Genomic DNA, 68,760 nt, shown 5'->3' on the forward strand with positions numbered 1-68,760 from the left:
CAAAATGCTGAACTAATTATGCTAAAGATATGACATTGGACAACCTATCAAATCTTTCTAAAATTGTTGCCAGTACAAAGAAACTACTTAAAAAGAAAAAAATTCTAGGCTGGAGGAACTTTTGTTACTTCCATCTCGCCTCAAACTAGTTCAACTGAGGTTTGGCAAAAGGTAAAACGATTTAGATCAGCCTTTAGTGACACTAATATCTCTTCGCTATCACCTTCTTTGACGGATAAATTTTTAGACCAGCTAGCACCAGCTTCAGTTCCTCAGGAAATTCTCTTAAATCGATTTACCTTTTGTCCCTCAGTCGATAATTTTCCAACTGTTTCTACTATTGAGTCTCCATTTTCTTTATTAGAACTTAAAGGTGTTTTACGTGGTCTTAAAGACTCTTCGCCTGGGAAAGACGGAATTCCGTATTCATTCTTGTGCAATCTTACTGATTGTGCATTAACATATTTTTAAACATAATAAATACTATTCTGCTCACTGGTAACGTTCCTCCGTCGTGGAAAGTTCAAATAATTATACCAATATTAAAATCGAATAAATCCCCAACAGAGTCTTCTTCACACCGTCCTATAGCTTTATCTTCTGTGCTCCTTAAACTGGCAGAACATTTAGTCAAGAACCGTTTAGAATGGTATTTGGAATCCAACGGACTATTAGCTAGTAGTCAATTTGGGTTTCGAAGAGGTAAAAGCACGATGGATAGCTTATCCATATTCACGACAGATATAAGATCAGCACTATCACTTAATCATAACACTATTTCTGTTTTCCTTGATGTTTCTGCAGCATATGATAATGTTATTTTAACTATTCTGCTTGAAAAACTCAACAAACTCAAGGTTCCCATTTGTTTGTCTAATTTCATTATCAACATCTTATCCGAAAGATTTATTACCGTTTCTACAGGCTCGTTAGAACTAAACAGAGTCGTTTGGAAGGGATTACCACAAGGTTCGGTTTTAAGTCCTATCTTGTACAACGTCTACACTCATGATCTAGAATTAGCACTTAACAGCCCCGTTAATATTTTACAGTATGCTGATGACCTTTTAATTTACTACTCTGATGACAATGTTGCTACAGCCACGGATATTGTCAACTCTGCATTAACCAGATTACACATCTGGCTTTGCTCAAATGGCATGGAGTTGTCAACTACCAAAAGTTCAGTATTGGTTTTTAGTAGAATGAGAGCTATTCCTGAAGCTACCATATTATATAACAATGAACCAATTTCACAAGTATATCAAGCAAAATTTTTAGGAATTATATTTGACTCTAAGATGTCGGGCTTCCACACTGCGAGTATGTTGTTGCTAAGTGTGAAAAACTATTAAACATTCTTCGATGTTTATCGGGTGTTTGGTGGGGCTCGCACCCATTTTCCTTAAAATTAATATACAATGCCCTGATCAGAAGCAGGATAGACTACGGATCGTTTTATTGGAACCAAGTAACTCCGCTGGTTTAAAAAAACTAGATCAAATTCAATCGAAATGTCTCAGGTTAATTACTGGCGCCATGAAGTCTAGCCCGATAAATGCTTTACAAGTAGAGTGTTGTGATCCGCCACTCAAACTAAGACGACAGTTTTTATCAGATAAATACTTATATCGTTCCATTCAGTTTTCTCAACATCCGATTCTAAATAAATTGGAAAATTTATCTTCACACATCAGAACATCGCGTTATTGGTTGCATAAGTCTTCTCCGTGTTTAGTAAAAAGTTTGCAAAAATTCCGTTCTTTGGATGCTCCAACTCATAGATCTCACATTCTCCCTATATTTACATGCGACTATCAGGCTCTTATATTCTCTCCTAACATTAAGTACAATTTAAACATTGATAAACGCAGTTTGAATGCTAATACTTACTTTAATAGCAAGGTTTACAGTATTTGGCCGGAATGGCATTATATCTTCACTGATGCATCGAAAAGATCGCCTTCAGGGTGTACTGGTGTTGGCATCTATCATAGTCAGTATAAAATAACACAACTTGTTAAATTTCCGCCTGAGACTTCAGTTTTTACTGGGGAAGCGTTTGGCCTCCTAAAGGCTGTAGAATATATACTTATCATGAAGCTAAGGGAAGCTGTTATTTTCTCCGACTCTCTTAGTGCTCTGCAGGCTCTTGAAAAGTACCCATTTTGTAGATCCAGTCCATCATACCCCGTAATCATTGAAATCAAGACTAAATTATTCCAATGCTTTCTTAAAGGTTTCTCAGTAGTTTTTACTTGGGTTCCAAGTCATTGCGGCATCAAAGGTAATGAGAAGGCTGACAAAATTGCCAATAAAGCAATTGAAGACGGAGATATGTTCCCGTACAAAAATTATACTCATGACCTAATCAATCTTCCGCGAACATATCTCCAACATTCCTGGCAAGAGTGTTGGTCTCAAAGTTGTATCCTGAAAGGTAAAACTTACAGCCGCATACAGCCCTCCATTCCTAATAAACCCTGGTTTTTTAAGTATAAATTTTGCAAAAGAAGTACTAGTGTTTTAATAAGAATGCGTTTAGGTCATGTCTGCACGCCGGAACACCTGGCGAAGATTAATATCATAGATAGCCCTGCTTGTGAGTGTGGTTCGGAGGTAGGTGATCTGAACCACATAATTTTATCTTGTCCACTTTATGACCGTGTTACTTTTTATAACAGTATTATATCACAAAGTATTCCATTACCAACATCCGTTCCCTGCTTACTTTCATCTAATAACCCATGTATCTATGCCTCCATTGCTTCATACATTGTTTCTAATGATATTAAAATATAAATATGCTGCCTCTCATTATAATTTGTATTCACGTATAACTATTCCGTCCAAACCCGATCCTGATCCTAAACTTTCCTATCAAAATTCCGTAATATTTTTTGATTAAATTCCGCTCCGTTTCCTCACTTTGACATTGGCACAATCGTCGTTCTATCCGAACTTGTATATTGCCATTAAAAAAAAAAAAAAAAAAAAAAAAAAAAAAAAAAAAAAAAAAAAATAACCTCGACACATGGCAATCGCACTCTTAATTATTCCTATGAAGATAAACCAATCGAACTAAAATGTAATACGGTATTTGACAACAACTTAATTTGCCATATCTTAATATTATTTTGATTGTACACAGCATAAAATTTGTCATCGTTCATCCACCCTTACCTCTCATATTTAATTTTCTCATCATCCTCAGGTTCTTTGGACACATCACCCGTAATGAGGACTCCATGGAACGGCTTGTGGTGCAGGGGAAAGTCGAGGGCAAAAGATCTCGCGGACGCTCTCCGACACGTTGGACAGACCTCATCAAATCTGTGACGCACTCTTAACAAAACAAACGATTGCTCCCACTCTGCCAGACATCGGGCTACTTGGCAACGCGTCGCGAGAGCAGCAGTGAGCAGTGGCACAGGAATCGATCGACCGAAGCATGACCACGACGACTCTGTCAAGAGTGAACGACTAGGAAGAAGAGATTTCATTTTCTAGAATTTTTTTACCGTACAACGGCAAAACCGACTAGACAAGTCACTGGCAAAATTGTCCTCCAATGGACAGAGCCATATTTTTCTAAAAATCTAATCTAATGTTAGTATTATTTTGAAAATATAGATATACAGTGTTTAGTTAGGGAAGAGAAAATTTTAATTGGTTAAAAATTGGATTTATAGTGATGTTTTGAAAAATCAGTATACCTGTCTCTTTCTCAAACGCTTTTCTCTATGCAGCAAGAATGGCGGTACTGGCGTGTGACGTCACATGCCAGTATGTCTTAGTCTAATCTTGAATTTCAAACCATTATAACTTTGTTAAGTATTTGTAAAGGTAGCTTAAACATTGTTTCTCTATTCGATAACAGGCATTGTGAATTTTTAATTTATATTTGTATTTAATAATACTTTGCAATCAGTAATTAAAAACTGTTTTATTTCAATTTTTGCATTTGCTTTTTTCCTGTTTTTTGCAACTACTTTTCTCTTGTTTTTGTTTTATATATCGTTCTTTTTCTTTTTCTTTGGACCGCTGATATTGATTAGGGTAATTTTTGGTACATTTGACCCCAACAATATCCCAAAAAAATTTGACGGTCCGTGTTGAACACCTGTCCTTGTTCTGTATAACGTGTGTATAACAATGTAATGTACATGTATGTAGTAGTATGTACTCCATGCCATAGCTAAAACAAGACGGTACTTTTTTTCGAGTTTTTTCACCTTGCAACATTTTCTACGCCACGCAAGAAAAGTATGGAGACTCGTCAAAATCGTGACGTTTAGTATATAATTCTTGGTTTCTGTTTGAAAAGATATGGATATTTAATTAAACGTTGTTCGATTTGTAGATAGTTAAAACTATTTTCATCGCCATGGCTTTGAAAAAAGTAAAGGGCAATTTTGAAAGGATGTTTGATAAAAATCTAACTGATTTGGTCAGAGGAATCCGAAATAACAAAGATAATGAGGTAAGTATCTATTTATTTTCGGTTTATACAATACTAAGTGATTTGCCTTTTGTTCATTGCAAGAATAATTTAATTACAGGCCAAGTATATAGCCCAATGCATGGAAGAAATAAAAGTAGAATTACGACAGGATAATATTGCAGTGAAAGCTAATGCCGTCGCAAAGCTCACATACGTAAGTGTAAATCGGTTATTTCTATCAATCTTAACACTTCATTTCAAGTGCAACGCCCAACTATGACAATTTAAATATACTTGTTTAAAATTGTTCACATTACCCGATTTTTTTTAGCACAGCATATGAATATTAAATTCTGGTTTTATTCCGCGTACCTTGATTTTAGAGTAGCTCGATATAATTAGTAATGACCGATATGGTCTAAAATATTATGAATATTAAATTAGAAACACTCATGATACTTTGTGAAAATGTATTTGAACTCTTTTATCTATTGATACCTCAAAACACCATTTCTAATTATAAATACTGACTTGTGATACCAACTAATATTCTAATGGTAATTTTATGTGTATTTGATTATCAGGCCTGTCATTTTTTTATTCTTGTGTTAATTGTTATTGAATTTACTGGCAGTCTGTTTGTAAACAACACCAATGTGATATGAGTAATCATTGTAGGTATGTTTGTTGTTAAGGTGTGTAATTTCAAGCAGGTTGCTTTTCTACCAGCATTGTGAGGAAGCTATGCATAGATATGCTATATTTTTTTAAATGTAATAATTTAATCAAATATAATAAATCCGTATACACAAAGCACAGCGAAAGCTTTGATGTTTTAGCGTTTTCAGACTATGGTACAATTTTACACCTTATTGTTGATGATACTGCAATGCCGCATAACCAACTATGGCTAATGCTGCGTAACCCATAATGGCTTAAGCTGCAAAACCTACAAAAATAGTATAATTCAGATTTCATGGCTGGTATATGTATATAAACACAAAGATATTTTAATTTTAACACATTCCTGCAATAAAAATGCCATTGTAATGCAGCATCAGCCATTGTTGATTATGTGGCATTGAAGTATTATCAACGTATTATCTTTGGCAAACTTAATAGATTTTTAATTAAGATAGATATATAGATTTCCACATACAAGGGGTTAAGTTATAGAAATAACTCTTTGAATTTACAAAGCTGTGTAAAGTCAATGAAACTAAATCATGTACCAGGGCTTCCACCCTGGGTACCAGGGTTTCTTTTGTGCTACTAATGTCATGTTGACATCCCATACATCTGCTAAAGAAATCATAGCAAAGTTGGTTATGAGAAGGTTCCACCCTGGTACGTAATTCAGTTTCTTACTTGTACATTCTCTTAATAAAATATTGGTTAAGACAAAGCACTTAAAAATATCTAATGTGACTCTTATTTGTATTACCATTAGAATGTATTCAGATATTTTTGAGTGTTTTGGCCTTTTTTTATATTAATAGTGGGGGTGTACTACTTGTACAGTCAGCAACAAAGATATAAATACAGCCAAAGTGCAAAAAATATGTATACATAAGCTTAATGTTCAGGAAATTAAGTCCTGTATACATATTTTTGGCACTTTGGCTGTATTCATATATTTGTTGCTGACTGTACCAATATTCTCATGTTTATTTTACAGTTACAAATGTTAGGATATGACATATCATGGGCAATATTCAATGTGATAGAAGTGATGAGCTCGAACAAGTTTACTTATAAAAGAGTTGGGTACTTAGCCGCTAGTCAATCATTTCATGCTGATTCAGAATTACTTATGCTCACAACAAATATGATCCGCAAGGATTTGAATGCTCAGAACCAATATGAAGCAGGCCTGGCACTCAGTGGCCTCAGCTGTTTTATCTCGCATGATCTAGCCAGAGATCTAGCCAATGATATCATGACACTGGTTAGTATATTAATTTATATGCCTAACATACATAAACAGTCCTAATGGACCATAGGAATGAAAAAAAATATAAGCTTTAATTTATAAATGTTGTATGTAAGCTTGGTTGCGAAAAGACAATTTAATTTTGAACATCCTCTTTTATGCTGGTTGATCTTGTATTGCCATACAATCTCCATATTATGTAAGTAAATTGAAAGTAAATCTGGCCATAGAAATTGGGTCAAAGTTGACTTACATACTGACAAAAACAGCAAGTTAAATTAATCAATCATTTGAATAAATTACTTGGGTTAGTTATTAACAGTTAGAGCATTTTCTGCAAACACAAGAGAACAAGACAAAGTTTATTCATATAACTAAATATTTTCTCACCATTATTATTATTGCTTACCTTGGAAAATCTCTATATACCTGTGTTTTCTGTACTGCTTGCTATGTGTTGGTGTTCAAGAAAGAGTCATTGTATTGTATTGTTCTTTGTTGTTATGTTTGTCTGAATGTTTTAGATGAGTTCAACCAAACCTTATTTAAGAATGAAAGCAGTTCTTATGATGTACAAGGTATTCTTAAGGTATCCAGAAGCCCTCAGACCAGCATTTCCAAAACTAAAAGAAAAACTTGAAGACCCTGATCCAGGTGAGTTAGTGAAGTGGAGGTAAGTTTTAGTTGGTATTGAAATGATTTTTTTTCATGATTCTTACGAATCTGTTGAAATTGAGTTAAATGTAATGGTGATGCTGTGCAGTGCAACAAAACAATAGATTTAAGCGCAGGACTTATATTCGAAAGGCCATACAATAATAATAATAATCAAACCGCCAGGCAGTGCTCGTTGACATCACCATCCCACATGACGAGAACCTTGTGAAGGCCGAGAAGGACAAACTCAGCAAGTACCTTGACTTGGCTGACCAGGTAACTGCTATGTGGGATGTTGACTCGACGATCATTGTCCCGATAGTCGTTTCGGCAAACGGACTAATAGCGAAGAGTCTCGACCAACATCTCAAGAGACTCTCGCTATATGGCTGGATCAAGGGCCAGATACAGAAGGCGGTACTTCTGGACACGGCACGCATTGTCCGGAGGTTCCTCACTCTGCGGCCCTGACCACCGGTAGCTTGGGCCCTGCCCCGTTACCGGCGGCCTAGTTTAGGTTAGGTTAGGTCAGTTTAGGTTAAACCTAGTTTAGGTTAGGTTTTTATAATATTTTTATTTTTTATGTACTTTTCTGTATTTTACTTTTTATTACTATTATAAAAACCTACAACTAAGAATGAAAATAAATAACATAATAATTGTATCACGAAAGAGCAAAATCATATTTTTCGGCGATGGCGTTATTTTAAATCCAAAGCGGGGGGAAGGATTCCAGATTTTTTATTTATTGATAAATTTTACGGAATTTAGCTGGTGATAAATTGTTTGTCACAGGGGTTTCCAAACGGTAAGCTGTGGTGCCCTGGAGCGCCGTGGTAGGTAGTCAAGGGCTCCTTTAACCCAGTAACTGTAGTAATCTGGTGGAGATCTATATATTACGGTGCCACGTATTGATTACTATGATTATGATTTATAATGCACAAGCAGCTTACCGAACCGGAAGACGAAGCGTTGGCAGACCTCCCACTAGGTGGACTGACGACATCGTGAGAGTTGCGGGCAACCGGTGGACGCAAGTGGCGAGTTGTCTGTCGTTCATTGTGGCATTCTAAGGGGTAGGCCTTTGTTCAGCAGTGGACGTCTTCTGGCTAATGATGAAACAGCTTATAGCTGATTTGTGCATAGCATTGTTCACTTGTGTAATGGTTTTCAATGTGCTTATCAAGTCAGTTTTTGAAGAATTCACTTGAAACGTCCTGACCACTGCCTCGGGCTAACTGTTTCATACTTCCAGTATGCGATTGATCAAGAAATGACGTCTGGGGTTTTCTATACCGGCCAGTAACTTTATTCAAACAATATCGACGTTCGGCGCCTCTTTGGCCGTCTCGCCAAAAACCAATAAATCATGTTCCAAATTAAAATCTCATTACTGCCCTCTGTGAAAGGCTCTTGGAGAAAAGATATACTTTGCTCGCACTTATTGACGAAACAATCGTCATTTTCGATTAGATAAAAAAAGTTATTATATTTTTCAGGTGTGCAGTCAGCCGCAGTGAACGTTGTTTGTGAACTAGCACGAAAAAACCCTAAGAATTACCTATCCCTAGCTCCCGTGTTTTTCAAGCTCATGACAACATCCACCAACAATTGGATGCTAATCAAGATCATAAAACTGGTGAGCAGATTTAGCTTAATGTAAAAGTCAATAATTTCTAAAAGTAAACTTAGGTATACCTTCCAGTGCCTAAATTTGCCTAAAAGTTCATTGCCACGACTAGGACCACAAAAACTAAAAGGGTATAATTCCAATAATTGAATAGGCACTATACCGTTAAGAGATTCGAACACAATCCGGGAGTAACGTAAAGACTTCGCATAAAAAATGTATCTCAAAAATGCGTTAAAACTAAGTATTAAGTAATGAACTTTTGTTGCTGTGTTGTATGGCTGCATGTGTGTGTAAACCCATTCATTTAACGCACAAATACGTGCCGATTTATTTTTTGTGGAATAGTATTTTATAATAAATTATATGTTTTATGTATGACATGTGGTCTTTTATCTTAGACTGCTGCAGAAGAGTTTTCACAAAAAGTCTACGGTTAAAACTGCTGTGTTTAATTTAACAGTTTTACAAGTAACTGCAACACCTATGGTTAAATGAAGGAACCTTTCAATCAAATATACATCATCTAAAATTACAAAATCTTTTGTATGTTGTACCTACCCATGTATTGTACATATGACATATGTGAAGATGAAACTACAACCAATATCTTATTCTTTATCTATCTAGATACTATGTCTCAAACATCTAAGCAATAGCTGTGTTACTTTAGTTGTGCAGTACACAAACTGATCATAGTCCGAAATTAAGTACTCTTACAGATATCGCCTACATAACGCAATTAAGTTGATTCACTTTTGAGTTAGGATTTTGTATAACTTATTATGAATTGTTGTAATTTTCACAGTTTGGTTTAATGACACAGTATGAACCAGATATCGGAAGGAAAATAACACAAAGCCTCATAGATCTTATTTGCAGGTACCAGTAGATGAAACACTTTTACCAGCTGCTAGATCCATTACACTTCACCACAATGATTGATATTCGGTTTAGTTCAAAATCTCACTACAGAACCACTGGATTGATGATTGAATTAAGTCACTTTTTTGGCACCTTTTGTATTACTTTGTTGCTGAATAGGATGAAATATAAATAAAATATATGTTTTTACGCTACTCCTGGCGAACTACATGGCTAGAGCAAAATTGTAAATGGACATATTTCTGATCAGTTTCATGAGTTATCTACAAATGAACATGACCATGACGTCAGTAGGGTAGTCAGCTGCTCCTGCATAAGCTAGTCTTATGTAGTACCATTGTGTTTGTTGCAGTTTGGTGCCTTAACCCCATTAGAGCCCCGGCTTGGCAAGAAACTGATAGAGCCATTAACTAATTTAATACATAGGTGAGTTTGTCACTGACATATTAAATTATCTCTGTAAATCTAACAGTCTCTCAATGGGGTAAAAGGTGACTAGATTTTTTTTATGTTCAATGAAGTATATCGCCATTAACATAACTTCAATAAGTTTTAATTGTCATAAGCTAGGTGTTTACTAAACGGCTTTCATTGCTTTTTCCGCTCAATCATTTTTTTATTTATAGTTAAATAAATACTAATCACTAATTAGCACTAAGGCGTGGGAGTAAGTTGTACAGTTAGTTTTTGTTCAGTTTTTCTTCATATTATCGTCACGCTTTAACTTCTTGTTTTGCAACGTATCTCCATCTAGCACATAAAAAAATTAAATAATATGATATTCACTCTTTCGAATACCCGCGCAGGAATGGCAAAGTATAATATAACTCTTACACCTTACACTTTTATATTTCTGTCTATCTTTATTTGCTATATTAATTGCCGGCCTCTAATGTTCTTGACTGACAATTGAATTGAAAAGTTTGGGATAGGTCGCTTCTCTAAGTAATGCCAAAACGCTTGGAATGTACTAGCACCTTTATCACCTAATACCTTATTTTGCACAAGACAATTTAATTTTACCGTGAGAAGCTTTCTGTAAGCCGTAAGCCAAATCGCTCATCTGGGCCTTAAGATAGCGGCATTACGGTAGTATATATTTGTGAGAGAATCACATGGCAATCACAATGGCGCATAGATCCAATTTGATGAGGAAGCTATTACAGAATCGAAATTGCCAAGGATGAATTTACGTTTATAGAGATAAAACACAGTCAGAAAAGTCTTTAAGATAATGTGTGTACTGTTATCTTTAATCTGTATGTCTTAAGCTGTTGGTTCTCCAGAATAAATAAATGATGTCGCCCATAAATAGTAAATTCGTAGGTTAGCTACCTGTTCATGCACCTTGTCTTGGGTGTGGTCTATACGCCGCAGGCTTTGCCCCATTGCGAGAGCAGCGTAATTTAGCGTAATGACGTGTTTATTAATTACGAAGTGAAACATCATCGCGCCGCGCTAGACCACGGCTCGTAACTGGGACAAAAAAGTAAAGAATTGTCCTTCGTGACTTTAAGTAATGTATGTGGCAGCACTTCGGCGATGTCGCTGCTTTACGAGTGCATCAACACCGTGATCGCGGTCATCATCAGCATCAGCAGCGGCATGCCGGGCCACGCCGCCTCCGTGCAGCTCTGCGTGCAGAAACTTAGGATACTCATCGAGGACAGCGATCAGAACTGTGAGTCTTCAAATTGGGATACGTGTACTTAGTTCCCTATCAACCGCTATAGCCTATCTACGTCAAACACTATAGCATGGCTCTGAGGGTCTATGTACCTACACGGCGTATTTGTAGGCTCAGTCAATGCGCGTTTCGTAACCGCGGGTATACCTTTACTTGCCCGAATTTCATGTGCTATAATATTCAACCGCCATAATATTTTTTCTTATAAATTCATTTACACTACTCATTGTTTACCATATTAAGTAAATGACAGAATCTTTGTTTTCCATAATATTAATTTCTATATTTTCATTCTTCATAATCATGGTAATCCATAAGTATCACATGCCATAATGTCATTTGCCATCCATGTGATTATCGACGTCACGTCAAACAAGTCTTTGAATTAGGTAAATTTTACAAAGGTTAGGTTAGGTTAGAATTGCGGCATTTGATTTGTGCGAGCGAGCTAGACGGTTCCAAGCAGAAGCGACTCGGATAGGTTAGGTTTTTTTTTATAGCAGCCCGGATAATAAAGAAAATAGATAGATTAGTAATAGAAAAAAGGAATTTTAATCAATAATCGCAATGTAAGTTGTCAATAACACTATTTAGTATGGCGTTTGAATATTCTATTAAATAATATTATTGCACTTAATAATATGGAAAACATATTCTGAATTTTGTCACTAGTAAAATACCTGGGATTGCTGGCGATGTCCCGGATCCTGAAGTCCCACCCTAAGTCGGTGCAGGCGCATAAGGACTTGGTACTGGCCTGCTTGGATGACAAGGACGAATCCATCAGGCTCCGGGCGCTCGGTCTACTTTATGGAATGGTAAATCACAATCACCAAAATAGTTTACATCCCTCTTAAAGACCGTGGTAGCACAAGGGACTATCGCGTGCCTTAATAATTTCAAGCCATGGGTTTCTTCTGACGTTGTTCCACCTCAATTGGCACCATTAGTTTTATGAGCTAAGTTTTGTTTGTAATAAGATTTGCCTTTTATTCGATTGAACTTCATTCCACAAAAATTGGTTACGTGCTGCGAAAAATTCTACTCCATTCGATTCGAATGGATAGTGGAGTTTTTATTCTTCATTTTATTCTATAGGTTTCAAAGAAGAATTTGATGGAAATAGTGAAGAAGTTGATGGTCCACATGGAGCGCGCAGAAGGCACTCTGTACCGGGACGAGCTGCTCACGCGCATGATAGAGATATGTTCTCAGAACAACTACCAGCACGTCGTCGACTTCGAGTGGTACGTCGCCGTGCTCTCCGAGTTGACGGAGATGGAAACTAGCGCCAAACACGGTCAGTACCTAAGGGGCTTGCTATTTTGGCATTTGGTAAGCCCGGAATCCCAGAGTCTTTGATACATATTAAAGTATCTGGATGTGCTTGAATAAACTTTTCACACCTCTCCTTCAGAAAAGTAACTTTTCTTCACTGACGAGAGGGTGCTCGAAGTGAAGTGAAGTGCAACTTTTCTGTTCAAGGCTTTTCTAAGCGTTTTATTGCAAATGCCATTTTTTTCAAGTTGATAATTGAAAGCTACGCCATTTTCTATGCTGGTTGTTCTTTAATAATATTAAGATTTTTAATTTTTAAGTTTCTTAATGCTCGGTGTGAAAAGTAGTATGAGCCACTCGGGAGCAAAATTATTTTCATCTTGGGCGTTAACACTTACGAATTGTACTTTAGAATCCTTCGCTACATTCTGGATTCAATGTACGCCCTCGCCGTAAATACACCATTTTGCTCCCTTGTGACACAAATAACTATTGTAACGCGTGAAACACTGGCGTTTGTACGTAGAGGTCCCTTTGGTTTTGTAAAGTCGTATATACGTGGCATAAATGTGCTATCATATCATGTAGAACGTGACTCCTTCAACTTTTATAATCGCGATATCTCAGGATATTCTTAGGGAAAAAAAGTATAAGGACCATTTTTGTAGACCATTTTAAGATATAATTTTTTCCTTTAGAAAAGTAACTTTTCCTCCCTGACGAGAGGGAGCAAAGTGCAACTTTTCTGTTCAAGGCTTTTCTAAGTGTTTTATTGCAAATGCCATTTTTTGAAGTTGATAATTGCAAAGCCACGCCATTTTCTATGCTGGTTGTTCTTTAATAATATTTAGAATTTATTTTTTTCAAGTTTCTTAATGCTCGGTGTGAAAAGTTGTATCAGCGACTCGGAAGCAAAATTATTTTCATCTTGGGCGTTAACACTTGAATCCCTCATTACGCTCAAGATTCTACTTTAGAATCCCTCGCTACGCTCAGGATTCTATTGCAGAATCCTTCGCTACATTCTCCCATTGCTCCCTTGTGACACTAATAACTATTGCCTAGGCTACTTTTTGATAAATCTTACAGTTTTCGAAAAAAAAATCAAAAACCTGAAACTTTGACCCCTAATAACTTTTAGCACATATGGGATAACACTTTATTCCTAATGGTGCACCCAAGGTCTCCACCAAAATTCAGCTTTGTCGTTTTTTTTTTTAAATTTGACCACTACTTTTATGAGAAAATTGTCCGGGTTATGCTATGTAATTTTTGAGAAAAAAATTAAACGACAGCTCCTGGACGGATCATGACCCCCCCCTGGCTATAAAGCTGGCTGCCCTTGTAGGTAGACCTCAGGACTCCAGGAGTTGCCTAGTCCTTTCCTGCTCTTATTTAGTATCGGTGTGCAGGTTGCATCCTGGCCACGCAGCTGTTGGAGGTGGGCGCGCGCGTGGCGGACGTGCGCGAGTTCGCCGCGCGCGAGTGCGCCGCGCTCGCGTCCCGCGCCGCCGCCTCCCCGCCGGGGCCCGCCTCAAGGGAGGTGCTCTACGCGGCCGCCTACGTGCTCGCCGAGTACTGCCAGTAAGTGCAAGGACGCACTATTTTGATCATGAAACTACCGTGAGACTCACTCTTTATATTTTACCGGATAACTCACGTCTTAAATCGAGTTTTAAACGACTTGTTTCGGGCTAATCCGTAGCCATTCGTCTAGGAGCAATGCGACTCGGTGGCTACTGCAACACAAGTGCGCGCCACCGCTCTGCACGCTCGACTATCCGACGAAACTAATACCGGCGCACAACTACCCGCGTTTTCACAACACAACACAACAACAGTTACAATTACATTTGATAATTTATAAAAAAAAAGGATAACGACGAAAACGTGCGTTTGTTTATGTTCTGGACATTTTCCCGAGCTCTGCTCTTAGAAGCTAGAGATTAGCTTACTCTATCACCATTATTTGATATTCAAGGTACACAAGTGATGTTTAAGTTTGCGTACTATACAATACACCTTTATTTAACAGCACCACATAGTAAGCAGTACAGAAAACACTGTTTCCCAGGTTAGCAATAGGCGGCCTTATCGTTTCACAGAGATCTCTTCCAGCCAACTTTAACACTAGACAGAAACAAACTGTATTCACATGAGCTGGCACGAATGGATTGAATGAGTGAATGAAAGTATCCGTGTGTTACCTATTGGATAATGGAAAAACGCCCATTTTAATACACTTCACACAAATGTGAAGATGTCATGCATCTGTCATTTTCCTACAAAAATGTGTAAGTGGCTTTCGTTGACTCCATTCGTGCCAGCTGTAACGCCAATGTAATGTTTGTTGTGTAGGGAGGAGGAGGTGATGCGCGACGCGGTGTCGCCGCTGCTGCTGTGCGCGGGCGCGGGCGGCGGCGCGATGCGCGCGCGCGCCGTGTGCGCGCACGCCGCGCTCAAGCTCGCCGCGCGGCTGCTCGCGCGCTACGAGGCGCGCCGCGACCTGCCCGCCGCGCTCTCCGTAAACAAACAACTTTTTCACGACACTGCTCTAAAATGTGGCCATAGATAACCTAAATCCAGTACCCAATACTGCCTATATAATGAACATTTAACAGCCGACTCATTTATGGCTTGCAAAACACGACAACAGTGTAACACATTACGAAAACAGGTGGTATCAATATATGTATTTCATAATACGATACGACTTTTTAGAATATAATTTCTACTGGATGGCAAACGAGCAAGTGGGTCTCCTGATGATAAGAGATCACCACCGCCCATAAACATCTGCAACACCATTCATTCCTGGCGTGCTGAGCTGGCGTGCTGGCGGGAGGGGTGACACTATTTTTATTTCCTCGCAGTGATCGTGAAAAGCACCATGTTTAGTCTCGGCCAAAAGTGCAATAGATGAACTCTTATGATCGAAGGCTTCCCCTTCGGGTTGGCCTTCAAACTAACTCGTTCATCTATTGCTTACTTTCGTGCCTCTACAACAATGTACTATATAATTATAGCATACACTACTCCCTACATAGTACTTTTAGGGGCTCAATCACCACCCATTGATTAATTTTATTTGACGGATAAACGTGATGCCGTGTCCGTCTATTCGAGCAAAACAAACAAAGACGGCATCACATTTATCCGTGAGATAAATTTAATAAATAGGTGAAACAAAGGGTTAATGACAGTGTCTTGATAAGCGAAATATCGCTAAATGGCGTTTGTATCGTGGGCTCCAAGTACACTTGAATCATTTGATTCCTGACCCACCGTAGAACGTTCTCACAGTAAGTATCATAATAAATTCCCTTGTCAAGCAATGTGATGTCAGGTCACTATAACCAACGCAGTGCATGACGCACCGTTTTTGATGTTTCCGTTAAGTTCGATAGTATATTGCTTGATATCCTTATAGAAAGTAGCCTAGTATGCTGCATTTCGAACCTTGTGGCGGCAATCACTTATTATCACCACCATTTTCAGTGTGTGACAGTTTGTTATTTGGCACCAGGTGGTCCGCGAGGCGCTAGCCGGGCTGCGGCCGCTGCTCTGCAGCGAGGACATGGAAGCTCAAGAGCGCGCGCACAACGCGTCGGCGCTTCTCTCTGCGGTGCTGCGCAGGCTTAGTCCGGACGACGCCGCGCTCGCCGCGCCCGACGCTCCTGACGCGCCAGCCGCTACTGGCCTCGTCAACACGCTGCTCGACCATGAACACAGGTTGTTATATTAGTGTTAGGGAACTGAGAAAATAGGGAGTTAACTACGTCTTTGTGACTTCCCGGCGTTATTGTGTACCTTTCCGATACTGGTCTTCCCTGACGTCATGTAAATATTTAACAACTTGGTAGGAATCGAGTTATAACGATCACGCTACTAGCGTAGTGGCGGCTGTACACACTGCTCCCTTCACGTAGCGTACCTCTCGCCGCTTAGAAAGCCTGAGACACGAAAGCACTCCCTGTTACACTCATTGCATCAGCTGAAAGTGTTCAGAAGCAAAAACCAACACGCTTTCGGAAGTGAACGAAACCAACGGGAGCACGAAGTACACACTCGTACTCGGCATGTCTCGTGGTGTTTTGATTAATGTTTACGCCCATCATCGTTCAGGGTGTTTTCAGCCAATGTTTGAGTTCAAATTGTAGTTAGTCTTTTAACATCGACTCCAAAACAATAACAATTAAAGTTCAGTCAATAAAGACTTCTGACAGCTGATCCCCACTTATCTGACCTGACCACATGTCACGCCTTTAATGGTTTATCAGTAACATTTTATGTTAAAATGAAACTCCACCATCTATTCTACCCCTTCATACAAACTGTACATGTTATTTGACAGTAACGGAGTGGAGGCGGCGCCGGAGGGCGAAGTGAACGGCGACACGGACTCTGGCTTCAGCGGCGGCCTGATCGCCGAACTGGCCGATCTGTTCGAAGGCGAGCTGAAGCCCGTCGCACCCAAAGCTCAGAAGAAGGTCCCCATGCCTGCAGAGTAAGTCGCCCTTTACAATCATAATATCCTCTGTAGCTTAGATTGACAAACATATTTAAGGTTCAATATGGAAATTCTGCAAGAATCTCTCTGCAGGCCTTCTCAAATGATAGCCAGTCGTCTCTAAATTGGACTACTTGAATCCAGTGGGGGCCTGCTAACATAGATAGAACTTAACTTTTTCTTTATAACCGACTTCAAAAACGGAGGAGGTTCTCAATTCTTGTTATCTGCAGTGAAATATGAATTAACTCTTTTCCAGGCGTAGTGCATATAGCGACCACATAAATGTACACAAATATTAGACCTTGGTGATATGTAAATATGGTACGAAATCAATTGAAGTCGTTCAAAATATGATTCGTTATTAATTTAATCCGCCATGGGTAAACAATATAAAGCTATGGGTTTACTAATGTTCCGGCGGATAACGTTTGGCAACCTGTTTAATTTCGCAACTTTTCATTTCCCAACTGTTCAATATTTCTGAAACCGTAAATATTTCAGGATTTTTATAAAACTAACCTAACCTAACTTAAAGGGTTCTACACACGTTCTACACGATAGCCCTGAAATAAATCCAGAAATATTTACAGTTTTAGAGTTTGCGAAATGAAAAGTTGTGAAATGAAACAGGTTGCCAAATGTTACGTTGCGAAAAGGCAGTACCCGAAAACTATGATTCACTTTGTGGTAGCGTATCTAGATTCGCGGGGCCTGGAAAAGGGTCAAACTATTTATTTTATTTATTTATTATGGCAATCCTAGACGTACGTGTGCCTTAAGACTGGTCTCCTTGACATGCTTTGTCGTTGCATGTTTTTGTCATTTAGAAGTGATGTCTTCGGTTTTATCGAAATTATCGTGAGAATATAATCCCATCAAGACTTAAATGTGAAATGAGAGCCAAGTTCAATATTATTACATATGCCTTGATTGTTGACTTTAACGACAAAAGAATTGAGATCTCAATGGGTGCCAAATTCAATGGTCAGAAATTTATTTATATCGATAAAAAATATTTTATAACAACTTAAAATATAATTTCTTCTTATAACTTAGGATAATATATATTGAAGCCTAAGGTCGGACTTGGCTAGTTGTCATATACGAATTTATTAAGTAAGTACCTACTAAAACAGTCATGGAAGAACCCTATGTTCGATGGCTAGTTTCTACCAGCAAGCCAAATTTTAGGCAGAGTAAAATAAGAACTTACAGCTTTAAAACTTGCGAAGGCTATAATATAATTCTTATATGAAAACTAGTCAAGTCCGACCTTAGGCTTCAATATATTATCCTAAGTTATAAGAAGAAATTATATTTTAAGTTGTTATAATATATTTTATATTGTTATAAATAAATTTCAGGACTGACCATTGAACTTGGCACCTTGGCACTTGGCACCGATTTAGATCTCACTTCTTTGGTCATTAAAGTCAGCAATCAAGGCATATATCATAATATTGAACTTTGCTCTCATTTCACATTTATGTTTAGTTGGGATATCATTACTTTATGCACAGAATTCATTTAATTTAAAGATTATATTAAAATGATAAAAGCTTCTGATTTATTTCTTTGTATTCACACTGGATGCCAAATTTGAACTTACTAGGTCATCTGGAACTGGGTTATAATTTCGATCTATTGGTGAGTCAGTGATAAAAATTACGATTTTTCGATGTTAATATCTAAATAACTGGTAGAGGTATGTTTATGAAATTTGGAGCACATATGTATCTCACTCAATAAATGAGCCAAATTTGACATAGTTTTTGAGTTATGAGGGGGTCAAAAGTGGCCCCAAATGGTTCGGGTAAAATAACACACGGCGCTGCTCGCCAGTTCTGTTGGCTTGAACTTGGCTTGACACGCTACAGCGTGTCTAGATTTGGCCTCGATGTTACTCATATAACTGAATGAAATAAAGTATACTAGTAAAAGTTACGTTTATGAGTTGCCTTAAGAAGGTGATGTTTAACTAATAATTCTATAGAATCCAAATCTTCGCCGATATTGTAAAAAAAAGGGCCAATAGCGTGTAGGACACGCCCGAAATAGGGTTCCGCAGCCATTACGAAAAAAATAAGTAATATTTTTCTAAGGATTTCTTATTTTGTACGGAATATTCCAAGTTTAGATATATTTTATACCTTAGGCTGCTATTTACTCTTAGGGGCTGTTTCACCATCCATTGATTAGTGTTAACTGACGGTTAAATGTGATGCCGCGGACGGACGGACAGACAGGCAGACAGACAGACATGGCGAAACTATAAGGGTTCCGTTTTTACCATTTTGGCTACGGAACCCTAAAAAACGCTAAAAAAGTATACCCTAGAAAATGTGCAAACATAAGGTACTACTATTATATTATTTATAGTATTTTTAACGGCGTACCCGAATGGGGTTTTGTACTTGCATTATTAGGATGGCTTAAGATATTATTTTATTGATATCATTGTGAAATCGATTAAGTGCTTACCACGAATGTTTGAAGTTTGATTTATTTCTTATTAGATTATTTATCAGTCTTACCTTGAAAAAAAAAATTAAATGCTAAAAATTATGAAATTTTATTTTTACAACTAACTATAATTTGGCTGTGTCATTGCCTGTTTCAAATTAAAGTTATTTATATCCCTAAAGGCTGTCTACGTGCGATAATATCTGTTTTGTTTTTACCGTAGGCGAATTCTATTAAGCATTCACTAGATTTATTATTGAGTAGTTAAGCAAAGCCTCGAGATGCCAAAGAAATGAATGCATCTGCGAATTTATTACTAGTGTAATAGTAAATTACTGCTGAGGCCAGTGATACGAGGCCAGGATGGCGATTACTGGTCGAAGCTTGTATAGTGCTTTTCTCAAAAATGATGATGATGGTGATAATGAAATGGCGGTGATTGTGATTTATTTATTATTTATTTATTATGGTGATGATGTTGATATTGATTGTTAGTGATGGTGATGATGGTCGGTGGTGATGATGATGATTGTTAGCGATGGTGATGATGATGATGGTTAGTAATGATAACGCGTGCAAGAACATATAAGAGGGAGTATTAAGCTAAAACTAACTCTTAAATGCAATTAACCTGTCCTCTCCCAGAGGCACAAATTTGTGCCCAAAATAGTTTTTTCGAAAATACCATGACCTTGAGCGCTTTTTGTTTCTCAAGTTCCCACGGGCACAAATTTGTGCCCGCAATTTGGTACATCGTAGTTCCCAAGGGCACACATTTGCGCCCGAATTTTTTTACCCACTTTTAAACCTTATCACCTAAACTACATGATTTATATTCAATTGGCATTGCTTTCATTCGATTGCCAATGAAATATCGTAAAGGTTGGTACCAAACACTCACTCATCACTATGGGAAAAAAACACGTTACGACCAGTCGAAGTTTGGATACTCTGTTCTGTCGGTCACGACTTTCAAGCAAAAAAAAAGATGTTTATAAAACTGTAAATTATTGAACGGTTACAATTATATTTAGGCTTTATCATTAGGAAGTGGACTAAATAAATAAAATTGCAATTCTATAACAATAAGTCTTGTATTTTAGTCTTTGTCTCATCAAGCCACCATTTTTCTTTTTTCTCTAGAATACTTATGGTTTTTTGAGTAAAATAGGAGCTTGGTACAGTATTTTATACATTCATTCATCCTTTTCGTAACAATTATACACTTCTCTTATCTAAGCATAAACAATTACGTGCCACAAGCGATAAACCTAACACAAGTGGTTCTCTCAAGTGGTGTCAGATTACACCGTGGGCGCCAAGGGGGGTTCAGCACTGCGCATGATATGGGTCCCAATGGTACCGCCATCTTGGGCACAAATTTGTGCCTCTGGGAGATAAAGGGTTTGAGTGCGAGCAGGATCCGCGGAAGGACAGGTTAAGTGCACGATAACTTTTGCTATGCCACTTTTTCCATCCATACTCATACGAAGGCTTTGCGAATATTGTTTTACGTATTTTTATTAATTTAATTAGAAAGGAATATCCCGAAAGACGTTGCATCCATGATTGTCTCACTTGGCTCCATATAACAATCTTAATACAATAGTTATTTGACGGTGCTTTATTATTGTCATTGAACAGTAGTTCAAGTAGTGTAGTAGTGAAGCTAATTAAAAGGTTGTAAAGAGTCTTACTTTGTTGGAAGTTATGGAGTACCTATAAACTCTGGAAGGATGGGACCTTTTTGATGTCTCTACACATTACACCGTATCTGCCATGATCGTAATAGCAACGTGTCAGGCAAAAATATATTCTTTCTTTGTATTGAAAAGTATGAGAGACTGCCCACTAGCACGTTTCGTAACCAACCGTCGCCGTCGCGGTTGACATTCCGTTGGACACTCCTCTGACACGTTTTGTAGAGTATGTATGTATTATTCCTAATTCCAATTTTCCTAATTCACACTGTCAAATGCTGAGCGATTGTTTTTTTTGGCGTTTTCTATAAAGGAAAAAGGGTTCGTTTGTGCGACAAAAATTAACTTTAAAACATCTTCGTCGTCCAGTCGATTAGAGAAGCTGGTTGGATGCCGAATGCGTGACTGATGTTAGGATAGTTGACACCACCTATCAATTAATTAGCTGTGAAGACTATTCTCCTATTGATTTTATATGGCAACAGCTAGCTATGACGTCACTTATTTGCCAACCCAATCGACTAGCTAGAGTTGCGTCTAGGAATTATTGTTTTATGGTGTTACTAACCTTCAGGCTTTAAAGAATAATTATCAATCAGTCAATCACGCATTTGTCCCGTGATAGGTTTCGTAATATTTAACAATATTGTGTATTGTTGCGAGCGGCGCGATGTTAATATCTGTACCCGCCTCGTTATTATCAGACAGGCGAGTTTGAATAGAATTGTAAGGTCTGCAAGAGCGATATTCAAAGCATTTTTTTTATTTGAATCGATTGATAAAGCTTAAAAGTCTTCATTTTTACCCAGCCACGGCAAAGATGAAGAAGAGTTCTGATTTTAAGAATAAAGTGGCAAAAGTCCTCATTAATACCATGTGTGCTAAAAAGTTATTCAGGGTCAAGGGTCAAAATTTGAGGTTTTTTTTTTAAAACGGTAAGTTTTATCAAAAAGTAGCCGAGGCAAAAAATATAGATCTTAAAATTATCTACAAAAATGTTTCTTATACTTTCCTTTCTAAGAATTACCCTTCCTGAGATATCACGATTCTAAAAGTTGAAGGAGTCACGTTCTACCTTATAGCACATTTATGCCACGTATACAGGGTGACTGGTAATTAGACCTATTCCTTGAAAGGGGTTATTCTGGAACATATTTGCAATGTTTTTGGCCCCATAGGTAAACCTGGGATCGAAATTCAGTAGTTTTCGAGTTATTCGAGTTTTAAGTTTTTTCGAAAAAACACCATCTCAGGAATGGTGATTCTTAGAAAAAAATCTAAGGACCATTTTTGTAGATCATTTTAAGATCTATAATTTTTGCCTACTTTTTGACAAAGAAAGAAAGAAAATAAGGCGACAATAGGCGAGAATAGGCGACTTTCACTATTTATCCCAAAAGGCAGGAAAACGGTTATTTCGAGACGAGATAAGGGTTCTGTGAAAAACTATTCACGATGACTGTCGTTTTTGATAATAAATAAAAAATACTCCATGTGAGTACGTAAAATGGTCATAAGTAGGAAGTAGAATATTGCAAGTTGAGCGAATCGTTTCATATACAAAGAAGAGTTATTTCCGTTTTAAAATAATTTTGTTTAAAACTACTAACAGCCGAGCGAATGCTTTAAATTTTAAATGATAAAGGCATGTGCTTATGTACAGTCAACCAATTTCATTTCTGGGCCACCCTGGAAACTTATAATAGTATTTTTTTTCTATAACATTATTTATCGAATGACGTTGAATGTCATTACGACACAGTTCTGTGGTGGCCTAGGAATCAAATTGGTTGACTAAACTTCTGTGAAGCCCTTTGTTCGCTACGTTAAATAATTATGTTATTTAATCCAATTTATGAATGTAGTTATTTTTAAGGCCTCCTATAAACAATTTTGTTTCCACGTGTTATGCGCGTCTTTTTCATTCTTGTGTGCTATTTATTGTAATGATTTGCCTGCGAATCCCATATGACTACAATTATTTTTGACCAACCATTTATACGGGATTTTTTTGCGCTAAGCCCTGTTTTCTGTATTGTTTGATTCTAATATATTTATAATATGTATCACAAGGATCAATTTGCCAAAATATTTCATTTTATATTAACTGTCTTTGCTGTCTACATACAATCAAGAACAAACAAAACAATCCGATCTAATCCCAAACTAGTTAAAGCGCGATGGTAAAAAGTTGAGACTTTGAAAATATGTACATATAATGTGATATTCAGCCAGTCATTTTACCATGAGCTTACAGTGAAGGGAAACATCGCGAGTAAACTTGCACAAAGTTGCGAAGGGGTTATTCCCACCTTTTACCACCAATTTTTACCAGTGGTAACAGTTGGGATTTTTTTCCCATCTTTTACCACTAAAGTACTTGGTGGTAGCTACTGGAAATAAAAAACAGTAATTACCACCAATTTCTTTAGTGGTAACAGTTAAGAAAAATATTCGCGATAAGATAAAATAACTCCATAAATAAAATAAATATAGAATTGAATAGAACCTTTTTTAATATGTTGATAATAAACTTCTGAAAATTAAAATGAATGTGGTGGTAGCTAATGCCATTTTTTTCCATCTCATACCCACTAAAGAAATTGGTGGTAACTACTGGGAAAACAAATCTCAATTGTAACCACCAATTAGTTTAGTGGTAACAGATGGGAATTTTTATTCCCATTAGTTACCAGTGGTAACAGTTGAGAAAAAAAACCTACCTTATACCACATATCAAATTGGTGGTAACAGGTGGGAATAACCCCTGCGAAGCATGATTTTAATAAGTTTTTTTTTACGCCCACATTCGCGTTTATAGTAAGACACTCTTGCCTGGCTACAGTTTACTATGAATGTCGAATTAGGGTGACGGCACCAATCATGAACATGTTAAGCACAGTAGTACCCAGCATTCATTAACTTTACTAGTTATGATCATCAGTTATCAGAACATTAGTGTTATTAGTTTTAGTTCAATTAGGGTCCGTATCTTAAAATTTGGGTTCCATGACTGTGCCATTAACATCACGGGGTCGTACGGTCAGCATCAAAAGTAGCTGGTTACTTTTTTACTCTGTCACATTAACACAGTTGTCAATCTTGTATGGCGCTAAGTACATGGCTGTAAAACGACAAAGTACTAAAGTAACCAGCTACTTTTGATGCTGACATTACACCAACCTCGCCCGGCAATAAGCGATTTTTTTTGTTTACCCTAATATTCTACCATTTACCATAATTTTAGACCAGCAACACCATAATTTTGATAGAGAGAGTTGTGGAGACACTGTGTGATTCGATAGCGTTAACCTTGCAATCCCGCAGCCACAGATGATTTAGTTGTATTGCGTAACTTTTGAATCATGTTACATGATTTTGATAACCGAACCAGTCAGCCTTACTTGTGTATGTATACCTATTATAGATCTTATACATATATATGTATATATTTAACCATGGACGCTATGCCTTTCACAAATATTATCGAGCAACAGCTAACTAAAAAGTGAATTCAACATTTTAGTTTTTTAGTAATATTTCATTGCATTTTCGGTGTGGATCGCGAATCTTAATAATCCTTCTAACCTTTTTCGCCGCCGCAGTCTTCGATCTGTTATATGCTAAGATATCGCAAAAACTGCAATGCTCATTGACCTATTAAAACATTACTTAGTTAGCTCTTTTGGGAATGGAGGTTACCAGTTGTTAGTCGCCTTTTGTACCTACTGGGTATATAATAATACAAAGTATCTCTTACCTACTTTCTACAGTTTGACACCGTTTGTGAAAAATTGAATATAAAATTGAATTTTTTGTACAATATCAAAACGGTTCACGGTCGCTAACACTGTTTACCTACCAGTGTGTTGTAAAGTATCGAACTAACAGTCAGATAAGAGTGTTATCTGCTCCTAAACGACAGAAGTCTGTTTACAAGCTCAAACGATTTGAGAAATCTTTCTCAATTATAAACTTAAAGTCAACGATTGGCTAAAAATCTTTAAATATTAAGATTAGTCTAAGGTGGAAGATTTTTTGTTATTATTGAAATAAAGAGTTTTTTTTTAACTCTGTGGGTATGACGTAAATCCTGACACATTGCACAACTGTTTTTCAATATTGATAATATGAACATTAGGAAAAAATGCTATACTTACTATGTCCCTCGTAACAAGTAAGTAAGCTTAGGATTTTTTTCTCATGTTTTTTTAATAGCCTATTTTAGTGTCCCACTTTTGAGCAAAGGCTCACCTCTTGACCTCTACAATTCTTTTTTTGGATTACAGAAACTGAAACTTCGTAGTTGTCGCTTCGTAACGGCCACTGGCTATAGAGATGATGCATTTGAGTATGGTTTATGTCAATCCAATTTATAGAAAGGGTAAACAAAGACGCCATTAACCCGACCACAGACATATAATGATGTGGAAACCTAGAACCTATTAATGAACTAAAACAATTTCCTTGCTCACCCGCGACCTTACGATAGCTAAGCTTATGCAAAATATGCGTGTTCATGCAGTTCCTCCACGTCCACACTCTAAGAACACACACAAATCACACAAACCCATCTATCACCACCACCACACTGCACTGACGTGTTTCGAACTCAACCAGAGCTCATCTTCAGAGTGACACAACCATACACGATGCTACCAGTTGTTAGTTGTTGTCTGGTTGAGTTCGAAACGCATCAGTGTAGTGTGGTGGTGGTGATAGATGGGTTTGTGTGATTTGTGTGTGTTCTTACAGTGTGGAGGTGGAGGAACTGCATGAACACGCATATTTTGCATAAGCTTAGCTATCGTAAGGTCGCAGGTGAGCAAGGAAATTCTTTTAGTTCATTGATATGGACCTCCGCAAAGTAACGCCTGATTCAAGAAATTAAATAAATTATCTAGAACCTGGTTCGAACTGGTTGGTTCTGGGTGGGTTCGAACCCCGGCTCGCACCTCTTGAGTTTTTCGGAATTCATATGCGAAATTACATTTGAAATTTACCACGAGCTTTGCGGTGAAGGAAAACATCGTGAGGAAACCTGCACAAACCTGCGAAGCGATTCAATGGTGCGTGCGAAGTTCCCAATCCGCACTGGGCCCGCGTGGGAACTATGGCCCAAGCCCTCTTGTTCTGAGAGGAGGCCTGTGCCCTGGGACGTTTATAGGCTGGGATGATCTAGAACCTATTGCCAAATAATTAATCTGCTCAGTAAATCGATTAATTTATTAATTGAATAGATCAGAGTATTTTTATCTATTTTATTATTTACAACACTTGATTTTATTCCAAAGACTGTTTGTTCAATTATAAAAGCAGTAACTTTAAAAAAAAATGTAAATAAATAATAATCGCTTATTCAATTGAGTATTAATTGATTTTTAAAATGTCAAATTTTCCACCATCTCTACGCTAGTCTGTGCTACTACAGATTATACACGAGATTCATTTAAGAAATAACGTCAGATTTTGACGAAGATTTTTCAAATGAAAATTAAATATTGAAATCAAGTGAATTTTGGTGAAAAAAGTGATTAGACGTCTAGTTACGAGTAAAATACACGAATTATAGATAAATGTGTTTTTGGTTCGATCCAGTGGGTGTTTACAAGAATTTTGATGAAATCGGTTTGTTTACACTCCATAAATTGGATTGGCATAACGTATAGTTGACACCATTGACCAATAATTTCAACACACAGTTTTTGAAGAAGAAAACAAAACACTAGTTATCTATTTGAGTTGTCAAATAGGTGACGTCAGGGTTTGCTATTGCCATACAAAATCTATGAGAGAATCGAGTTTTAACAGTTCATAAAAATTATACCAATGAGGGCTAAAAGACAGGCGAAATATCGCTAGATGGCGTTAGTATCGGGAGGGTTTTTTGACGTTACGATCTTTTAGTTTTTAGCCAATGAGGGCTATTGCGTATGAATTCGCCGCTAGAGGCGCTGGTGTAGCGAGGTCTTCGAAATGTCAAATGGCACTGTTTTTGGGTGAGCTACGCGGGTTTATTTATATTTTGAATAATTTTGTGTATTAGAATAAATAATGATAAATTGGACAACCCGTTGCAAGCACTAAACGCGCATAATCGGCGTATCTAATGTAAACCTATTTCCGTGCTGTCTGCTGCAGTTTGAACTTGGACGAGTGGCTGTCGCGCGACCGCTGGTCCTCAGAGAGTTCCAGCTCGGAGGAGGAGGGCGAGCCCGTGTTTGCGGCGCCGCAACCCGACGCGCGCCCCACCGCGCAGTTCACGCCCGAGGAACTGCATATGGTATGTAGAAGCCCTACAGCATTACATTACGGGTTCGTAGAGACTTATCTTAGTTTACTTACAACCTTCAATATGGATTACCTTTGTCTGAAATAAACGATTTATGTTGCAATAATTAATTGCATATATTATCCATAACTCGAGTACAGACATTCATATTCATCACACAAAATATCCATCCCTCCCTACCTGGGACCTTTAGCGCCATAGTCAGGGTCACTAACCACTAGGGCCTAGTGGCACAGTACAAAAAAGGAGCAGTATAACGTCTTCATACAAACGGCTGGAACGCGAGTACGAATTCTCAGCATACCTCGGCAATCATCAATTGCGAGTGCTCCGCAGTTACGTACGGACTCACGCGCATTTATTACGTACCTTAATATGTCACAACGATATAAACAGTATTGTACGGTGTACGAATGTTTAAATTCATCTAATATAATATAAATAAAACGTATCTAATTAAGTTATTTGTGAATGAAGCCAAATAAAACCGTTTAAAACATAATACGTTTTGTGGTTTATTATATCCATTCCTTCCATAATTTCCTGAAGCTCCTAATCCTTTCCCTACTTTAAATTTCATGTGACATTATCAAGACTGAAGAGTGATAGTAGAGTAGGCAGCTCTACCGCGCGTTTGTGTACCGAGCCAGCGTAGGTAGTTATATCAAGAACGCTGCCGAGACAGTATACTACTCCTTTTTTGTACTGTGCTAGTGGTGACAATTATAGCGTAGTGACTAGGCTATAATTTTTCAATGATATTTATTTATCTATTCATATGTTCGTCCAATATTCATAATCCAAATGCATCCGTCCGGTCATGTACAGTTGCGCGAGGCGCGTCGGCAGGAGCAAGCCAACAACCCGCACTACCTGAAGGACGACTCGCCGCGCTCTTACCAACAAGAGGACGTGCCCATTGCTGAGATCGCCCTCGAGATACCCCTGAAAGTGCACAGTAAGCTGTCTAACAAAAACTGTCTAAACATAAAACAATATATTGTCACCAGCTTTTTATCGACATCTATCTAACCTAATGCTATATATATATGCTATTGCAAATTAAGCCCAATGTTGGTCACTAGTTCAGTAACAACCAATTCGCTCGTGCTTTTTTGATAAAAGTACTGTAGTCTTGAACATGACTACCATGAGACTCACTCATATTAAATGATATTGTAACGTATCCGTTAAAAAAATACTCCTTTGCGGCGGTATGGCAGCCATTTGGAACCGCCAGAAAAGTATGGCATGGTGTATATCGTGAATGGCTACTCGACGATGATTAGCTGTGCAAAAATTAGCCTGGAACAAATAATTGAAACCAGCGCTATGACCATCATTTTCTTTTTGTCATTCCGTAATTAGACCCCTGGAGAACCGCCATACTGGTACAAATCATCTAATATTTTGTGTCACCATCTCCCGGTCGATATGTTTACCTTGGATAAGTTGTCCAATTGGGTAGATCCAACTTCGACAAAGAGGTCGCCCGAAGAATCCAACTCCGATGGGCGGAGTTCGGGGAACTTCGTGATAACTTCTTGTCCAATATTTCGCAGTGCCTCAAGACTAGTCTTCGACCAGTGTGTATTGCCAGTGATGACTTATGGCGCTGAAACGTGGTCCTTGACTGTTGGCCTTTTAGAGACTCGCGAGTCACGCAACGAGCTATGGAGAGAGCTATACTTGGAGTTTCTTTGCGCGATAGAATCCGGAATACGGAAATTTGTCGAAGAACTAAAGTCACCAACATACTCGTAGCTGGATGGCAATGGGCGGGCCACATCGCTCGAAGAACAGATAACCGTTGGGGGAGAAAAGTCCTCGAGTGGCGACCACGAACCGGAAGACGAAGCGTCGGCAGGCCTCCCACCAGGTGGACTGACGACATCGTGAGAGTTGCGGGAAACCGGTGGATGCAAGAGGCGAGTTGTCGGTCATTGTGTCGTTCTAAGGGGAGGCCTTTGTTCAGCTGTGGACGTCTTCCGGCTGATGATTATGATGATCATGATGAGCACTGTAGTCATTATTAATAACTCTACATTTAGCAAATTTTAAGTCATGTCCAAATTGACATATTGGTCAAAATTCACTTGTACAATTTGAAGCAAACAAACATATTGTAAATACCTATACACGAAGTGAAGATAGATCAATAGTACATTGTTGTAGAGGCTGGAAAGTAAGCAATGGATGAAAGAGTTATTTTGAAGGCCGACCCGCAGGGGCGAGGCCTTCGATATTACGAGTTCATCTATTGCACTTTTGGCCGAGACTAAACATTGTGCTGTTCACGACCACTGCGAGGAAATAAAAATCATTTAACACAAAACAAACAATAACAATCCAAAGACTGCGTTGCTCTCCCGCCGATTTTAGTTTTTCTTTTATGACATTTTTGTAACGAGTCCGTCTTTTGTGGCCAGTACCCAAAACCACATAATTTAAAAAATAAAAACGTCATCCTCGTCATGCCCGACCCGCGGCAGCATGACGACCATGCCGAGAAATACTCGCGCACCAAGCAGCCTGGCTGTTAAGCCAGTGCAGTGCAGTGTGCAGCAGGGTTAAAAAGTTAATGTAGTGGCGTTTTATCATACTTAAAAAAAATAAAGGATTTAGTGCACATTATGCGTTTAAGAAAAAAAAGACACTTCATAAAAGTCATAATATAAATGAGGCATTCTCATAGGTCAATTTAATTTCACATGCAGCAGACGATTACTTTTGATTGCTCCGATTGTCGTTTCATCACGCCGGGAATAAAATTCTGAAATATATTCTAAATAGTCGTATCAAGCTATGAAATACATATAATTATTATTGATACGACCTGTTATCGTAATGTGTTACGTTGTTGTGTGTTTTGCAAGCCATAAAGAAGTCAGCTGTTAAATGTACATATTGTATAGGCAGTTTTGTGTACTGTCGTGTCGTGAAAAGAATTATAAAAATGCACACGGGGATGAGACATTGTTGTACATTGAACTTGCCATGCCAAGCAAAGCAAAACCGGCGGCATGATAGTTTGACAAACTACCTCAAGCATTGCTATATTTTTTCTGGATCTGTATAGGTAATCACCAGTTGGATGCAGAAGTCGTACGACCGTTAATTTTGAATGCGTTAGGATAAGACCTATGTTCAGCAGTTAACCTCCGGGTAGAAAAAATATATTAAAAGGTATAGTGTCTCGTACAGGCTCCTAGTTCATCCCCCGACCAAAAGGTGATCGAATTGCATGCAAATTGGTAGCTGTTTTAAATAAGAATTATGTTTCTTTGTTGCTAACGTATTAAACACAAATTATTATTCCTATGGTTTCAGCCAAGAGATCTGACAAGTACCTGATTTCGAGAGAAACCTCGAAGAAAACTAAAAAGTCCAAGCGGATAGTGAATAAGAGAAAGAGCAAAAAGGGGCATTCTTCCGAGTCGGAGAGTGAAGGTATGATAAAATTTATTAAAGATAATGCTGTTATATGCCAACATCGTTTTCAAAAGCAGCGCCATTTTCTATTACTGGGTGTTATTTTTTATTAAATGTTGCTTTGATATTGCCAACCATTACATTTTTGTTCCAGTATAAATATCAAAGTGTTGGCAATAGTTTTTTTTCCTTTTCACGAAGTTTCCGCCTGCTATGACCAACAATTTATCTTAGTTACGTCTTATTGTTTGATGGTCAGCTAAGTCTTTCATTGCACTAGTTGGGTTACAGGAAAATGATCAATATCAGTGTGACAGAACTTTGGGTCTACTTTTTAATAAAACGTAATTTTTTCTACCTAGATAAACTGGAGATGATAATGATAAACTTTATCTAAAGACTCGAGCTATGTTCGAGATACCGGAATCATTTATAAGAATTACCTTGATCAATGTAACGATATAAGTGACATTCTGTTTATACAGACGAGCTGGCTCTGGGCGGACGGCCCGTCGTCGCGGAGGGCGGTGAGTTGCCCGAGGGCGCTGCGGCCTCCGACGAGGAGCCCGCGCCGCCCGCGGACGACCCGCATCGCGCGCTCGACCTCGACCTCGACCTGTAAGTAACTACTCGTACACACTATTGATATTCAAGATTGATAGGCAATCAACTACTTAACACTTAAGTACCCATTTTTAGTGAAAAATATTATTTTCATCACATTTCAGCCCTCTACGCGAAGACGAGCTACTTACCTCGAGAATACACCAGTACCCCCCGCCAGAGTCAGGTATCCTTAACAACAAGGAAAAGGAGTCTAAGAAAACTAAACCCGATAAAAAATCCATCGAAAAATCTCAAAAGAGAAAGAAAGAGAAGAAAAACAAACATACCAAAGAGGGTGACTTAATTATTTCCGACTTGAACAAAAATGATGTAGCTGAGGATGCGTTTATAGAAAACAACAAAGGGAAAGAGAAGAAACGTTCCAAGACGAGCGCGGCCGGCGAGAGCGGTAAGAACAAGACTGATACCCACAAAAAGGCGAAGAAGGAAGCAAAGGACAAGGAGCCTAAAAAGAAGAGCTCTAAAAAAGGTACTTTGCATACAATGAAACGAGGCTTGTATAACCAACCAGCTCGACATTTAATAACAGTTGTCTTTTTGGTTTTTAATAATATGTTACCTCTTTCAGATAACCATGAAACAAAAATTGGATACGAAGAAGCTTTAGGAATTTCTACACCTAGTAAAGAAGTTATATAGTAAATACGACACTACGCCACGATTTATAAGTAGTCCAGGATACGAAGTAGAGAATATTTGCATAGAGTTGTTTAATTGATGAAATGTGTTTTATATCAAATTCAGTAAGTCAAAAAACATTACCTTTCCTTCGACTCGGGTAAAAATATATCATAAGTGGGTTGGCTATAAAGGTTCTGGCCTTAAAAAAGATTACTTAAAAAATCAAAAATTACTTTATCATCACATTCATTAGATTAACGGTTATTTAGATATAAGATTTATTCATTAGACAAATGAATGCAATTAACTAGACTCTAGTAACCTTTTTATTACACCACCTGTACCAGGTAGTTTTGCCGGGAAAAAATAGATAATACAACGTTTGTATTTGTATGTTCTATCTATCTATGGGCTTCATACTTTCGATTGGTATTAATTATTAATTAATTGTAGTGGTCAGGATTTTTATATCCAGTCCACTAGCGATATGTTTTTTAACATAATTAAATTTGACTTAAAGCACTTCCCCGTTAAATAGCCTGATGAAAATCTTCTCTAGTTCGTATCTTAGACCATAGGAAATTATGTCCTCGATTCTTGTCATAATTACTCATGCTGTTTCAGTGCAATTGTTGAGTTGAACAATTAAGTAATAATTTTATTATTGTTAGTATATACGGCATTGTTTTCATTAATATTTAGAGATAAACATGTCCATTTATGTAAGTAACATTCTATAAGTCTGTGTAGTTGCAAATGCAAGAAATAAAAAACGTATAATCATGTACAGATTTATTAAAATATATATAAATTATATGACGCACTCAGTTTCTTTATGCACTCGATACACCTTTTGAATAACAAACATTTTTACACACTTCAAAAAATTACATCGTAAGTATCTTACATAATTGTTGATATTTAATCTTCTCTCTAAAGTTTCAAAAGTTACGCTATAATTTGTTCCTAAAATAATAAACATAAGCTGTACAACTTGACTATAAAGGTTGGTTGGTTTTATATTGATTATAAGAAAAACTAGATAGTGAAACAATAGTGGTAAAAGTCGCGGGATTTAGTATCTCCTTCTTCTGCGGTAGCGCGGAGGTGCCGGGCACGGCCCCTTCCCCCCACCTCCTCCTTTGGGCTTGGTATAACTAATAGCAACCTGTAATTACAATGTTAATTTATTAGTACAGCCCCCACGCTCCTGCTTGCTATTGGTTGATTCTCGACACTCGTGCTTCCATTTCACCTTCGACGAACCGACGAGGGTTTTGCTGAAGGAAACTTTGTGAATAGTCAATAGTGCGAGGAGTCCATTATACCTGTCGTACATGCACCTCAAAATTGACACCTACAGTCAACGTCCGTTATGATGTAAATCCAGACAAATTGAACAACTATGAAATTTCTGAATAGTGATAGTAAGAAAAAACGCTATAGGTACTTGCTTTTTGCGTGCTATTTTGCTTATTGCGTGTGACAGAAAAGTAGGTTTTGCATTTTTTGCATTTTTGTCAGGATTTACTTAACGGCTGCTGACTATTTTAGTGTTCCAGCGATAAAAAACTACATTTAATTCCTTATTTCTTTTATACTAGCTTATGCTCACGACTTCGTCAGCGCGGATCTAGGTAATCGCGCGGTGGCGACCTCTACCGGAATAAAAGGTATCCTATGTTGATCCTTGGGGTTCAAACTACCTATATACCAAATTTAATCAAAATCAGTTCAGTAGTTTCGACGTGAAAGCGTAACAGACAGACAGAGTTACTTTCGCATTTATAATATTAAGTAGGGATTCAGAACTGGGTAAGCAAATTACACAATAAAAAGAGAACCCGGAATCGACTAAAAATCCCACCCTAAGTACAATGAAATTACGAGATTAGTAGCACCGTCAATTAATTGGTATACACATCAATGTCAATGTTTCTTAGATAGCTAATAAAATATCTAGTCAGCGGTCATAGACCATATATTGTCTAAGGGTGCGGCTCCACTAAGGCGGAGACGAGCGGAGCGGAGAGGAGACTTGTAGCGATTGACCAATCATATTACATCTCGTCTCCGAGATGTGGATTTCAACTAATCATATTATGATTGGTCGATCCTACACGTCTCCTCACCGTTTCGCTCGTCTCCGCCTCAGTGGAGCCGCAACCCAATACTTGCGCTCGTTATTGCATTCATTAAGTCTTTCTACTTATGTTAGATACTGCAAGAAGGATAAATCATGCCTGCGATTGTGAATCCGAGCGCGTTACACAGTGTGGCGTGTGATTTTAACAATAATTTTTATAACTTTAGCACATTCGTAGCTCACTATTTACCGCACAGCTGTCTGTATATCAAACCTTATCAAAAGTTATTCGTTCACTTACAGTGAATCCGTCCTTCAGCTGTAAAGCGTAAAACTCCCTTGGTACTGATGAAAAGCACGCTTGCCTGACATATATGCCCGACTCATGTTCATACTGTTGTCGACCGTAGATTTGACTTAGAGACATTGATGAAATACTAAATAAAATGTGTTAAAAATGTTGGTGTACAATAAGGGCTATTGGAAAAAAAACTAACGGCCGTGGGAATCCTACTTTATTTTATTTTATTCGACTGGATGGCAAACGAGCAAGCGGGTCTCCTGATGGTAAGAGCCCACCGCCCACTTATATTATAAATGCGAAAGTTTGTATCTGTGTGTGCGTTTGTTACTCCTTCACGTTAAAACCGCTGGAAGGATTTCGATGAAATTTGATATGTAAATTGCTGGACATCTGGAATGCACATCGGCTACTTTTTATCCCGATATTCCCACGGTATAGGAATAAAATATCGAAATAAGAACCGCTGTGCCTAAGAGACATGAAATTTGGCATGGTTGTTTTTAATGCAACGTCAATAAAAACCTCAATGACAACCTCATTTTCGGGAATTTCCACAGGAGTTTTAGAATGGCTGCATCGATTTCTATTAACCTTTTCGCCGCCACGTCAAATACAAAAGTCATCACCCATACGCCGGCTTCTATATTGCATGCAATGCCTAAAATTGAACCTTAACACAATGAACGAAGGTTGCTTTTGCATTGAAGTAATGGACGTTATATATAGGTCATTAGCGTCGAAAAGGTTAAATTTGGAATGTAGATAGACTCATCTGGAATAAAACATATGCTACTTTTTATCTCAATATTCCCACTGGATAAAGAACACGATGTAATTCCCACGGGAATTATGTGAAAGCCCGAAATTTCAATTCAATTGCTGTATCTAATGATTTACGCGTGCGTTGCGAGTAAACACTAGTACACTATAAATCCACATAAATGAATAGCGTAATTTACACTATAATATATAATTTTGCAAGTTGCATTACATTGCGTCCTTGGCTCCTGTAATACAACTTGCACGACTTCTCTTGCTTGTGTATACTGGGCTTAACCTTAACACATGCGAATCTTCGTGACAGTCCGTTCGGCACGTCTTCGCGGTTAAATTCATTAACAGTTTTTGATAAAAATTGGTAGGTACCGTATGGAAATAACTGTGCACGAGCACGAGAGAAATAAAGAGCGCTATACTTATTCTGGGCGCTATTTTATTGCAAAAGTCATTGTTTTCGGGTGCACACATTGTAGTCCAATACATACGGTAAGGTCGGGGTACTGTAGCCCTGAAGGGTAACTTTGGCTTTTACGCATTCTTGTAACTCGGTCCTGGTTTTACTATTGCTTTGAGAATATGGCACTTTGCCATGTGGTTGGTGTTGATTGATCGATCCCATTTTTATGTTTTTATTTTAAGTTTTTATGTGGTTTTCTTTTCGTGTTGGCCAAAGTAACCCTCCAATGAGTCAAAGTACCCCGACCTTACGGTATATCGAGAGATTTAAGGTGATTGTCCACCGGCGTGGCGAGACGAGAATTGAAATTTGTATGGCGGCGCCCGCGGCACTCGCGAAGGGCGCACGAGATAGCATACAAATTTCAATTCTCGTCTCGTCTCGCCGGTGGAAAATCACCATTATGGAGAGTTGGTAAGTATTTCAAAGTTAATGAAACTTATACAGGTTCTTCCCTAACAACGATAGCGATAGACTTTCAGTATACCCCCAAACAACCTGTTAAAAGTTCCAGTAACTTTGGAAATTTTTCCAAAAACATTGCATTACTACTTTCTTCACTAAGTACAGCGTACCGCGTCGCGCGAGAATACTTATATCACGAATTTGTAACTTTAAGTTTAGTCAGTTACACGCTTTTTGGACGCTCCTATTTATTTTACTAATCAACATACTTTCTCATCCGTACTGCTTGTTTTTTGGTTCGTCTACAGAATGAAATAATGCAAAGGAGATAACGGGATAACAAATCCCTAAAAAGTTGATGTGATTAAAGTAAATCTCATAAATAAATATCATGGGACACTTTGTACTATGGTACTAGGCAACGGATAAAACATACTTATAATAGATAAATACATATTAAACATCCGAGACCCGAGAAAAAACATTTGTAATATTCATACAAATATCTCCCCCGACCGGTTATCGAACCCGGGACCTCAAGCTTCGTAGTCAGGTTATCTAACCACTTGGCCATCCGGTCGTCAAATCATTCGCCAATCATCATTCGTGAGGTGTCGCGATAGATGTCAGATGCTGCATTCATGTGGTGATGGAATGATGACGCATAAATGGCGGGCTAAATGGGTATGACACAAAAACTACAATACAGATCTAAACCAAATTTATTACAAGTGACAATTTTCAAGACAATAAATAATAGTTACTGCGTTATAGATGGTGGTTATACAACATTGTACTTGAATCACGTTACTCCCGATAGGTACACGAACTTAACAAATGTATCTATTTACAAAGAAATATTATACACATACTTGATTATTGCATATTACACGTTTTTGGGGAACCATTCAATGGCTCCCTTATAAAATACTTAAAAGAATGACAATTTGCAAATGAATGAAAAAACAACGACTACACCGATAGTAAAGTTAGTTTAATAATTTAATAACTCTTAACAACCATCTGCAATAGATGCTAAAGTACGCACAAAAGCGAGATATCGCATAATAGTAAATTGTAATACTAACTACCTGATGAACTAATTAAGTGTGAGTCACACCAAGTTGCTATAACTATAACCAATGTCAAACACGTCATCAAATCGTGAAAGTAACTTAGTGCGACACACGCTAAGTTCAATAAATAGAGCAATATAATGATCAATAATAAATTTGTCCTTATGTAATCTTAATCTTATGTAGGGTTGTTCTACAACCTATGTATGTTCGTAAGCTTCATTGACATCAATGGTGTGAATATTATAACACTTAGTTTAAAGACTAACAACATTAATTTGAAAATGTTTCGTTGAAGTGTCAATGACAAATGAAAAACTATTTTACTGCACACAGCAGTGGACAAAATATTGTAAATGTACATTAAAACGCTAACGCTGTCTTACTATTGTTACAGTGATTGTACACACACTGTAAGATCTTCCTTCGCTTGCAATCGATCTGTTATAAACGAGTATTTATGTAGGTTAAAGGCCTGACTACACCGGAGAAACTCAAGAAAAGACGTACTGTTGGCAATTTAAGTGCGACGAAGTCCACATAAAAATATGACGAGATTGCGATCGGTGTTTTTCGAGCAGCGGTGTAGTCGACCCTTTACTTCAAAAGGAATTGTAATGTATTAATAATGAAATATAAATAATGAAAATAAACACTTGAATCATAAAGAAACAAGGATATACAATTTATAAGCACTTCCACAAAATAAATATAAAATAAGTAAAGAGTCCAAAAAATAAAATGAACTTTTGGCCTAACTACTACTATTGATGAAGTGGAACTATTCCTATAATACATAACTCTTAAAATAATTGTAACAGTATCTATAACATGAATAATGTTGCTAATGACAACATTAACATAAATGAAATAGCGCTTAATATATCAATAATATTCGAAAAAGCAACTAAACTTGATGGTAAAGATGTATGATGCTACACTGAACTGTCCAAAGGTCATGTTTCATAACGAAATAGTTGCGCATGAAAAGGTAAATAAAATAAATGCGTAACGCTAAGTTACCCATTAGTAGGAACTATAGCACAATACACACATTATGTCCAAAATAAACTTAACTGCACAAAGTCTCTTGCCGAAATTCAGTCATCGCTGGCGTTGCTTCGTGCATTTCGAAACCCAAGGGAAAACATTGACGATCGCGTTTTGGATATAAAGGCCAAACAAGCGCAAATTGTTATCGGACGTGAGAGGTTATCTCGCGTACCCAGAACTGGAGACCTTTGGACGGGCGAGTGATGTCGTTAATACTGATTTACTTCTCGAGCATGTATTTGGGGATGTCGAACCGCACCTCGACGCCGGCCTTCTTGGCGAGCGCGACGATCTCGCTGAGCTGCACGACGAGCGCCGCCGCCTCGTCCAAGTCGTCGCGCGGCACGATGCGCAGCCCCGACTCCGCGATCAGCTTGCGAGCCTCGTTCACCTTCGTGCCCTGTACACGCACATATTTATTTAGGGATTATCACCACCGTGAGAACACATAAAACACGCACTATCGATGGCCGGTGGGCCACGTCGCAGCACAAAACCAGTTTTGTTTTGCATAGGCGTGCATTGGGTCAATTCCAGGAGCGCTAGTCTGGGCCGTAGTAGTGTACGTCCACCTCCCACAGCAGGGTAAGTACAACAAAGCGCTGCCTACCCTGGTGCCTACTCAATGCACGCCACTATACTAACACGCCAGGTATAGCATATCAAAGGCCAAAATAGGGAGCGTCACCAGAAGATGGTTAAAAGGTTATACATTATCGTCACTACTTTTAAAAAAGCTCCTACGAGGATTGCCGTTTAAGTTGTCGTTTGGAAAAACTAAAGACAATTTAAAAGTTAAATGGTATTTATTACTTTTTAATTCGATCGAACCACTTTTCGAAACATTTATTCCAGTCCGAAGTCGGGGTCTCCAAAATGGCCGTTTTGTATGCCTCAACCGCTTCTTCAGGCGTCCGGTACCGTTGACCTTCAGGCAAACAAACAGTGGCATACCAGTCAGCAGCATTAACGGTCTTCGAGCACGATGGTGGCAACGTGGCCATTTTTCGCTACAAACGTGGCGACCATTTTTTTCGAAGTGCTCTGTGAGCGTATTACTTTGGTCGGTTTTGGCTCATCTTAGAACACCCAAACAGTCGACTGCTTTTTAGAATACGGATCGTAGGCATATATATCCAAGATTCGTCACCACGGATAATTTCATAAACGTGTTTAGAGTCTCCTCGGTTGAATTGCAGCAGAGTTTTGCGACACCATCTAACGCGAGCCATTTTTTGGTCTCCCTCCACTAAGTAAATGTATCCAGCGTGAGGTTTTTTTTTTACGCCTAAGTGATCATGCAAAACATTTTGAACACTGGTCCCTGAAATGCTTAATGAAGCTTCTATCTCACGGTATGTCGCATGGCGATCTTCTAAATACCAGCGTTCCACAGTCCGGATGCATGGTGCTTTATTATTAAAAACCGTATTCAGCCTACGAACAAAATCAGGAAGCGTAACTCAGAACAAATTCCACACAAAAAGTGGCCATACCTAAAACCAAAACGACTTATGTGATTCAAATACGAATCAATTTCGAGGTTGCAAATACACGTGCTTGTTGATTGGTTAAAATTCAGAAAGAATGCAGGGATTGTGGTTGGCTTGCGTGATGCAATGTCAGATGACAACCTGACGTTCAAACGGATCACTTCTTTCATCTACCCGTTAGATTCTAGCGTTTCAATGACGTTTTGAACATGAAACTACCGTGAGACTCACTCATATTAAATGATATTGTAACGGATAACTCACGTCTTAAACCGAGTTTAGCTCGACATGTTTCAATGGCGTGTCATTTATTGATAATGACAGCTTGTTGGAGGTTATCAATTCGGTTGTATTTTTTTTGGTTGTTACCTGAGAACTCCGTCATTTACTTATGAATCGATTTGAAAAAAAATCGTTTGTATAGGAATACTCCAATTAGTTCCCATGGGCATTCATGCATCCATCAGGATCGGATGATTGGACCCTAAGGAAATCGATGGAACATTTCAAATATTGTAGGGACACCTATGGTATTTTCGATATATTATGTGGTAACTCGTGCATTTGCTCTTGAACATCATCATTTGGTGAAGTGTAACTAATGATAAAGACAAGTGAAGACCACAGTTGACCACCGGAGTTAGGTACTACTCAATAACAAGTATTTCACGGGTTTAATTTCAATTATTTTAACACAGTTGCTAAGCAATTTATGCTCCTCGCAATGCATATGGTGAAATGGAACGGGTGGTGAAGCACCAGGACTTCAATAATGAACGTCTCTGCATAGGAAAAAGCAATATTTTGCAAAAGGTAACGAGAAGTTGATATTAACTATTGCATCTTGTATTATTCACACTAAAAATCATGACAAAATAAATATAACAAAAATCAACGAAAAACTTTAAATAATCAGAATAAGTCAGAAAAATGAAGACTGTTTGTACCTATTGTTTGGGCGATACAGGAAAGAAGAAAGTATGAAGAGGGGTGAGCAAACTGTCATTTACATTATGTGAGCCATGACTTGATTTTGCATAATACTGACCATCTCCAACTAATAATGTATTTGAACATTTTTGAATATAAATCTAATTTTACGACTGCTTACTAGTGGAAAGTAATCCCTGGACATTTTAATTTTGCATTGTTCCCGCACCATTTCATAACAGACGTTGGCATGATAATTTAGAGCTATTCACAATCAAAAATGCGAAAATTTGACGTGAGCTCACTAAACTTGCAAAATAAATGTCAATCAAAATTAAATGACGCGCATGCCCACCTTAGCGCAGGACACACTTTAGGACACAGTTTCAATTTTTATAACGCAGTTACGCTTCCTGATATTATTTGTTCGTAGTAGTCAGCTCTTCAAAACACTGAAGACGCGTTAAAACCCCTTTTGAAGTTGTAAAAAATTATCGCACGTAAATTTTCCTTCGAAATTTCCATTTTCACATCTATCTTGTCATCTCGAGTCATTCTTTTGTTTTCGAATTCTAAATTCCTTTTTTTTAGATGATACTAGTTTTTTTTTAATAATCACGGGAGGTGTTCAAACGATAGAACTTAAAGGCAGCCCTCGTACCTTACTTATAATCGATAAATTTTCTGAATGAACTTTATGAACATTATTTGAAGGTTCAATTTTGATGATGCAAAGGCGATAATAATACGAGATTTCTTCAAAGTAGTGACGATGTGGATGTTGGGGAAGGTAGGTAAAAGTACTCAGAATCTATCTATCTATCTATTATCTATACGCTGATTAGCGTATGTACGCGTCTTGACCACAAGTTAGGCAATTTAGAGCTGTTGCTTTGAGAATATGAATGTCGACGAGGTACTATGGGCTCAGGTCGTTTGGCTGAACGTTTAAGGCGATAAAAAAAGTAGTCGTCATGCAAAAAAAGGAGAAACAAACGATGTTCAAAGGAGTTAATCTCTCGTTAGACAGTATTGCACCAGCGCCGTACAGTCACCAGCATTAATATCTGCCACAGCGGAGCGTGCAAAAATATTTGACACGTCCTTCCGGCCCTATAAATAGAGTCGTATCAGATATTTATGCACGCTTATTGTGTCAGATATTGGTGCTGGTGACTGTACCACACCTTCGAAAGATTACATAAGTTATCTTTAAATCGGAGACTTATCATCATTTTACGCAACAAGACAATAAGGTGCGATAGTACTGTATAAATTTAATGAAGTACGTCACAATTGCACATTTTATATTTCTCAGGTATGATACACAAGGGTTGCGCGTTGCGCTTCCTGGGTGCCATCAGTCTTTATCCACGACGTTAAACTTTAAGTACCATTAGATAGCTTTATTAGAGCTTCGCTTTATCCCGTTATACAGGGTCGCTTTTTCCAGTCATGTACCTCTATTTTCTGTTGTTGTTGTGCATTATTTTCGCTAAGGCCTAGCTCTCACACGTTAGGTTAGGTCATATAGGCAAATGAACAAGTTAGAGCCCTAAATGGTTTGTAGTCGCTGGTCAACGCTGCTTATAGACATCCGAAATACCAGAAGAATAGGCCAATCTCATTGACTGGTGTTACTGTACCTGAAGCCGGACAATAACGGGGATCTGGATGTTGAGGTTCTTGGCAGCGTTGATAATGCCCTCAGCGATGACGTCACAGCGCATGATGCCGCCAAAGATATTCACCATGATGGCCGACACTTTCGGGTCCGACAGGATGATCTTGAAAGCTTCCTGCAAATCAAATAGGTAGGACCGATGAGACAGCTGACATTTACGACGTAAAACAGCTTCAATTTACGGCATCATGTCTTGTTGTGCCGTTAAATGGTGCGGAAACAATACTAAAAATTGTAATGCAACAACAAATAATATTACTTTTCATCGATAAGTCCATTTCTTTAATTAACCAAAATATTTACAAAAAATTGATTAGTTGCAACGCGGGTCCGTCTTTTTCATTCTTACTGCAATCATGTATGTCTATCTCTCATTATCGTAATTAGACTCGTGACGCCAATGACTCGTGTGGTGCGGTGCATTTATTTTGTACTAGCTTTCGCCCGCGACTTCGTCCGCGTGGAATAGTAACTTTGGGAAGTATTTTATTTATTTAGGATACCTATTCTGTCAATAATAGCTAATAGAAACTTCTACGGTTTACTGAAAATAACATATTTTAATACATTGCTATAAATATAACCTATTTTCTTGTTCTTCTATTCTTTGGTAAAACATACATATTTTCAGCACTTCGAACCGATCGCAGCTCCCCCCGCACCTCAGCTAGTTGACAGAATCGTTTTCTTCAAATGCGCATGTTAATACATGGTCTCCATTCCTAGTAGAGAACATGGATCCTAATCATATATTTACTGTCAAAATCATGGTCACACTTATGATATGCTTTATTTCGGCGCCTTTAAGAAAAGGTACAGATAGATATAGGTAGTCAGGAAATACAAGTTTACTGAGAAATTTATAGATTACCACTATAAAATGAAAAAAAAAAAAGATTTTTTTTTATTGTACAGCCAATAGATAATCTTACATTCCGACGTCCAAACTTGGTAATGACCTGTGTCTATATAATTAGGTATTTATTGTCCGTAATACGTTCTAAACTAGCCGATGCCTTTAACTTAATGTCTTGGTCAACGTTCAGTGACAAGCTGCCAACAATGTAAAGATGTTAGGTAGTAAATTTCAATCATAGCAGGCTAGTTTAAATGTAGGTGGAATAATTTATTTCTTGTACACGTGTACCGAAAAACAAAATATAAATAATGCGCACTAGTACTTTAGCTATGAATCAGTGCCGATTGCCAAAGCGTTCGAGATTGTAATGCGTGTGGTGATTCAAGAATAACGCTGCCAAAGTAGTTGAAATATCTAACCCAGTGGTAGAATAGTTGTAGAGGCTGGAAAGTAAGCAATAGATGAACGAGTTATATTGAATCGATAATACGAGTTCATCTATTGCACTTTTGGCCGAGACTAAACATTGTGCTTTTCACGATCACTGCGAGGAAATAAAAAAACATTTATCACAAAACAAATAATAACAATCCAAAGACTGCGTTACTCCCGCCGTGTGACACTCTTGACGGGCCCTGATATTACCGACATGGAAATACCGACCCGATTTTTCTTGTACGCGCAAATAGAAACTCATATCAGTTTGACACGAGTATGTATGGGAGTGTACACGAATAATCGGGTCGGTATTTCCATGTCGGTATTATCCGGGTCTGTAAATAGTATCACCCCTCCCACCGATTTTAGTTTTTTTCACTTGTGACATAATTTTTTTTAATCGAGTCCGTTCTTCGAGGCCAGTACCCAACCACATATTTAAAAAATAAAAACTTCATCCTCGTCTTGTCCGACCTGCTACGATGCTACGGCGGGTGATACTCTTTACCGGCCCGGATAATACCGACACGGACACACGCCAATAGAAGCTCATGTCAGTTTCTATGGCCGTGTACATACATAAAAAACAGAGTCGGTATTTCCATGTTGGTATTATCCGGGCCGGTAAAGTGTCACCCGCTATGGCATTTCGTCATACTTAAAAAAATAAAGCATTTTCTGCATATTATGCGTTTAAGAAAAAAAAAACACCTCATAAAAGTCATAAATGGAGCATTGTCATTGGTCAATTTAATTTCACATGCAGCAAGACGATTAATTTTGTTTGTTTGTGGAGTTTTTTAACCTTTTGAGCGCCACGGTCGGCGAAACGCGACAGTTGAAAATCGTGCCATAGCGCCATTTCGGCATTACGTGGCGCCTATGGAGCTATTTTCAGAAAAAAAAAATTGTCGTCTGTGGCCGACCGTGGCGTTGAAAGGGCCTGCATTGTTGTCGATGCGATGGCTAACTAATTGTAAGACACTAGCGAGATCTTTCTCGCACCGTCTATATGACTCTTTTAGGGCTTAGCGGGATCACAGACTTCGAGTTGACTTTCCTATACTCGAAATCAAGCACATTAAAAATACCTATGATATAATACATTGGGAACTACTGCCCAAGCCCTCTCATTCTGAGGGGAGGCCTGTGCCCTGCAGTGGAACGTATATAGGCTGGGATGATGATGTGATATGTACATTGGAATCTCGATAACTCGAATGACAAGGGAAATGCTCAAAAAATCGACTTAACAAGCATGTTGTTGCTAGTTAACAGCCAAATAAATACTGACCCAAGTGACCAATAATGCACAAACATAAACATCTGTGTCACTTAGAAAGTTTAAAGAATGTATATTCTTCATTCATTGTACGTGTACAAGGCATAAACAATAGATTAGAAGCCCCGAATATTTCTTTAGGATTTTATTGCTATCAGTTCGGGGAATTCTAAGTAAGACGTTATTATATTTTACGAACTACGACTTACCGAGTTTGCATTTTACAATTCGAGTTATAGAGTATAAATATGTAATATCAATACCTCGTAGGGAAATAACATGTTGTTCGAGTTACTAAGTCTAAATAATGCGAGATACCACAAAACACAGTTCAGAAGTCAATCTCCTGTATGTACTTCACGGTTATTTAATTTAAACAACCGTCCACTGAACCGTTATAATAACTTTTTTTTTGTTGCTCCATTATTGCACAAAAAAGTTCACAGACGCGTGTCTCAAGCGGATGGCACGCGCTCGCACTGGTCCCAACCGGTCCGAGATCGTGTCCGTGAGCAGTGTCTATGTGTGCGTTGCTTGAGCGCACTTGTATAGAGATTGATTTCTGAACTATCTGTGTTCTGTGGAGATACTGCGTTTTTAGGGGTTCAACGGAAGGGAATGGCATTTTTTTCGACTTACCGAGAATTACGACTTAACGATATTCGAGTTATAGAGATTCCACTGTATTATTATACATCATGCATGTCTATATCATGTTGTAATAAGGTTCAGAATGGTCAATTATGTGCAAAGATCTGCATTTAAGCAAATGCCAGTCACCCTTTTTTTTTATTGAGTTTACTTGAAGTGACTGGTTATTCTCGTAATTTACCACGTGGCGGATACGTTAATCAGAAGCGAAAATAGTGAATTGCGCGAATCTGAGTAAATAGGTAATCAACGTACCGAGACAGCCTGCGCGGTGGCGCCGCCGCCGACGTCCAAGAAGTTGGCCGGGTCGCCTCCGTACAGCTTGATGATGTCCATCGTTGCCATGGCCAGTCCCGCACCGTTCACCATGCACCCGATGTTGCCTGCGATAAAACACCGATTGTCATAGTACATTACACACCTAGGATGTAAAACAAATCCTGTCTCAGCAGGCAAGCGCGGTCCTTTAGACGCATAGCAGCAAAAATGCAAAAGGCCAATACAACGTATATTTTTGGAGAATTGCGTATTTATATTCGTCAATTCGAGAATAACCACTTAGACATAAGATTCGTGCATTTTATCGCCTGTGCCAGTTAAGTGCTACGGCTACTTTAATCCGGGTAGAGGTAAAGATATATATACGTTACGAGGTTCTACTGTGTACGCGTGAACTGGCCTGGCCGTCATCGGCTCGCAGCGAGCACATCGCGTTCCGCTCGCGAACTACGTATGCACTATGATTTTCGGTAACTGTAACGTGCAACGGTTACAGTTACAGCTCGCTTGTGAGTGCCCGGCTTTAATAGTCTTATTACACACCTTACTAATATTCATCATCATCCCAGCCTATATACGTCCCACTGCAGGGCACAGACCTCCTCTCACAATGAGAGGGATTGGGCAGTAGTCCCCACGCGGGCTAATGTAATTCTAATGTAACTCCGCACATGAATTTCGAAAAACTCAGAGGTGCGAGCCGGGGTTTGAACCCACGATCCTCTGCTTGAGAGGCCATAGGTCAAACCAGTCGGCCACCACGACCTACTAGTATTAATCGTGTATATTATATATATATATACATAATATGCCTATTAGAAAGATTCTTGTTTTATGTTCGCTATAAAACCTAGCGCGTCATTTTCTCTGGCGGTAAAAAGTTCAACATACCGTCGAGCGCGATGTAGTTGAGGCTGAATTTGGCGGCTTCAATTTCCTTGGGATCCTCCTGGGTGATGTCTCGTAGAGCAAACAGCTCCTTTTGCCTGAAGTCGGCGTTGTCGTCGAATCGGAATTTAGCGTCCAAGCAGAAAACTGTAAACAAAATTATGCAATCAGAACAGAAGCGTAATCATACTTACTTTTTGTTTATTTGTATCATACTGTCCTAATGTTTTGCAAAGACAAGACCTGTCCGCTTTTGCTCGTAAGTACGCTGGCAGTATGAGCAACCGCTTTATCCTCTGAAAAGTCCCACCATCTCTGTCGAGATCTAGCTCAAACTAAAGGAATAGGGGGTCATTAAAATTAATTGAATTTATTACATTGGCCACTGAGAGCATCCTCGGCGTAAGGGTTGACTTCAATGAGTAGTGCATCTTTCTTGAGGAACAAGTCATACATTTTCATAATCATTTCGCTGGCTTCTTGCTGACGTTCCTGGAGGCCGATCTGTAAGAAACATTGACTTAAGGAATGCAACATTTAAATTGACACATACATAACTGACTGGTTAGATCATTTCCCCAAAATCGTCTTTTCCTAGTAGCTAAATTTCAAGTCACACATTTTCCAATCCTTGATTTACACCAGACATATTTATTCCTATCATGATTTTTCCATTCGTATAGATTTTCCTGAATTGTTTTTTCCCAATATGTTTTTATACTGAAGCTTATTTTCACAATCGCGTTTTTTCCCAATTTTAATCGATACGGAAACATAGGTAGGTTTAGGTTATGTTAAGTTGGCATCGGCCCGAAGGTCCAAAACTACACAAAAGTAGGAGCTCCACGTGAGCGGAGCTCCGTCAACAGTTTCTGTGTCGATTAAAATTGGGAAAAATCGCGATTGTGAAAATAAGCTTCAGTAAAAAGCATATTGGGAAAAAAAGTATTAAGGAAAATCTGCGAATGGAAAAATAATGTTATGGTTTATATCAATCCAATTTATATAAAGTGTAAACAAACCGATTTTATCAAAATTCTTGTATAAACACCCAGTGGATCGCATCAATAACACATTAATCTATAATTCGTGTTTTTAAACTTGACGTATAATCACTTTTTCATCAAAATTCACTTGATTTCAATATTTAATTTTCATTTGAAAAACTTTCGTCAAAATCTGACGTTCATTCTTGAATGAAACATGGGTATAATCTGAAGTAGCATAGACTAGAGTAAAGACGGTGGAAAATTTGACATTTTTAAAATCGATTAATGCTCGATTTGATCAAAGAGCATATAACCACTACGTTTTAGATTTGATAAGCGACTTTTATTTACTTACGTTGAAATTAAAAAATAGTTACTGCTTTTATAATTGAATAAACAGTCTTTAGAATTAAATCAAGTATTGTAAATAATATAATAGACAAAAATACTTTGATCTACTCAATTAATAAATTAATCGATTTACTGAACAGATTAATGATTTTGCACTAGGTTCTAGGTTTTCACATCACTAAATGTCTACGGTCGGGTAAATGGCGTCTTTTACACTTTTCATAAATTGGATTGACATAAACCATAGGAATAGATACGTCAGGTGTAAATCAGGAATAGGAAAACGTGCGACTGGAAGTTTAGCTACTAGGAAAAGACGATTTTGGGGAAATGATCTAACCAGTCACATAACTTAAGCAGTTAGGTAATTTTGTTAGAATTATCTGCTAGGTAACTGTAGGTAATATGGAACCATAACATATGTACCGTTATGTTAGTCATATAAGTTGAATTATCAAAGCAATTTTCATATTGAATGTCAAGTCACTAAATGACTTATTTGGTTGTCACTGTAAACAATGCGGCAAGCTACACACAGTGAACCCCTACGTTTACCTTGGCTCACTCGCGCCTCATACCTACCCCTGCAGGGCTACTACGAAACTCGAAGTTCGTGTCGTGCGGTCCCTCTGACACTTGTACTATTTAATAGGAGAGCGAGAGGGACGGTACGATACGAACTTCGATTTTCGAACTTCGGAGTAGGCCCTCTGTTCTTAATCGAAATGTGCCCCATAAGCTATAATTTTCTAACCTTTTCGACGACACGGTTGACCTGGTCGGCCGTGATGCCTTTTACGATGTCGATGGGCTCGTAGGTGATCGCCTCAGGGTTTTCCGCCGCCACGTCCTCGATATTGACGCCACCTTGCGAGGACGCGATTATCACAGGACCCTGATTCACAAAACAACGTTATCAGTACAAACACAAACGCGAATTGGTTAGAGTACTTAGGTACTATCGAATCAACTGAATCGTAACCCACTGTGGAACCTTTACGTAGAAAAAGTCATAGTGTCATCGCATTGCTTGACAAGGGAATTCATTATGACACTTAATGTGACAGCTTTCTATGGTGGGTCAGGAATCAAATGGTTCGACTGTACATTAATTTTATTTCCATGACAAAACAATACAACACAAACAGAATGACTGTTTATTGAGCACACAATATATACCTAGTGCCATCCACGAAGACGCGTGATTTTGTCAAAATTAGACATTAATGACATTGTAATAAGAACCACGACACAGGTCATCGTGAATGCCTCTACCTATAGTAAGCTACAGAACACAGAGGTGTAGTACACATATAGAAAAAAAAAACAAAGGTAAGCAATAGGCGTCCTTATCGCTTCAGAGCATTCTCTCAACCTAAAGTGCAGAGCCCTCATTTTAACCTTTTTAATTGAAACAATAACTGATAACTAATTTATTTGTCATGGACGGAAATCGTCCCACGTATCATAACTATTACCTATCTAATCTGTGGTTTCACAACCTATTCAGGACTGTTTTAAGCAATAAAAATTATGAGTCTCAACGTAATGCATTATTCCAATATACCTTTTGGTTCTTTGGTTTCATCTTAGTATGACCGATAAAATGCTGTATTTACAACTGATAGTGTCGATGAATTATTGGTCTTTGTCATGTTAATAAGCGTCACGTTCTTGAAACATGAGAATGTCAACTCGAGTGGCGGAAGCTCGCCATCTGCTTGAGTGCGGTTAGAGTACAAGATCGTATTTGTCCATCTGGAATGAACAACAATAATACACGACACGATAATTCAAACCTCTGTGACAATGAGGGTTTCCTGACAGGCAAAATATCAAAAGGTGGCGTTAGTATCGTGAGCTGCGGTGTTCAATGAAGAGCCATCGTATTGTAATGCATTGTAAGTATATCTTAAAGAAATTATATTAATGAAGCGTTTTTCGACCTTTTTCTTAACACGACATCCATTATATACGTATGAACTATAGTTCATACTATAGAACCTATGTAATAGTACATTGTGTCTTAAGGGCGGTAAATAAGGAATTACGAACGAGAGTCTATTAGAAGCCCGAAGTCGAAGACTGAGGGCTTTAATGAGTCCATGTTCGTAATTCTAGTACCGCCCGTGCGACATACAATGTTTTTCATCACATTTGCGAGTAAATTTTTATATAAAATATATAATATATAATTTTTTTCTAAAAGAAAAAAATACATAATTGTTCCAAATATTGGCGATACCTTAGGCTGCGCTCTTGGTAGCGCCGCCCTCCCCCCCCCCCTCCCGCAGCATGCGCCGCAACGTGCGTGTGCATGTGGTCCTGCAGCAGGAGCGCGCAGCACATCAGTACGGGCACTGACATTTACCGACCTTGGGCTTCATGACAAGAGTGTGTACGACCAAGAAAATTTACCGACATATTTTTTCATTTACAAATATAATTTACTTGCAAATGTGATGAAAAACATTTATGTCGCACGGGCGGTTAGAAACCATAGCCTGCCCTGTCTTCGACACTGCTTTACGAGCAATTGTGATTAAGACACAATGTACTATTACGACCAAGAAACCATGAAAGTAGGAACTTTCATAGTTTGTTACCGTTAAACAGAAGCTTTACTTTTTTTGTTTAGAATATATGAAATTCGTAAATTTACAAATCTGAATCAGACTTTGTTGTTGATTTGTTTTAATGTGCAAATGACCTTAGAGCGAGAGATATTTAAGAGAACTTTAGAGCGACCTCTTCCAGGCCACCTTTACAATAGATAGAAGTAAGGAATAGATTTTAGCAGATGGTGCAATATGCAGCAGATAAGCTTTCTTTTCTGTTTTTAACCCCCGACGTAAAAAGAAGAGTGTTATAAGTTTGACCGCTATGTGTGTCTGTGTGTCTGTCTGTGGCACCGTAGCTCTTAAACGGGTTTACCGATTTGAATGCGGTTTTTTTATTTGAATTAAGGTTTTCTAGCCATCGCAAGAACCATTAGACATGTTTCATCAAAATCGGTTTAGCCATTTTTGAGATATTGAACTTTAAAGTGACAAAGTCGGGAGATTTCAAACTTTTTGTTGGTTAGGTTATAATGATGTTATGTTAGTGTCAGCAGTTCATTAAATCTTAAGTAAAAATCGCTTCTACCCCTCTACTTATACCCCTCTTTTGCGTCAGGGGTTAAAAAGCTAAATGGAAAGTTTTGAAATTTTTTATTTACAATACTCATAGAATAAAATAAGTGTCTTTTAATCTACTCTAATCTCTTTTTGGACTATCTTTTTTCTAGAAGTTGCAACAGCTCTTTATAGATACAAGTTTACATGTCATTAATTTGACGTAAACTAATTAATTCCATAAGTGCAGTTTATCTTTGATATAAAACTTCACTTAATAAATACGATGATTGATGGAATATGTCGCCAGTGTTTGGAAATCGTCGTAAACAACCAATTGTCTTTTTCCATAGACCAATGTGCAATCTTTATCGCCGGGTACTGTACAAGCAGGTACAGTCAAGGGCAAAGATATCGACACGGCCAAAGTTACAAAATTATGTATACACGACTTTATGCACTTAACATTAAGGCTGTGTATACATTTTTTTGCAACTTTGGCCGTGTCGATATTTTTGCCCTTGACTGTACAAGCTAACAGTTCTAAGTAAATTTCAATATAGAATCACTAATACTATTTGCTTGTGCTTTTGTTATGCAACCGGCCGGGGCCAAGTCGTACATTATTGTCATTCATTTTAGGTCGACAATTACAAGTCCTAAGTGCGCCCATCGACTCTTCCTAAATTATAAGCCAGACAGGAAAGTTTCTCCCCAGTTTTCTCCCCTTAAAATTTAATATAGTAAAAATCATCCCAGCCTATAAACGTTCCACTGGTGGACACAGGCGTCCTCTCAGAATGAGAGGGCTTGGGCCGTAGTTCCCACGCAAGCCCAGCACAGATTAGGAACTTCACACACACCATTGAATTGCTTCGCCAATGTGTCCAGGTTTCCTTACAATGTTTTCCTTCACCGTAAAGTTAGTCATAAATTTTAAATATAATTTCGCACATGAATTTAAAAAACTCAGTGGTGTGAGCCCGGACTCGAACCCACTATTCCTCTGCTTGAGAGGCAATAGGTCAAACCACTAGGTCACCACGGCTTCTAAATGTGTATAGTAAAGCCCTATTTAGACTATGCGAGAACTTGCATGCAAGTTTCAGCAACGCGCAACGCTAAGTGCTAAGTATTCCCAGTGGCACTCACGTTGAAGCTCCGTTCCATCATGATGGCCACGTAGAACTCGCGGCGCGGGAACTTGCGCTCGGTGACCATGACCATGTTGCAGATGCGGCCCGCGGCGCCCGTCTGCTTCGTCACCAGGTACTGCTTCAACATCTGCCCGGCCAGTTCGCCGGCCAGCTGCGGCCTGCACATCGAACACTCCATTAAAACATTAGACAACCGGATGGCCAAGTGGTTAGAGAGCCTGACAACGAAGCTTGAGGTACCGGGTTCGATCCCCGGCAGCAGCAGATATTTGTATGAATAATACGAATGTTTGCTCTCGGGTCTTGGACGTTTAATGGGCATTTTCACTAAAACATGTACCTAGCAAGCAACGGCATAGTTAAGGAAAAGTTAAATAATGTCAGTTTTGTGACGTTTTATTCCATATTAACTGTAGGGGAAAATCGTCACAAAACCGACAACTTTTAACTTTACGCCGTTGCTAGGTACGTGTTTTAATAAAAATGCCCCAATATGTATTTATCTATAAGGACATTTATTGATTAACATATTGGCTACTTTTTACCCGACTACCCAAAAAATGAGGGCAATGATTTTAGTGTATCTAATAAACTACGGGTAGTCCGCGACGTAGTGCCATCTCAATGACATACCAAATTTTATCAAAATGTGGCCAGCCTTTCTTGAATTATAAATGGTGTAAAAAAACCCGACTTTGTTTCGTTTATATAGATTATCCTAATAAAATCTTAAATTTAATATATTTATATTTATTTTATTACTTTAATAAAACCCTACATTAAAAGTTTAGCTAAAAGTTAACACGACATTCATTGTCTGTTAGGCGATACGAAGTTCGCCGGGTCAGCTTGTAGGTAAGTATAATATAAGTTTAAGTTAAAAAACCACTCAAAATAGATAAATAAAACTAAAAATGTATAATTATATATTAATACATGAACAATTCTATTTTATTTCCTCACCATCGAAGTGAAAAGCAGAGTGTAAAGCTCGAGCATTAAACCCATTTTCCCCTTGAGTTTGTTTATTGTATGGTTCCAAATTTTACAAAGAGTCGAATTACCTAATTTCAACAAGAGTAGCATTGTATAAACGTCACTATGACGAGACGAGATAATGAATGGCCCAAGGTTCGAAGTCTACAATCAATCCGCTGATTAAAGGACGGCGGAGAGCAGACTACGACTCGGGAAGTCTATCATCGAGTTAATAAACAATAACAACCTACGACGCTCACAACGAATAACTCACTTTGAATACTCGCAATATTAATTTAGAGACCAAGTAAGTGCTCAGATTTTTAATGATACGTCACATTTTATGTAATCGCATGTAGGTGCTAAAAAATATGCGAGTCCATGTCATATTTGGAAGAGTAATTAGTGCCTGCCTATCCTATACACTCGAGTCGAGACTCGATGCAAGCGTCAGGCTACGGTAACCGCTTAGCATCACGTGGGCCGTATGATTGTTTACCACTGACATGGTTTAAAATAACATTTTGATCTAGGTTTTTAGAAGTACTTACTTTTATAGATTTACTGAAACCCTCTGCATTCGAGATAAAAAAAAATATATATTTTCGGATAACTGAGTAGACCCAAGAATTGTTAGTGTATTGTATACAATATTCTTATGAGACTATGGTAGTAAATAGATAAGATCAGGCAGCAGCATTGTTTTGTTTTAGAAATAAATATAAGTCCACTTACGTTGAAACCATACGGACGCCGCCTTTGAGTCCACTCTTGAAGGCTCCTCTCCCTCGACCACCGGCGAGTACCTGCACAAAGGCGTACCTATTCAGTCTCCATGTGTAATTAAAAAATGCAAACAAATGCATAAATGAGGAAGTATCAGTTTTACCTGAGCTTTCAGGACAATATCTTTGGAGTTGAGGTCGGTGGCGAATTTCACCGCCTCCTCTTTCGTCTTGGCGACATTGAATTTAGGTACGGGAATTCCTGCATCGCGCAGCAACGTGTAGCTGACGTATTCGTGTACGTTCAGGTTGCGGACTTGCTGCGTAGTCGGTATGTATTTGGATGATGATGCCACCAGCAACTGTCAAATAGACATGAAGATTCGGAATAATATAAAAAAACCAAGTACATTTCAGGCCACAAGCAGTGAGTTCTGTAGTTACAGTCAACTATAAAGAGATTGATACAGTCAAACTTACATAAATATGTAAACAAAACTTAGCTTCTTCTTAGCTTATTAAGGTTGTGTACACATATTTTTGTAAGTTTGACCATGTCTATTTGTTTGTAGTTGACTGTACACATCTAATGCAGTGTCGTCTTTTTAGATGACATAGGCAGAAAAAATCTGACTTTTCTTATTGGATATTTTCTTATTCTATAAGAACTTACATAATTTATTTTTAGTTTCATCAAAGTTCAGAGGCCAAACTGGAACAACCTCTATAATTTTTTTACAAACATTGTTGGCATTGATTGTATTCTTTTTTTTCTTCACTGCTCCAAAGGGTAGCTAACCACAGTACCTATTTGATAATGCATATTAATTTATGCTTGATACATCCATGCATTCGAGAAAAAGATTGTTTGTCAGACAGGCAAACAGCAAAGTGATCCTATAAAGCTTCTGTTTTAGCCAACTGTGATATATGGAACCTTATAAACTAAAGATTATTAATACAAAACAGTAAAAATGTGTAAAGAAAGTATTGATCTTAGTTAAAATATAATACAACATAAAGGGTTTGATATAAAGTTGCCTTTACTACTGAACTGAAGGTACACTTCATAGAATTTTAACCCTGACCTAGATTTAAGTGCCAAACTAAAAGTAGACTTATAGATCATTTGTCAGCAGTTGGTTGTTACCAACTGCAAATGCAGAGAATGTTTGATGAATAGTTTATTCACAGTTACAACTTTACAAATCCTGCTATTAGTACTAATTAACATGTTTTTCAATGGGTTTTACCTCATGGCAATTAGTCATAAATATGTGAACTACTTCCTCTATACATATCCTAATAATTTAATGCATAACCTTAGAAAAGAATCGCTGGATAAGAAAAAATCAAGCACATGTGAAATCACTTGTACAGCCAGCGTCACATAGTATGTAGCAGTCAAGATCACCAAATACTTGGAAACATACAAAATAGTCCTTAACAGTGACTCAGTCAAAGTGGTCAAATTGTTCGAGACATTCATTGTGTACAAATATACTGGAGCACGCACATCACCTAATACTTGGTAACATTCAAGCCGATATAAGTACCGTAGCAGCCAAAGTATCCAAAAGTATGGGACACCACAGGAAAATTGACTTAATATGTACCGTGTAAGGTTCAATGATCCTGTTAGCTAGTACTCTTTTAATACAATGTGAATGGTGTTCCATTTTCAGTCTCTTGGTGCCAAATGCACATGTCATTGCCTTTTAAAGTAAATAAAAACTCTTCGATTTTATTTTATTATTATTTTTACTTTTAGAAAGAAATCCGAGAATAGGGAATAAATAAAACATGCGAAAAAAGCCATCAGGCTCCAAATAAAAGATATGAAACAATCACTGACAAGTTGGTACTCTTCTTGGTGATTGGCAAAACTAATAGTTCGAATCTTATGACGTGATTATTATTTTGCACTCAAACTAAGATTAAACCTTATGCCATTTAAAATAAAGCTCAGTTTTCTAGTGTGTCCCATACTTTTGGATATTATGGCTGCTACCCTACCAGTGGTGGTGTGGAAGTTTCGATACTTATGTTGGCTTGAATGTTACCAAGTATTTGGCAATATGCATGCTTCATACATTTGTACACAATGGGTGGCCTGAGCAATTTGATCACTTTGATTGGGTCAATGTTAATGACTATTTTTATGTTTCCAAGTATTTGGTGATCTTGACTGCTATGTACTTTATGACACTGACTGTAGTTATAAAACTGCAGACATACATTATATAACAATAATACTTTTTCAGGTAAGAATTACATGAAACTAATGCTTTAGTCTCCTGCCAAGCGAGCTTTACTTTTGACAGTTCTCTCAATAGTTAATATTAGCAACTCATTTTAGTAAATATTTAATTGATTGTTTGTATAATCATATCAGTGACATGTAAATAAAAGAAACATTAAATGAACACCATCTGAGAGTATGGTAGTGCCCCCGCCAAATCAAGCAAAACAAAAACAAAGGCATGGCCGTACCATACTTTTCTCAAAGCCATTCAAGCTATTTTCAACATTTCTTTTACATTATTGCCTAAATAATCAGTATGTCATTTATTTACTTAATTTTGTGGGAAATATAAGTATGAGAACATAAATGGTACAAAGGGTAGGAATAGGTACTTCAAATTACTATTTATTTTCATATAGTCTAACACACAGTGTATACTGCATATAATGCATAATACATACTTTTTATAATGCATGAAATTCCCTCTGGCAGTATTGAAATAAGTAGTCAAAACTGTTCAAATTAGTTAACACAACAAATAATAAAATTATAAAGCCTAATTAGTAAATTTAAACTTTTCAAGTCTATAATTTCAAGGCGGAATAGATACACATATACAATAGATACACCTAAAATATTCAAATCATTAATCAAATAAAAAATGCCCGTTTCATTCAATATGAGTGGAATTTGATTGCTTTCGTCATAGATTGTTGGACTTTCAGACTACACAAAAACAAAACTTATTCTGTATCAATTTCGGGAAAATATAATCTAATCTATACCACCAAAAAGCAGTGATGACGTAAGTTCACAATTGTGTAGATGAAACTACAAGGTCAGATTTATAAATAAAATCGTAATTACATAAATCTGAACCTTGCGTTAGTTAGGTAACAGACTGTTATATATTTATAAAATAAATACGATCAGCTGCTAAGAACAAATGAAAATCAATGACACGGATGGATATCGATTTTACACTAAACATTCGAAAACTTCGTTTCAATTGATTCATATAAATCCTTAAATATTTAGAATACATGAGAACGATTCGAAGTTACCTTTTTTCCATTGTTTCGAATTACTGTTTCAGCAAGACCAAAGGAGCGAGGTAGGAAAGTCGCCATTTTTACGAGAATGAAACTGAGCGAGGTGAAGAAAACGATGTGACACTAACTGCTTGACACAAGTGACATATGTCAACGTTGGAAATACGGATCAACTTCAGACACTGACAAAAACGCTGAATTTATATATTATAGTAGTAGTATTGAAATTTTCGAAACCTAACTTAAAGCTAAGCTAGCAAATTCAATTTTCATTTAACGTTTTATTTTTTACTGACGGTTCTACCTGCCTCACGGAAAACCTAACAAGGGAAACAGTGTTAACCAAGGGACTATAATCTAGAACCAAAACATGCAGTCGAAACGAGCCGGCCTGTACGACGAGGTTGGATAGACACGTCGAGGGGAAAATGGGTTTAATGTTCGAGTTTACACTGCTTTTTACTTAGATTGCAAGAAAATTAAATAGCAACAGTAGAAACAATTGTTCACTTGCTATCACTATGTACCTTTTATTTTTCATGCACCGCTAATATAATTATAAATATTTAGTTTATAAAAAATGTATCTCAAAAATGCGTCAAAACTGAGTATTAAGTACTTAATGAACTTTTAGGTAGATTTATATGGCGCGTGGTTTATCTACTGTCTGTAGGCACTTTTTAAACCCCCGACGCAAAAAGAGCGGTATTATATAAGTTTGACTGCGCTGTGTCTGTCTGTATGTGGCATCTTAGCTTCCAAACATATTTATTTATTATTTGAAAGCTATTTTCATTAATAACAATAATAAGATGTAATTATTGTTACTAGATTAATTCACGTTTCATTAAAATAAGTTCAGCCGTTTTTATGATAGCAAACTCTGTAATGATGGTGAGGGATTTTTCAATTTCTCATCGTTCTTCGTCATTGTTTGTGACTATCTTCTACTGTAAATGAAAGCTTATTTAAATAAGACTACAATGGAGTTATTGTGGATGTTGTAAAATATTATAAACCAATTTGTTTATAAAATTTTACCAATTTCTTGATTATAAGGGGCAAAAAAAGAAAGCAGATTTCTAATTTCATTAATTACAGTTTATTTACAGAACTAAATTTAAAATCTTCAGTATTTGGCGTTTCTACTATAGCCTTACTTTTCTCTTCAGTCCAGACACCATTACCAGAAAAGTAATGATTTTTTTCTAAATAGTACAATACTAAGCTCAGTTTTTGAGATTTGTTTAAAATATTAATGTTCAGTTGTTCTTGATTGTTTAGTGACTCCCCAGTCTCCATTTCCCCTAAAGTATCAAGGACTTTCTTTATCTTATTCCAAGGATAAAGCAAAAGAACACAGTTTTCATAAATATCTTGCACACTAAAATTTCTTGATAACTGTTTATAAACAAATTTGACCTGCACAAGAGGCACATTAATCCAAAATGGATGTCTCCTGACTATATTCCTGATCTGACTAGAGCTGTAACCATTTCCAAGGGACTGTGATATGCAAAATATGAGATCTTTTCCTTTACCAAGTCGATCTCCAGGAGCCTTCTCAAATATTTCATAATGCATAGAGCTGCCAGAAAGTATATTTAGACTCAAACATTTTTTCTTGCTATTGTACAAGTTTCTCAATCTCTTCATGGCTGTATTCTTATAATGTATCATTTTGAGAAACCTAGGATGGTTCAAGAAGGTTTGAAACTCTGGTATAGTTTTAGCTTCTTCCAGTCTAGCTCTGACTGTAGCAGGGCCCAATGTATATATGTCAAAACATCTCCTCTGTGCTTCATCACTTATTCCAAATTGTTGCAAAATGTTTCTTGTCTCAAGCAAACTATCATATCTCTTGGTGGCTAATTTTGGATGTAGCCTGATGATTTCTTTAACATCAATTCCACCTATTGATCGAAACTTGTAAATTATGCGTTTCAGGTTATCAGGATCTGCATGAATAAGGTACAAGTTGGATTTTATTTTCTTATCTGGTATAGCAATAACTGATTGCAGAATGTTAAGAGTTTCGTTTATAACTTCTAATGGACGATGTCTGATGGTTGGGTAAGTTTTCAAACCTCTAATGAATTCCTCCTCAGTCAAATCAAGCACAAGTTCAAGATAGCGCTGTAATATCTTAAGCCTCAAGTTGTACAGAGTTGTTTTATCTATGTCTCCATATACTAAAGTAGTCAGAGACGTCGGCCACTGCGTCATAAAGCTTGCAAGTCTATTTTCTACATTCAACATGTTTGGTAGCTCACCTGAAGCCTTCAACTGGCCAATACTTTTTTGCTTGACTAAAGATAGGTATGATAATAAATGCACCGGAGCTATGTTTTCAAAACCAGACTCTTCCAAGACTTTATACCGAAACCTTAAGGTGATGGGCATGATACTAAACATTAAAGGAGCCTTGATTAGAATTTCTTTAGAAAAGCCTAGATCTAATATTGTTTCGATCAGGCTTTCCATCTTGGTTTCATCCAATTTATTGATGACAGGCTGCTTTAAGCAAATGAATTCAGCCTTACTTTCACTTATATCAAAGTATTTACATAATTTGTTTGAACCGATATCATTTTTTGCCGCAATATTTCGGCATAACTGGGGCCTCCAATGCTGGAGGCCCAAAAGGAAAACCTTTTTAGTGAACATATGCAGTTTTTATCACAATGACAATTCATTTATTATTTCAAGTCATATAATATTATTTTATCCGTTTACACACGAAACTTGCAGAACTTTGTAGGCAAAGAGTATTTTTGTAGGTTACGTTAACAGCAGCTAGCTGTATGTTTGTTTGAGCTTGAGCAAGCGTCAACCGTCAAGCGATATTGTCAAGTTTTATTTTTCTTTCATTTATCTTCTCTGGGAATGATAAAGAAACATACGTCTATACAGCTGGGGCATGATTTTCGTTCGTCACGGACTCTTAGCACAGACTTAATAATCAAGATTTTTTTCTTTATGATTTTGTGACCCTTCTTTCTTATGCCGTACCAATGAATTAAATGTTATTATATAGCTAGGTAGCATATTTCAACTTCAAACGACCACATTAGTTGTATTTGATTTATTTGATCGTGGAACGTTTTTAGTTGTATGTTGGATGTTGGCCTCTGCAGGGCTACTACGAAACTCGAAACTCGAAGTTCGTATTGTACCGTCTCTCTCGCTCTGGTGTTAAATTTAAATAGTATAAGTGTCAGAGGGACCACACGACACGAACTTCGAGTTTCGAGTTTCGTAGTAGCCCTGCTGCTGACAGTCCCATATCAATTTTGAATGTATACTTTACCTGTGGTATTTTTAGGCGTAGGCTAGGCAAAGGGCGTAGGTTATTTAGAGCCAGTTTGACAGTTTTGTTTAGTTGAGTTTTAAGAATTTTCATCTAATTTATTTAATATAACTAAAAAATGGTCTCCAAATCGAAGACCGGCTTATTTGCCTTGGGTTTTTTCGTGTTTGCGTCTTTCTTTATTATATTGGCATTTGTTAGTCCGTACTGGTTGGTTACTGATGGAAAACTTAAAAACCCTAAGTTTATTCAAATAGGTAAGCTTTCCCTAAATATATTACTTAAATATATTAATTAAGGAGCAAAGCATTGTTTACAATTTTGGTTCTAAATATGCAGATATAACGGGAATTGTTAATTGACACAAACATCAAACTAAAACATCTTGATCACAAAATAAAATTATTTACCACAGTGTTCCTTGTATTCAATTAGTCATTCGTTTGGCAAATTCTGAAAATATCCTGTAAACATAATCTGCGAATGATCTTTAGAAGTTATCTTTTTGTAAGTTTACTTTCTTAACTAACATAATTTGTTTCAGGCTTGTGGATGGTATGTTTCAATGGTTTTGAGGAGGTGCACCACTGGTATGACACAGTCTTCACAGGGTGCTGGTGGATTTTTGAAGAGGAGTACTACATCATCCACGACACACTCTTGCCAGGCTTCTTCATTGCAACTCAGTTCTTTTTCACCATATCGCTGTGTTGTGTGCTAGCATCAATATTCATGACATATCTTTATTTACAAAAGGACAAAGATGATGACAATTACTTGACTCTCTTGGTTACATTGGGAACCACCCTTGTTATTGGAGGTTTGTTATCTTTGCAGTCCTTTCCCTTAAAATAATTCAATTGGAATTTAAAAGTTTGTCTTGTGTATGGGGCTTGAATTATTCACATGATGTTTATAAAAGGGATGACGAATCTAGAAAAAAAATCATGAAACAAGGGTTGTTTGTGAAACATTAAGTTGCAAATGCATCTGCTAAATAATAAAATTACTGTATTTTATTTTCCTAAGTGTTTCTAGTAAGATATTTATTAGGTGCAATTTAGTCAATCAACTTTTTAGTGTAGCTTTCTGAATTTCCTCTTCGTGACTTCTTAAAAGTATGATTTTATAAGGTACAAATCCACAAAAGGTAAAAGTTTGACACAACTCCTTTATCCTCCTAGCTCCCAAGTCAAATTTTTGATATATGAACATCAAACTTTATGTCATTTATGATACTTTGATGTTCAAATTACAATAAGTTGGGGGTTACGAGGATACGGCTCATCTAATCATGCTAGTAGTATAGATTGTAAAGAATACCCATTCTAAGCAAGTGTATCCCTGATGTCTCCTGAGGTACAGGACAGACTAACAAACACTTAAAAGTTGATTGACCTAATTATGAAAAATCATTTTATACCATTTTTGAAGTGATTCATATTTGATGAATTTTTTGCAGGTTTTACGGGTATTATATCTGTGGTGACGTTTGGCGCGCGAGGTGATGGGCGTGACTGGATGCCGAACTGGGAGCACAATGACCTTGGCTGGGCTTTTGCCATGGGCGTCATCGGTGTGGTTCTGCTGTTCCCCGCAGGAATCCTCTTCTTAGTTGAGGCAAGGGTACACAAGTACAAGAAACTTCATGAAATGCAGAGTCGAGAACCTTCCTCTTACACCATGCATGAAAGAAAAATTGCCTACACTGGAGGACATACAGATATCTAATCTGTTTAGGAAAAACAAATGGATATTTAAAATCAATATATTCCATCCAATACATTTTTTTACATTTAGGTAGCATGAGTTTATATTATAAGTTTATGTAGAGTAGCTAGAGTTAAGTGCATTTTATTAACTTGACTTAATGATTCCGTCCAAATGATATTTTTACCAGAATCTCTAATTTACATTGTGTGCTTTGTTTTTAATACATGTTCATAAGTCCTATAATAATGTAAATATCATTTAAGATTTTTTCATACAATTATGTGTTGCTAATTTTAGGAACTGTTAGAATCCGACAGTGAAACTTGCTAAACCGAGTTATTTAAATAAAATAAATAACCAAGGTTTGTAAAAATAATTCCAAAAATCTCACAAAAAAAATATCTTTTTTTGTATCAGCCTGAATAGTGCCTTAAATATTCATGTACCATTCACTATTTTGTTTAGAATCTCATGTTTGTAAGAAAAAATAAATGATTTAAGATTAACAATAGTGTGTACCTTTTTAATCAAGCCAATATTAAGATCATAAGTATCATTAGAACTTAGTAATAATTGGGCTTATAATAAATTTTCATAACATGATGCATTGACCATGTCAGGGACATCAAAGTTAGATGGCACAGTGTTGACGGATAGCAATGCAGACTTGGCTGTTGTGAATCCTACCGAGACACATGAGGCCTCACTGAGTCCGGACAGAACGCCGTGGAGGAAGCCACTAGCAAAGCAGTCTCCTGCACCTGACACATTCTTGATTCCTACTATAACGTCTGCTGGATAATGTCTGGCATTAACAGTTTTTTCGTTATCAGTAACTTGACTTTTCACTACAATGACACCATTGGAGCCCAATGTAATAATAAGACATTCCACAAATGGCGATAATATTTTGGATAAGTCTAAAATTTCTTTTACATCATTTGTGCATGTAGGGATTAGATGAGGTTGTACAGCCTGAGCCATGGCCCGCAACTCTGCTATGTTTGGCGAAGAGTACGTGATGCGGAATCTTTTCGCGAAAGCTTTGGCTGCCTTCCTGCGGTCTGTTGGTTCATAGAAAACTGAAAAAAAAAATGATTTGTTAGAGTTAACTTTTTTCTCATTGCGAGCAATAACTACTTAGCCTACACCTAAAATTTAAACATATTTTACTTTTTGTAAAAGTTAGCCTTTTAAATCCCGTACATAATCTGAATTGGTTAGGGTGGAAAATAACACTACCTACTCACTATAACGAAAACGGTTAAGTTTGCTTGAGAATTATTAATAGGTACCTAGCTTAATAGTAAATAGCAGCCTAAGGTATAAAATATACCTAAACTAGGAAGATTCCATACAAAATGCAAAATTCTTGGAATAGTAGGTATTACTTGATTTTTTCGAAACGGCTACGGAACCCTATTTTGGGCATGTCCGACACGTTCTTGGCCGGTTTTTTGTTCGTTATGGTGGCGAAACTACCGTGCCCTGCAGACCTCAAATTTTGATTAATACGTTCTTATTCTTTGTCTACTCTACATCATAACGCAACTTCTACGCAACGGCTTTGAGCTTTGAGCTGGGCGTTGATAAGTAAGTCAGTCGGGGCTATTTTTAGGGTTCCGTAGCCAAAATGGCAAAAACGGAACCCTTATGGTTTCGCCATGTCTGTCTGTCCGTCCGTGCGCGGCTTTGCTCAGGGACTATCAATGCTAGGAAGATATATGTAAACTATGCTGACAAAATGGTACAATAAAAATCATACTTTACCTCCCATAAACGTAAAGTGGGGGTGATTTTCTTTTTCTCATCCAACCTTGTAGTGTGGGGTATCGTTGGGTAGGTCTTTTAAAACCGTTAGGGGGTTGCTAAAGTGATTTTTCGGTTCAGTCATTTGTTTGCAAAATATTGTACTTTAAATTGCAAATTTTCATTAAAATCGAGTGTCCCCCCCCTCTAAAATCTAAACGGTGGGTGGTAAAAATTGAAAAAAATTAGGATGGTAATAAGTAGGTATATCAAAGTTACAAGGAAAACTATAACGGTTAAGTTTTCTTGAGAATTATTACTTAGTTTAAGAGTAAATAGTAGTCTAAGTTATAAAATATACCTAAACTTGGAATATTCCGTACAAAATAGTAATATTTTTCTAAGGATTTCGTATCCTTAGAAAAATATATTACTTAATTTTACGTAATGGCTAAGGAACCCTATTTTGGGCGTGTCGGACACGCTCTTGGCCGGTTTTTATATTGTAATATTGGTATACATATCCGATAAAAGTACGAAACCGTTCTGTAGTCTTAAAACCTATGAGTTAAGATACTTTATCTGTGGCATCATCAACTCGTCCAACAGCATCACATTAATTGTGACAATGCAATGACACTGTAGGTACGTGTTTTAAAAATCCTTGCCCCATCCATCATTGCCATAATAGTGAATTGTGCCTGCTCAGTATGTTTTTTTTGTATTGGTTTTTTAGGCCGTTATGATCACGCACGATACAATAGTACATAGGGAATAATCTGTCTGTGTAGACTTGCTGGCTGGGCGTAGGATCTTTGTTGTTTTGTTGATCTGTTCTATTATGTCGAGAAAAATATGTGGATATGAAAATTTAAATGTGACTCGATAGTTTTTGGTAATAGTCAAAAGTAAATAATGGGTTCGATTACATTAAAAGTTTAAACTGAAACCAAGGTAATGTATTTACTAAATATTGTTATTTTTTTAGCAACCTTTATAAAAGTTCAATAAAAATGGCAATTGACTGCTCGTAAATACGTGAGCGACGTGCTTGATTAAAAATACGCTTAATAATAATTATGTCTTAAAATGCTCCTTGAAAACAACGACCTAATACTATTTATTTGGGTCAAAAATTCAACGCCTCACTGCTAAAGGTAGGTATTTATTTTTATGTGTCGTGGTTTTTGGTTTGCCAAATTAATCCATTAATAACAGCAGTTAATAATAGTGACCAGCAGTAATTATGACGACCGACTTAAAAAGGGTTGGAGAATCTAATCTGCCTAGCATGACGCCTGGGTTTGAGTGTAGTGGTCTTTAAATTCTTGGTGTTTAAATGCAGCACCTTAATTGTGTGCAATTGCTCATGCCAAATACTGAAAATATTAGTAAGATGCTTTATTACTGTCTGTGTAATGGCGTCAGGGCATGCATATGCAAATGAAATCTGGAAATTGAAACTATGGTAAGTATATTTGTTTTAATAATTGAGGTAAAGTCCCTTGAAATAAAGACCAAACCTCTTTGGCATTGTTGCTTTAAATTAAATAAACCTATGTTCTTATTGAATTTTGGTTTGATTTCTGCACATACTGGACAAGAAGAGATCACCCGTCTGACATCATCGCTCGAGTACGGTAGATTCTTGGTTCTTATCCAGTGGGTGAGTCGCGCTACTCCGGGGTGGCAAGGGATTGGTGCAGATCCTTGAGTTTGTCGTCAATATTCGCAGCGCAAGTTAATTGCCTTGTCAGGGCATCGGCAACAGTATTTTCTCTACCAGGTCGATATTTGATATCAATTTATAATTTGACAATTCAATGTGCCATCTTTGTATCTTATCATTTTTAATTTTACTTGCATGTCCTTGCAACATATACGCTACAGATTTTTGATCTGTGATTAAGATGAATGGGCGGCCAATCAGATAGTGCCGCCACTTCTTTAGACTTTCAATTATTGCGCATGCCTCCTTTTCAATAATTGGATACCTCCTTTCGCTGTCGTTTAGAGATTTCGAAAAAAATGCCACGGGTCGACCGTTCTGAGTGAGTGAAGCAGCTATTGAATAATCTGAGGCATCCGTTTCTACTGTAAACGTGCCTTTGGATCGATTGCCGACAGTGATGCCTTTACTATTATATTCTTTAGCTCTTCGAAACAATTGATTTCAACGTTGTTCATTGGGAAAGATTCAACTAGTGTAAGAGAATGAAGTTTACTTGAAAAGTTGGGCACCCATTTCGAATAATGCGAAAATAATCCAATTGCTCGTTTCAGAGAGGCAGAGTCTTGGGGTACTGGTAATTCACGTAGTGGGCGTAAACGGTCAGGATCAGGTTTGACAATTCCATTGTTAATATTGTAACCGAGTATACTGAGGTCCTGAAGTGAGAATTCACTTTTATCTCTGTTGATAGTTAGATTGTATTTTTGTGCGATTTCCACAAACTTCTGTAGTTTTTCATCGTGATCTTTCTGATCTATCCCGCAGACAGTAATGTCGTCGAGGTATGGAATACACCTTCAATATCAGATTTGCGAATAATCGAATCAATCGCTCTTTGGAAACACGCTACACCGTGGTCACTCCAAAAGGAATTCGACAAAATTGGTACAGGTTACCAGCTGCCTCGAAGGCTGTGAGCGGTCTATTAGCGGGAATAATTGGGATTTGGTGATATGCTGATTTTAAATCAATTTTGCTAAACACTCTATAATTGGATACCTTTGAGATTACTTCTTCAATATTAGGTAGCGGGTAAGCATCTAAGTATGTATATTTGTTGACAGTTTGAGAATAGTCAACGCACATCCTTTTTTTGTGGTGCGTGGCTGATGTGACAAGGACTTGTGCTCGCCAAGGTGAAAAGCTCTCTTCAATTATACCATCCGATAATAGTTTCTGAATCTCACTATCTATAAATTTTTGATCGTCTGGCGAGAATCTTCGCGATTTGATTGCAATCGGTTTGCACTCAGGAGCCATATTCGGAAACAGATCTACAGGATCAATGTTGGCTTGATTTAATGCGAATAACTTCAACGGGGCATGTGTCCACCAAATCCAACTTCAAGACTGGAGTATTTTTCGAGGACGTCATGGCCTATTATGACGTTACAGCAAAGATTTTTCATTACTTTCAATAAGATTTGTGGAATTTCTTGTCCATTCAAAAGAACTGAAGCAGGGCATACTTGAGATATCTGAGATTTATGGCTAGATGACGCCATTGATACATCTTGATTCCACGGTTTAGTTTCCAATCCATATTGCGCCATGACCTCTTCGTCAATAAAGCTTGCAGTGCTCCGGTATCTATAAGAGCTGTCACAGGGATTCCATTTACTTTGATAGGTATAGTGCATTTCTTGAGCCCAGTTGTAGCTAATATAACACATGATGACGCGTCCTCGGAAGCTACTGCGGAGGTGTTGATTGGGACACTTCGGCATAGTTTTGCAAAGTGGCCTTGTTTGCCGCATTTCAGGCACGTGAGGTTTGCTGCTGGGCACAATCGTCGAGGATGACGAGGATTACCACAAAAGTAGCATGTATCTTGACGGGAATTGGCGTAAGATTGTGTTTTACGATTGGATTGGTTAGTAGCTGCTACTGATGATTGCGGTGAATTGAAGGTTTCAGATTGAATTTGTGCGGATTCCATGGCACGTGCTTTAGTATGAGCTTCGTCTAAGGTAAGTGTCATATTTTCCAATAGTCTTTGCCGAATGGTGGAAGAAGCGAGGCCAGAAATAAAGGAATCTCTAATAAAATCCTTTTCGTATTGGTCTGCCGTGACCGCTTTAAATGTGCATTCTTTTGAAAGGAGTTTTAGCGATTGAATGTACTGATCAATGGTTTCTCCTGGTTTTGGGTTCTGGTTGATAACTGATGGCGTGAAAATATTTCACTTTTTGGTTTAATAAAAATTCCGTCTAAAATATCAATGGCCGCTTCATACGTTTCAGCTTGCGCAATATGTTCATAGATAATGGGTGACACATGGTTTATAAGTAATTTTAATTGTACCTCGTCTGATGATTTATCCTTCGTTTTACCACCATCCGATGCGTCATGATATGAATCTTCCAGAAAATTTTCGAAAGTTTTTTTCCAATGAAGCCATTGAGCGGTTGAGTTATGGCCGCTCAACGGATCCGCTTCAAATCTATCTGGCTTGAGATATCTATTCATCTTGATACATAGTATTTTATTTTCTCTACTTTCTTGATTGAATATTTGATTTCGGTAAATAAATTGTAATGAATGAGCCCGTCTTTATTGTAGGCTTTATTTACCGAAAAACAGCATGACATTAATATAGTGACAGTATGCAATAGACACTGTAGGTTAGTTTTAATACTACATTGAGTTAAGATACTTTATTGTGGCATGGTAACCTCCATCCAACGCCTCACTCAACTTTCCAGCCACGCCCATTCATTTATTCACTGTGACTGGTGTGACGTGATTCAAGTTGGATGCCTTGCCAACCATCCACCCATTCCATAGACTAGTGCAGTGCTGTGCTTGCTATGTAT

General features: G+C 37.6%; 6 protein-coding genes across 8 annotated transcripts in view; 3 read left to right on the forward strand and 3 right to left on the reverse strand.

Annotated features, from left to right (window-relative positions):
• Positions 1-4,085: 4,085 nt before the first annotated feature.
• On the forward strand, positions 4,086-32,981 carry LOC141428240 (AP-3 complex subunit delta-like; the record flags this gene model as incomplete). The annotated part of the gene is given in 19 exon segments (XM_074088105.1): positions 4,086-4,483; positions 4,563-4,658; positions 6,123-6,392; positions 6,902-7,031; positions 8,534-8,673; positions 9,902-9,975; positions 11,082-11,230; positions 11,909-12,054; positions 12,335-12,536; positions 13,927-14,098; positions 14,873-15,038; positions 16,041-16,246; positions 16,869-17,021; positions 27,332-27,473; positions 28,311-28,440; positions 30,813-30,932; positions 31,400-31,532; positions 31,643-32,010; positions 32,110-32,981. Coding segments are annotated over 19 exon segments (2,964 nt in total). The 3' UTR covers positions 32,181-32,981.
• Positions 32,982-36,900: 3,919 nt separating this feature from the next.
• ScsbetaA (Succinyl-coenzyme A synthetase beta subunit, ADP-forming) lies at positions 36,901-57,575 on the reverse strand. Its single transcript, XM_074088164.1, has 10 exons — positions 57,453-57,575; positions 54,308-54,505; positions 54,154-54,224; positions 52,436-52,598; positions 48,922-49,062; positions 47,205-47,331; positions 46,831-46,974; positions 45,916-46,043; positions 42,393-42,545; positions 36,901-38,723 (listed from the first exon to the last, which is right to left on the reverse strand). The coding sequence occupies exons 1-10, from the start codon at positions 57,516-57,518 to the stop codon at positions 38,544-38,546; spliced, it is 1,371 nt and encodes a 456-aa protein (XP_073944265.1). The 5' UTR covers positions 57,519-57,575; the 3' UTR covers positions 36,901-38,543.
• A 953-nt stretch (positions 57,576-58,528) lies between these two features.
• Positions 58,529-60,262, reverse strand: LOC141438739 (transcription termination factor 5, mitochondrial-like). Its single transcript, XM_074102683.1, has one exon. It carries the CDS (start codon positions 60,105-60,107, stop codon positions 58,536-58,538), a length of 1,572 nt encoding a protein of 523 aa, XP_073958784.1. The 5' UTR covers positions 60,108-60,262; the 3' UTR covers positions 58,529-58,535.
• A 490-nt stretch (positions 60,263-60,752) lies between these two features.
• kune (claudin) lies at positions 60,753-62,990 on the forward strand. Its single transcript, XM_074088302.1, has 3 exons — positions 60,753-61,007; positions 61,295-61,570; positions 62,213-62,990. Exons 1-3 carry the CDS (start codon positions 60,869-60,871, stop codon positions 62,479-62,481), a joined length of 684 nt encoding a protein of 227 aa, XP_073944403.1. The 5' UTR covers positions 60,753-60,868; the 3' UTR covers positions 62,482-62,990.
• The window catches only part of LOC141428284 (uncharacterized), a 155,422-nt gene continuing 149,166 nt past the window's right edge, over positions 62,505-68,760 (reverse strand). For both annotated transcript variants that reach the window (XM_074088187.1, XM_074088198.1), the window contains exon 12: positions 62,505-63,545. In XM_074088187.1, coding sequence (XP_073944288.1) covers positions 63,043-63,545 — 503 coding nt within the window. In that variant the 3' untranslated portion in view covers positions 62,505-63,042. The remainder of the gene's footprint in view (positions 63,546-68,760) is intronic.
• The window catches only part of sinu (claudin family member sinuous), a 12,849-nt gene continuing 9,218 nt past the window's right edge, over positions 65,130-68,760 (forward strand). The window contains exon 1 of one of the 2 annotated variants that reach the window (XM_074088313.1): positions 65,130-65,166. The gene's annotated coding sequence lies outside the window, so the exon portion shown is untranslated. The remainder of the gene's footprint in view (positions 65,167-68,760) is intronic. The other variant, XM_074088324.1, reaches the window with a different exon arrangement.

This window comes from Choristoneura fumiferana, chromosome Z, assembly GCF_025370935.1.
Source record: "Choristoneura fumiferana chromosome Z, NRCan_CFum_1, whole genome shotgun sequence".
In the NCBI taxonomy this organism is placed as follows: Eukaryota; Metazoa; Arthropoda; class Insecta; order Lepidoptera; family Tortricidae; genus Choristoneura; species Choristoneura fumiferana.

Coding starts and splice junctions, on each gene's coding strand:
- LOC141438739 (XM_074102683.1), bottom strand. CDS start 60,107: ATGTTCACTAAAAAGGTTTTCCTTTTGGGCCTCCAGCATTGGAGGCCC.
- kune (XM_074088302.1), top strand. CDS start 60,869: ATGGTCTCCAAATCGAAGACCGGCTTATTTGCCTTGGGTTTTTTCGTG. Junction 61,008..61,294: donor CCCTAAGTTTATTCAAATAG/GTAAGCTTTCCC, acceptor AATTTGTTTCAG/GCTTGTGGATGGTATGTTTC. Junction 61,571..62,212: donor AACCACCCTTGTTATTGGAG/GTTTGTTATCTT, acceptor AATTTTTTGCAG/GTTTTACGGGTATTATATCT.
- ScsbetaA (XM_074088164.1), bottom strand. CDS start 57,518: ATGGCGACTTTCCTACCTCGCTCCTTTGGTCTTGCTGAAACAGTAATT. Junction 54,225..54,307: donor ATATTGTCCTGAAAGCTCAG/GTAAAACTGATA, acceptor GCCTTTGTGCAG/GTACTCGCCGGTGGTCGAGG. Junction 52,599..54,153: donor GGCGTCCGTATGGTTTCAAC/GTAAGTGGACTT, acceptor TTCGATGTGCAG/GCCGCAGCTGGCCGGCGAAC.